Source organism: Aotus nancymaae, unplaced genomic scaffold (assembly GCF_030222135.1).
Source record: "Aotus nancymaae isolate 86718 unplaced genomic scaffold, 86718_ANA_hifiasm-v0.15.2.pri h1tg000007l, whole genome shotgun sequence".
Classification (NCBI taxonomy): domain Eukaryota; kingdom Metazoa; phylum Chordata; class Mammalia; order Primates; family Aotidae; genus Aotus; species Aotus nancymaae.
Genome location: NW_026988418.1, coordinates 64,324,889 through 64,396,977, shown reverse-complemented (window position 1 = coordinate 64,396,977; position 72,089 = coordinate 64,324,889). Strand labels below are relative to the sequence as shown.

At 38.7% G+C, this 72,089-nt stretch overlaps 2 protein-coding genes across 5 annotated transcripts; both read left to right on the top strand.

The window, feature by feature from the left end:
• Window positions 1-16,392: 16,392 nt before the first annotated feature.
• Window positions 16,393-17,343, top strand: LOC105727862 (olfactory receptor 6F1-like). The gene has a single exon (XM_012468006.2). The coding sequence runs from the start codon at window positions 16,393-16,395 to the stop codon at window positions 17,341-17,343; it is 951 nt and encodes a 316-aa protein (XP_012323429.2).
• A 20,999-nt stretch (window positions 17,344-38,342) lies between these two features.
• On the top strand, window positions 38,343-65,648 carry CD53 (CD53 molecule). Of its 4 annotated transcripts, XM_012468120.3 has the most exons (9): window positions 38,343-38,394; window positions 40,951-41,042; window positions 57,941-58,020; window positions 58,897-59,085; window positions 60,445-60,519; window positions 61,074-61,169; window positions 62,700-62,780; window positions 63,844-63,927; window positions 64,844-65,648. In XM_012468120.3, the coding sequence occupies exons 3-9, from the start codon at window positions 57,958-57,960 to the stop codon at window positions 64,913-64,915; spliced, it is 660 nt and encodes a 219-aa protein (XP_012323543.1). In that variant the 5' UTR covers window positions 38,343-38,394; window positions 40,951-41,042; window positions 57,941-57,957; the 3' UTR covers window positions 64,916-65,648. The 4 variants fall into 4 exon arrangements, with proteins under 4 accessions (XP_012323543.1, XP_012323542.1, XP_012323539.1 ...); XM_064372725.1 differs by lacking the exon at window positions 38,343-38,394 and having other exon boundaries at window positions 40,886-41,042; XM_012468119.3 differs by lacking the exons at window positions 38,343-38,394; window positions 63,844-63,927; window positions 64,844-65,648 and adding an exon at window positions 44,874-44,924 and having other exon boundaries at window positions 40,877-41,042; window positions 62,700-63,836.
• The last annotated feature ends 6,441 nt before the right edge of the window (window positions 65,649-72,089 follow it).

Below are 72,089 nucleotides of genomic sequence, written 5' to 3'. Positions count from 1 at the left end.
GTTGCAGGTTACTAGATAAACATACAAAAAATCATTTTTGTTTCTATATGCTAACAATGAATAATCTGAAAATGAAAGTTTAAAGAAATTCTGTTTACAATACCATAAAAAAGTTAAAAATAAATTTAACCAGGACAAGACTTGTATAGAGAAAACTACAAAAAACACTGCCCAAAGGAATTAAAGATGTAAATAAATGAAAATATATCCATGTTCATGGATATATTTATCCATTGTTAAGTAGAAAATATTCCCCAAAGAGATATACAGACATAAAGATTCATAAGAATCCTTCTCAAAAGCTTAATTTCATTTTTTGTACAAATGGAAAATCTGATCTTGATGTTCATGTAGAATTACAACAGATCCTGGTCAAACAATTTTGGAAAAGGAAAATAAGTTGAAGAATTTACATTTCCCAATTTCAAAACATATTTCAATGCCTCAGAAACCAAACATAGTATGGTACTGGCATAAGGATAGACACATAGGACAATAGAAGAAAATTCAGAGTGCAATTATAAACTCTTACAGTCATGGACAATTCATTTTTGACAGAGGTCAAAGACAATTCAATGCGGAAAAAAATTGTCTTTTCAACAAATGATGCTAGGACAACTTGATATTGACATATAAAAGAATGTAGGCTCATATCATATACAGAATACAACTCAGAATCATTCAAAGACCTAAATTTTATAGCTTTATATGCTAACAATGAATAATCTGAAAATGAAAGTTTTCTTCTAAAATTTAGAAGCTAGAAAAAATTTAGAAGCTAAAGCTATAAAATTTTAGAAGAAAATGTGGCAGTAAATCTTCACAATCTTGCTATAGATTCTTAGATTCGACACCAAAAGCCCAAAAAGAGAAAACGATAAGTTGAGCTTCATGAAAATTTAAAACTTTCCTGCATCAAGTCATATCATCAAGAAAGGGAAAAGACAACTCACAGAATTGGAGAAAATATCTGCAACCATATATGTGATAAAATCTGATAATCAGAATATAAAAAGAACTCTTACAAGTCAATAGCAAAAAGACAACCCAATTTAAAACTGGACAAAGGACTTGAATACACATTTCTCCAAAGAAGATATACAAAAGACCAATAAGCACATGAAAAGATATTCAATATCGCCAGTCATTGGGAATTGCAAATCAAAACCACAGTTTTATACTACCTTATACCCACTAGGATAGCTATAATAATAATTTTAAAAAGAAAAATAGCAAATGTTGGCAAGAATGTGGAGAAAATGGAATCCTCATACATTGCTACTGATGATGTGAAATGGTACAGTTGCTGTCAAAAGGAGGTTAGGAGTTTCTCAATATATTAAACATAGAATTATCATATTATCCAGGAATTTCAGATAATTGAAAACAGATGTTTGAACAAAAACTTGTACATGAATATGCATAGCAGCATTATCATGATAGCCAAAAAATTAAAGCAACCCAAATTTCCATCAACTGATGAATGTATACATAAATTGTGGTTATGCAGAGAAGTAAAAGCAAAGGTTGTCAGATTTATTTTTTAAAGTGCTTATCAACCAGAGCTGGTGGATTTTGTGGATTTTAATTGGACTTTGTGAGCATCCTGGATTGTATCGATGAGCATTGAATTACTGTAAGAACATATACAGGCTTTCGCTATGACCTGCAGAGTTCGAGTTGCTACACCAGTTACATTCTAGTATCAAGGAGAATTCCATTCATCATGACAGTCACATTTTACTTATCTCAATGGAATACTTGCTGCAGGCTTATAAATAACCCCTAGAACTGAAGTCTGAGTGGTTTTAATGCTTTTTCTGAAAGGAATAAAATTGGAATGTTTCTTTAAATGTGGATGAATTCTTCAGTATCCTAATAATATACCCAAATGGTTTTTCTGGGAGAGAGCATTCTTTTACAGAAGAACTTTCCCTATAAACGCATCGCAGTATAATGTGAATTGGCATGAAAATCTTTGAATGCTTTTGCACTATTAAGTTCATGGAGAAATATTTTATATTCTTTTTACTATATATGTATTAACAAAAAGTGGGCAAAATTTGCAATATTTAGTTTCTCTAAAGTTTTGCACAGTGGCTGCAGCTGGCTATGGATCAGGGCTCAGTACAACAAAACCCTGACTGGAAGGCACTATAGAAAGGGTGTACATAGTCTCCCAGTCTACACGTCCTGGCTGTTAATCTTCTTGGCCCCTTGAGGTACATCGAATTATGAAGGACCTGTTTCTTTACGTTGAAATAGACTTTGCTTATTTATTGGGATTCTTAACAAAATTCTTAGTTGGCAACATGAGAGGAAATAAAATTTCCTCCTCCTTTCCCTCATTTTATATTGACTGTTTGCCAGAAAGTATTTTCTTCTGTCTCCCTGTTTCTTTTTCTTTTTCTTTTCTTTTGGAATGGAGTCTTGCTCTGTCTCCCAGGTTGGAGTGCAGTGGTATGATCTCGGCTCACTGCACCTCTGCCTCCCGGGTTCAAGTGATTCTCCAGCCTCAGCTTCCCAAGTAGCTGGGACTATAGGCGCCCACCACCAAGTCTGGCTAATTTTTGTAATTTTAGTACAGACTGGGTTTCATCATGTAGGCCCACCTAGTCTCAAACTTTTGACCTCAGGTGATCTGCCTGCCTCACCTTCCCAAAGTGCTGGGATTACAGGTGTGAACCACTGCACTTAACCTGTTTTCTTGTACTCTTACCAGTACAGTATACGGTTTTTCTACCCAAATTCCATACTGGCTTTTGCACCACATCTCTAAAGGCCCAAATCATTGAAGATGGAAAATTGTACATGCTGGCTGATTGTCTAGTTAGTTAACACATGGCTGATTAGCTTAAACTAACTAATATGTATGTGCAGCCTGAAACTAGATCCTTAAAAGGAAAGTCAGGTCAGTCATCTTGAAAAAATGATGTGTAAAAATAAATAGATGATAATTGTTTTGAGAGAGAGTATGCATTTTAAAGGGTGGCTTTAAGCTTCAGTAACATTGTCATTTCATGACCTTTGTTGTCACAGCTGTACCCTAACCTGACAGGAATTGCTACTTTTTTTTTTTTTTTTTTTTTTTTGTGGAGCAGAAAGCAAAACCTGATGTTGTGACTCTTAGCCTAATAATTCTTAGGCGAGGTTAGTAAGAAGAAACACAAACCCAGATGCATGCATTGTGCATTATTTTGTAGACAAGTTACCTTTTTTCTGTCCCCTTAACAAATTTGCAGCAATTACCCTGCCTTTCTTTGGGGTCTAGGGTGAAAGCTAATTTGTGAGTAGATGAGATTGCAGAAGAGTGGATGTCCATGGCTGTGAACATTGCACATGCATTTCCAGGGCTCAGACTCGTGCGGCTACCACTCCCTTGCTGCATGCCATGCTGTTGGGTTGCAGACTTGCACGCATAAATTCCTCAGGAGGAAGAGTTTGCATATACATCACCTCGCGAAATTCTGTATTGAGTGAACAAGGGATTTGAACATTTTTCAGCACAAAAGGATAACTTCTGAGGGGTGGTCTGTAAGCGTACTAGCAAAGGTAATGGTGATCTAGCAAACGAATTTGTTTCTGCAGTTGTAAGTGAGCAGGAGCACTTGTATTACGGTATTTAAATAATCCCGGTTAATCTCTTTTTAAGCAGAGTAACCTTTCCAGATTTTGTCTTTTTATTACTGAGGCTGGCTGTATTTTCGTCTACTTTTTTCTCCTGTTTTATAGCAGCTGATTATTTCTCTGACTATTATGAAAGAGGCATTGTCCTTGAGTTAAAAGTCTGTTTTATAAGCAACTGTTAAAATAACTGAGCATTGTTTTATGAACATACACTAATCTGAGATACTGGAAAGCTTTGCAACTAAAAAGCAAAACGAGAACCCTACATTCATTATCTAGCCATTGTTTGGATGTTTTGAGTTGCTTTTTTTTTTAATTGAGACAGGGTTTCACCATCTTGGCCAGGCTCGTCTTGAACTCCTGACCTTGAGATCCACCTGCCTCAGCCTCCTAAAGCGTTAGGATTACAGGCGTGAGCCACCGCACCTGGCCAAGTTGATTTTTTTATGGCGCCTCTTTTACTTTGGAATATTATGTTTACTTTAATCCAAGTCTAGACCTTTTAAGGGGTTCTTAAAATTCAAGGTCGGAACGTGAATCCCTTTGACTGACACCTCTTACAGGTTTACAGGACCTTTTTGGTTGTGATTATTGTTTTCAACATGATTATATAAATGAAGTTAACTTTTGTCAGAATTTGGAGTTCATAGGAGTTCATGGAGAAATGGCTCTCCTATTTCTTTCATTATCCCCACTGAAATCACCTCAGTTTCTGGCCACAAATATATATGAAAGGAACCCTGTTGTTTTCCAAGGAAAATTATTCCTCTCTGTCCCTACTGTTGATTAACTAAAGTCCCGGACACCTTTCCTCCTCCACTGGCCAAGACCCAGCTTGAACCTCTTTTCAGAACTGAATGGCATGAATATGTGTACTGTTTCTGCTTCTGTTGATGGAGTGGCTATGGGAGAATTAAAGGAAATGCTAATTTGAGCTTCATTCTTAGGGAAACCTAATATATATTGCATTCCTGCCGGTTGGAAATTATCTTCATCTCTGGCTTGACTGCATTGTTTAGAAAAATGTTAATGGCTTACAATTCTGAGAAATTTATAGTGTGGCTCTGGGATTAAGAATTCTGTGGTTTGAAAAAATATATACTTTGTATTGATTCTCACATGTCAATAAATAAATACATAAATAAATTGTGGTATATTAAAATCATGGAATTTCCATACAATAGAATGTTATTCAACCATAAAAATAATGAAGTACTGATACATGTTATAACTACTTATTCAACCTTGAAAACATTGTATTATGTGAAAAAAATGAGACCCAAAGGTCATATATTACATAATTCCATTTATATGAAATGCCCAAAACAGGCAAATCCATAGAAACAAAACATAGAACAGTGGTTGTCAGAGGTTAGAAGTAGAAAGAGAATGAACGGTGACTGCTGAATAGGTATGGGAGTTCTTTTTGGGGTAATGCAAATGAGATGGGATTACATAGTGGTGATGGTTGCACAATATTGTGAATGTATTATAAGTTACTTAACTTACACTTTGAAATGGTTAAAGTGGTGAACTTTTTTAATGTGAATTTTACTTCAATTTAAAAATTCAAAAAATAGTGATAACATCAAATGCTGGCAAAGATCTAGAGAATCTGAATCATTCATACATTACTGGAGAAAGTATAAAATGGTACAACTGTTCCAGAAAAACAGTTTTGCAACTTCTCAAAACAGTAAGCATGCAACCATCATTCAACCCAGCAATTGTGCTCCTGGGCATTTATTCTAGAAAAAGAAAAAACTTATATTTGGACAAAACCTGTACACAAATATCTATAGCAGCTTTATAGTAAGAGCCAAAAACTGGAAAAAACTCAGGTGTCTTTGAACTGGTAAATTGTCGAACAAACTACTACATCCATGCCATAGACTACTTCTCAGCAATAAAATGGAGTCAGCTATTGATACATGCAACATCTCTAGACAAATTATTCTCCAGGTGAATCTCTGGAAAAATATGCTTAGTGAATAAAGCCAGTCCCAAAATATTAGGTACTGTATTATTCCATATACAAAACATTCTTGAAATTATAGAAATGGAGACAAAGTTATAAAAGTGTAGAGCAAGTTGGTGTTTGCTAGGAATTAATGAGGGGTGGTGGTGAGAGGGATATGGGGATGGCTATGTAAAGGCAACATGAGGAATTTTGGAGTGATGTAAATAGTCAATATCCTTTATCTTAACTGTATCAATGCCATAGTTGTGATATTGTGATATAGTTTTGCAAGATGTGTTCATTGGGAGGAAATTGGGGAAAAGGTACATCGGGCTTTCTCTCTATTATTTTTTTCACAACTCCATGTAATTTAAAACTGTCTTCAGATAAACAAACTTTAAAAAATTTTAATAATATATTTCATCCACTATAACAAAAATATTTTCATTTCATCAAATAATATATGAAGTTATTTTTACATTTTATTTTGCTTTTAATTAATGCATAATAATTGCACATATTTATGGGGTACAGTGTGATGTTTCCATATGTGTGTGTGTGTGTGTGTATACATAGTGTAATGATCCTATACATAGATATAGTATATATGTGTATATATAGTGTAATGATCAAATCAGGGTAAACAGCATATTCATCATTCAAACGCTTGTCATTTCTTCATGGTGAGAATATTCAAAATCCTCTCTTCTAGCTATTTTGAAGTATACAATAGGTTTTTGTTGACTGTACTCACCCCACTATACAATAGAACACCAGAACTTTTTCCTCCTCTCTAACTGTACCATGGTACACAGTGACCAATCTCTCCTAATTCTCCCTTTTGCTTACTCTTCCCAGTCTCTGGTAACCACTATCCTACTCTCTATTTCTATGAGACTAACTTATTAGATCTCATATGTGAGTGAGATCATGCAATGTTTGTCCTTCTGTACTTGGCTTATTTCACTTAACATAATGTCCTCTAGGTTTATTCATGTTGTTGCAAATGACAGGATTTCACTCTTTTTTAAGGCTGAATAGTAGTCCATAAATGTGTGTGTGTGTGTGTGTGTGTGTGTGTATCACATTTGCTTTATTTATTCATCCATTGACAGACACTTAGACTGATGTCATATATTGACCATTGTGAATAGTGCTGCAATAAGCATGTGGGTGCAGATATCTCTTCAATATATTGCTTTTATTTCCTTTGGATAAATACCAATAGTAAGATTGTTGGATCATATGCTAGTTCTATTTTCAATTTTTTGAGGAAACTCCATACTGTTTTCTATAACAGCTATAGAAATTTACCTTTCCACCTACAGTGTATAAGAGTTCCCCTTTCCCCATATCCTCGCCAGCATTTGTTATTTTTATCTTTTTGGTAATAGCCATTCTAACTGGACTGAGGTGATATGGTGGTTTTGATTTGCATTTCCCTAATGATTCGTGATGTTGGGCATTTTATTTTCATATAATGTTGGCTATTTGTCTTGGGTAAAATATCTGAAATGTCTATTCAGATTTTTTTCTCATTTAAAAAATTAGGTTACTTGTTCTTTTGCTATGAGTTATTTATATTATTTATATACTCTGGATATTAACAGCCTGTGAGATGCATCGTTTGAGAGTATTTTCTCTCATTTTTCAGGCCATCTCTTCACCCTTTTGATTGTTTCCTTTGCTGTGCAGAGGCTTTTTAGTTTGCTATCATTCCATTTGTCTACTTTTGTTCTTGTTGTCAGTTTTTGAAGTCTTACTAAAAAAATATTCTCGCCCAAACCAATGTCATGCTTTTTTTCTAGTAGCTTCATAGCTTTTGGTCTTACATTTAAGCCTTTATTCAGTTTTGAGTTGATTTTTGTAAGTGGTGAGAGAGAGGGGTCTGGTTTCATCCTTCTGCATATGGATATCCAGTTTTCCCAGCACCGTTTATTGAAGAGACAGTCCTTTTTCCAAGGTGTGTTCTTGGCACCTTTGTCAAAAATGAGTTGGCTGTAAATGTGTGAATTTATTTCTGAGCTCTCTATTCTGTTCCATTTGTCTATATGTCTGTTTCTATACCAGCAGCATGCTCTTTGGTTACTATTGCTTTGTAGCATATCTTAAAGTCAGGTAGGGTAATGCCTCTGGTTTTGTTCTCTTTACTCAAGATAGCTTTAGGGTATTTTGTAATTTCATACACATTTTAGGATTTTTTTTTTCTATTTCTGTGCAAAATATCCTTGGTATTTTGATAGGGATTGAATTGAATCTGTAGATCACTTTGGGTAGTACAGACTTTTTATTTTTGCATAAATATAATAAAAGGAAATCTGATTTCCTTCTATGGTGAAGTCTTTGCTATCTGGTGGTAACTTGGAGATAAAAGACCAAGCTGGCTAAGGCAATCATGTGCACTGTAGCCCCACTGTCCTGCCAGAGCACAGCAGTCAGGAAGGGGGAACCTAAAGGTGGTGGTTGTGCCAGGACCCTCTGGAGCTCTGTTTACTTCCACTCTGCCTTCTGGATCTGGCTACCAAACAGGAGCAAGAAACTGGGGGAGTGTTTTACAATTTCCCTGTGGTGAAGATTTCTACAACTTCTAGGAAAGGAAACCAGTGATAAAGGGTCTGTAAAAAGACTAATCAATTCCTTGGTTATTTGGAATCTTGTGTCCAGCATACAGAAGCTGGAGTCAGAACTGGGTTCTATAGTTCTATTGATGATGAAATAGGGGTGTAAGGTTTGTTCTCGCCGAGTTTAAAAGGGAAGAAACTCAGGCCAGCACAAGAATATCCAACATGAAGGGTTTATTCAGGCTCCCGGGTAAGATTCTGCGGTCCGACAGGAGGGGCCGAAGAAGTCGCGCGGACTCCTCTCAGACGTGGGGTTTTATAGGGAGTGGAGGCGTTTGATTGGTTGTGCTCAAGGTGAGTAGGGCCCGAATGGGACAAAATGGCAGGCAGGGAGTGGGGCCCGGATGGGACAAAATGGTATTGGGTAGGTCCTGGCGGGGCTTTTTTTTCCGGGCTCCTGGTGGGCGGGGGCTGAGCTCCTGGTGAGGGAAGGAGGTGTATCCGAACTCCTGGAGAGGGAAGAGGGTGTGTCCGAGCTCCCTGCTGAGGGAAGCGGGTGTGTGTCTCCGAGCTCCCAGTGAGGCAACCGGCCTTACAAGGGGAACTTAGACAATTTATTTTCTAACTTTCTTGTGTTTTAGTTTTCTTTTTTAAATGGTTGTACTAACCTTTCCTTTTATTATTATCTAGATGTTTGTACATCAGCTTCCCTAATTGGAATATAAATAACAGGACGGCAAGCAGTGTGCCTTCATAATTTTCTGAAATTAGCTCAGTGTACACAATCAATAAAAGAATGAAGATGTAATCCAAATGCAACCCTAAAACCTAATAATTATGTAGGCAAGCAAGTCCCTTCCCTCAGAACTCTCAAGCACTATGTCCGGAGAACAGGTTTAGAAAGATAAATATGGAACAAATGAATTAGAGCCATAGTTTCCAGGAAAGTCTTTTCTGATTGGAAGGGACCCACCAATTCATGTAGGCTCAAGGAGTCACCTTGAGAAATAGTTCTGTATGCTTTTCCTTTTCACAAGAAAATAGCAAGAAATAAAGATTAAGACAGATTTTGAAATGAAGCCTTACAAAGCAAAAAGAGATTGAAGTCTTACGAAGAAAAAGAAATTCGCCTTCCTGTCTCCATCTGTTAACTTTTGGATATGGCAATACTCACAAGTCAATTAACAATTAATTAGTACCTCTCTGTCACAGGATATAAACAGCAAAGTGAGGTTGAACTTGCACCACTTATCAAGGGAGCCTAAGCCCAAGTGCTAGAACAGTCCACGTTCCCCACAGTGTTCTGGCTCTAAGCAAAGATTCAGGTTAACTTTGCTATTGAGGCCCAGACAACAACTAAAATAACCTTTGAGAAACTAATCTGTAGTTGGTGTTTGTATATACTATTTTAAAATATTTGTCTTTACTTAAAACTTGTACAATGAGTAATATGTTTATTTAATATTCACATGTCTATTTTAAATTAATGCTTTCTAGAAAAGTTAAGAAGCAAGGTTATGTGGTCCACATTGCCTCTGTCTGTGATATGCATGTGAGGACAGCTTGGGGCTGGTTAGGCACAGAAGCATAATTTTTCTCTGGAGCACAAAGTCCCTAAGGAAGATAACAAGCTTCTAACAGCTGGCTTTGGGAACCCAATTCTTTTTTTTTTTTTTTAATATATATATATATATATATTTTTATTGTACTTTATGTTCTGGGGTACATGTGCAGATCATGCAGGATTGTTGCATAGGTACATACATAACAATGTGTTTTGTTGCCTCCATCCCCATCACCTATATCTGACATTTCTCCCCATATTATCCCTCCCCAATCTCCCTATCCCCTGCTGTCCCTCCCCTAGTCCTCCCCAACAGACCCCACTGTGTTATGCTCCCCTCCCTGTGTCCAGGTGTTCTCATTGTTCAACACCCACCTATGTGTGAGAACATGCAGTGTTTGATTTTCTGTTCTTGTGTCAGTTTGCTGAGAATGATGGTTTCCAGATTCATCCATGTCCCTACAAAGGATATGAACTCATCATTTTTTACGGCTGCATAGTATTCCATGGTGTATATGTGCCACATTTTCTTTGTCCAGTCTATCATCAATGAGCATTTGGGTTGGAACCCAATTCTTAAGAACAACTGCAAGCTTCATGGTAATACCACTGATTTTTGTTCTTATTATTTTCTGCAAATAATTATTCTCTACTATGTGATAGATACTGTTCTTGGCACTGGGATACAGATTTAGACCAGGCAGAAGAGTTCCTTGCTTTTGTGGGATTATAGTCTAGTAGCAGACACAGTCAATTACCAAGGAAATAAACAAAAATGCATGGAAATAATGATACCCATCATGCAGAAATAAAAGCAGAGTATGTTCTAGTCAGAGCCAACAATCACACATTCTCTGAGATAAAATAGGTCTTGGTGCTCTCACAGAATGAGACAAAGAAGGAAAAAAATAATAGGCAGCCAAAAATAGTTAATTTTTCATGATATCCACATAGTCATATTTACAATCATGTGAGTAGCTGAAGACACATTGGGCTCAAAAATCCTTTTATTTCAGCCTTTTACATTTTCTTTTTAGTTTTTTTTTTTTTTTTTTTGCCTTTTAAAGACTAACAGTATGTAAAGAGTATAATTGTAATCTTTCCTGAAGTGAAAGGGTCAGAGTTATTATTGCTTCTTGTATTGTGCTATACAGATTAAGAGTCAAGTATTTACCTGAATCTGTACCCCTTTAGAATATATTTGAAGTTTCTATTCCTGAATTAATCTGTATTAGTGGCTTGATTTCAAAAAATATATATCTCTTCATTCTAAAAGTAGAATGATCTCTTAGAAATTGAAAAATAGCCTTGCTGCAAAATAACTAAATGGCTCAAATGCTTGAAACAGCCTTCTCTGAATGGCTCAAATGCTTGAAACAGCCTTCTCTGAAACAGTCTTGCTCTAAATAAAATAATCTTTGTGGTTTTGATCAGTGGTCTTTGACTTTTAAAAAGTATCATTTGCCATTTAAAGTTTTTTTAGCATCAGTACTGCTTCTACCATCCACTGAGTTTCAATTCAGACTCTAGAGTCCTTCCTCTAACCTGTCTTGCTGACAATACCATTTGTGCAGTTTGCTAAAATGTAAAGGACAATAGATTTGAAGGAGTCAGACAGTTGCTCCATATTTGTTCATTCCTCTAACTGATAAATCTTGAAACCTTTGCTATGTGACAGGCTCCAAGACAGGAGCTAAGCACGGAGTAGTAATGAGACAGACACATTCTGTCTTCATGGGGCGTGCAGTGTGCTTACAGCTCCCTCACAGTCCTCCACCTGGGCAATTCTGAATGAGAAACTCTCTCAGAGCCTGGATGTCCTCATTTGTCAAGTGGCAATACACAGAGCGGTTGTGAGGATGATAGATAGTTAGGCTGGCATACAGCAGATACTTAGTAAAGAGATATCAATAAGGGCAAGATTGCAGGAAGTCTGGGTACTATATGATAGACAAAAAAAAAAAAAACTTCGGTTCTAAAGAACAAATGAGATAGTTTCAATTTAGTGTTTACTTCATCATTGTTTCATTTGTTTCACTTATTAGAGAGCTGCATTAATTTGTTAGTTTGAGCAAATGTCTCTCCAGTTTGCTAATGCCTGTCGGTAAATATGAACTTTAATTCCATAATGTTTCCATCACAAACTTACATTTCCTAGAACAGAACTAGCCTCAGTCACTATTTTTAATCAATGACAAGAATCCAGGAGAACGCAAGTTCTTTAGAATCCTAATTGATGGTTTTGACAATAAATTATTACTATTGTTCTGGTTCCCTACCAAACGTGTGACACTAAGGAGATGCACAGTAATTTTTCTTCCAGGAGATAGAAACAATTTGAATACTTTCTTCGAAATATTATTTTAATCCATTCCCCTAAAGCACAATATAATCATGCATTTTCAATTAAATCTCTTTATAATTGTCATATAAATAAAAAGATTCATTATCTAAGTAAAAGCTTAATGCAAAGCAAGGAGGAAAAACACATTTTCTTTAAGGTAAAGGTAACATGGTTTCATAGAATTTGTAAGGTAAACAGCAATTCCCCACCAGAGTCATTTGGGAAATGCCCATGAGCACCAGTATCAGGGGAGATGATGGCTTTGCCCACAGAGGGACTCAAATTTATATGGAAAAAGGAGGTTGAGAAATGAGGCCAAAACTCAAGTGTTCTACGTTCATGGGGAGAGACAGCTCTGACTTAGTTTTTGTCAAGTGCACTACGTGGCGCATTTCTGGATAAAAGTATTCCAGGTATCTGGCCCAGTTCTATGAATCCAGGGGACGTGACATGCCATAGTCATTGTGGTCCAGCTCCCTAAATTGGGAGTGGGTTCCTGTAAGGCACTGACAGGTAAAGCTCATCTATTCTGATGGCGTACACTTGAATCTTTCTTGTTTTGAGTCTGTAATGTGCTAGATGAGTCAGTGTGTACAATTGCCTACTTTATTAAATAAACTATTTTGTCTTGGTTGTTCAATTGTTCACTTGAAATGACCAGCACCTGGCATGAGTCAACTGTCCTTGTCATTGGCTAGATGCTGGCTGAATTAGTTCACTGACTGCTTAGTTTGGCTAAGAGGGTAGATCCTATTCAGATAGCCCCGGAGTCCTCCTCTGCTTTGTTGTTGTTAGTGGCAATTACAAAGCCCAAGATAATTCACTGAGTACTTGTGTTTCTTCTTGGCTTTGTGGTAAGCCTCTTATCTTTCCCCTAAACTTGATTTGTGTGCATGTCCTGGGGGAATGAAATGCTTCTCAATTAGAAAAAAGAATCTCAAGTTTGAAAGGAATGTTAAAATCATTAAAATCAAAAAATTCTCTACTGCTTTAGTCTCTTTTAGTTGTCTTCACTTGTTTTTCTTGTGGAACATCTCCAGTGAAAGGGGAGCAGAGTCCTTCCTGAAAGAATCCATTCACCTATAGACAACACTAACTGTGCTGGGCGTATTTGGAAGGAAAGGAAGGAGTAGAGGAGAAAGAGCTGAAGAGGAGAGAATGGGGGGAAAGCACCGCCGCTTACTGAGCACATTCCCTGGGCTCAGCTCTGCACCAGCATCATTTACAGACATATTGTGCAATTTGCTAGGCTGTGACTCTAGGGTCAAGCTGCCCTTTGTGAGCAGAGTTAACATAAGAGCATGTTAACAGAGTTCACACCTCTAGCTTTTTCAATAATATCCTTACTCACTTCTGCTGAGGAGATAAGGGAGGAGATAGTGGCTGCATGCCAGAGTGGGAGGTCAGTATCACTGGCTTCTCTGCTGCCCTTGAAGGCCTCTTTCTGCACAGACCTGGAGATAGTAGAATTGTTTTTCCCTTAAAGGTTATCAAATTTGACTTTGCTAAATGTCTTTGTGGCTGAGTGGTAATTTGAAACCAGCTTGTTTTGTTTTACAGCCCGTGCTCTCACAGGCTTCACTGTCTTTCTAATCAATTCTCTCCTATTTTCACCTGGCTTTCCATTCTCCATCATGGGGCTCTGCCCTGCATCTAGGTGGTGAGGCAGTCCCACAGCAGAAATGTAATTGCCTGGTAGAGGGGAAGTGGTAATGCCCTGCCCACATAAAAGTAGCAGTGTGAAGGCAAGTTCAGGAGATGATACAGAAAGCTGTCAGAGAGTGTGACTCTTCATGGGCTTGTACCCTCACAAAGCAACAAAGCAGGCCTCACTTTCCCTGAAGTTAAGACCAGGATGAAAGGCTGCCTTGTGAAAACTTTTCTCTTTCTACCTCTGTGAGACGATGCACATGAGCCTATGTACTCAGGCCCCGTGACAGCCAATGGTAGTGGTTAGGTACGAGAGTCCTAGAGTGAGTCTAAATTTATCTCTGCCATTTTTTAGATGAGTATCATGGATAAGTTATTTAACATCTCTGTGCCTCCATGTAAAGTGTGCCTCCATCTGTAATAAGAGTACTCACCACATAGGGTTGTTGTGATGATGAAATTTAGTTCTATATTTTCAGCACTTAGAACAGTGGCTGGGATAGAGAATATCACCATCATTAGCAGCAGCAGCAGCCAGGAGTTTGGCTGTGTTCTGTCAGAACCAAAGCCCTCTCTCTGAGATCTCAGATCATCACTTGTGCTTTGCAGAAGACGGAGAGAAGTTTTCCCTTTGCACCTTCCCTATACTCCCCTCAATGTGTTCAGGGTCTGAATCACCAGTTGCTGGGTATCCTCTGGGCATCAGGGCATCCTCTAGGCACCAGGACTGGCAGGTAGCACAGATTCCAGGTTATTTCTATAAGCCACTTAGAAAGCTGGAAGTGATGCTCCACAAGATGGTTCCTAGGACACTGGATCAATTTAAACATGCCATCAGTGCATTGCCAAAGGCTACTGGTATGAGAACAGATAGCAGGAACAGATTAATTATTCATGCAGTTACACACACACACACACACACACACACACACACACGCAGTGCAGGATACTGCAAAGGAGACTGAGATTTGTTTCCAATGCCTCCCTTCAAAGTAAGGGCAATTCCTCGGTGAATTGAAGTAGTGTCTGCAGCCCTGAGTAGCCAGTGATTTCCCAGTCTTTTCAGTTTTATGCTTTTTGTACATATTTAGCACATGTTATGTTCTCCAGTCTTATATCCCGTTTTATAGTTTATGCCAAACTGTTAAACAATTTGCTCAAAGTCAGATGCATAAACAGAGCTCCTGGCTTTGTTTGGGACCCTCTGGCTACTCATAGTAGCCACCTCATTATTATAGCCACACAGTGCTTTCTGTGCCTGTGTGTGGGTTTTCCCGTCTCCACTTGCTTTCCTGCAGCCAACCAGTCCCTCTAAAACTACCTTAAGTAGGTGCAGATCCAGTACAAGGGAGTGGAGAATACTAAAGTGGGTTCAGCTTCAGACCTCGCCTGTGGCCTTAGCAGTTTTTCTTGGGGCATTGGGGGAGACTGTCTAGCCACTGTGAACCTTTTAGTGGGGTGTATGGTGGGCTTTAACCAAGATGGTACTGAAGATGAGACTTGGATTTCCTTAACTCACTTAAAATAACCCAAGCCTATCTTACACTCATTGGTTGGTTGCACACAGTGTGTTAGGCCACTTAGTTCTGAATTTTCCCATTTACTGTAGTCCTAGATAAAGTATTTTCAATGGTCTGATTTTATCTATTTAAAATTGTGAGAAAAGGCATTTCTGGGTTATATCAGCATGGGCACTGACCTCGGAGTCAGAAAATCTTGGCCAGGATGGTGGCTCACACCTGTAATCCCAGAGCTTTTGGAGGCCAAGGCAGGAGAATCAGTTGAGGTCAGGAATTCAAGACCAGCTTGGCCAACAAGATGAAACCCCATCTTTACTAGAAATACAAAAATTAGCCAGGCATGGTGGTGCACACCTGTAATCTCAGCTACTTGGGAGGCTGAGGCAGGAGAATCGCTTGAACCCGGGAGGGAGAGGTTGCAGTGAGCCAAGATTGCACCACTGCACTCCAGCCTGGGTGAAGGAATGAGACTGAGTCTAGAAAAAAAAAAAAGAATCAGAGAATCTCAAACCTCACATTGACACGATTTTCTCTTGATAGTGCCATCGTAACTGAAACAGAAATAAAAAACTTCCTTCCCAACTCAGGAAGAAACTGAAAAGAAAAGGATACATGATTGATAGGACAGGGCCATCTCACTAAAGATAAACAATGCTTGAGGTGGGAGGGGAAGGGTTCTTTATCTTGGATCGGTGACTCTGTAGGTCCTCTGTGAGAGTTCTCAAATCCTCTGGAATGTGCTCCTCATCCTCCTCTCGGTCCTACCTCCCTTCAGATCTTCTACCTTCCTTTTCATAACTCACCAGATTAACACAGTACATGCAGGAAGAGCATGTAATAGGTGCTTCTTCCTCCCTTTCTTTGTCCTCCTTCCCCTTTGCATTCTACTGTTTCTGTTTTCCTCAAAGACTGACATTGCTCCTGATGAAGTGAAGATAAAAGAGAAAAAGGGAGATTGAAGTCATAGGTTCTTATTCCAAATTTTTTCTTTCTTATTTTAGACCTTGAAAAACAAAAAGATGATCTCTCTCCGTTCAAATAAGAAACCTTCCAAAAACCTGAGTGGGTTTTAAAAACCATTCACTGTTGATGTCCTTTGTGTAAGCTAGAACTTTCTCCATTTTCTTGTTTTATCACTGGGTGTTCTGTTCTAGTGAAGCTGAGGCATGGTGATCCTGTCCTGGGAAAACCAAACTCTGAGAGTGGAATTTGTGCTTCAAGGATTCTCCTCCATCAGACAGCTAAACATTTTCCTCTTTATGATAATTTTAGTTTTCTACATCTTAACTGTTTCTGGAAACATCCTCATTGTCCTTCTAGTTTTGGTCAGCCATCACCTCCACACCCCTATGTACTTCCTCCTGGTGAACTTGTCCTTTCTGGAGATCTGGTACACCTCTAACATTATCCCCAAAATGTTGCTGATTATCATAGCTGAACAGAAGACTATCTCTGTGGCTGGCTGCCTGGCACAGTTCTACTTCTTTGGATCTCTGGCTGCCACGGAGTGCCTCTTGCTTGCTGTAATGTCCTATGATCGCTACCTAGCCATCAGCTGGCCTCTTCGCTACCGCGTCCTCATGACTGGCTCCCTGTGCATCAGGCTGGCTGCTGGCTCTTGGTTCTGCTGCTTCCTTCTCACAGCAATCACCATGGTCTTGCTGTGTAGACTAACCGTCTGTGGGCCCTATGAAATTGATCACTTCTTTTGTGACTTCACCCCTCTGGTTCATCTCTCCTGCATGGACACCTCAGTGACTGAGATCGTTGCCTTTGCCACCTCTTCGGCAGTGACTCTGGTCCCATTTCTCCTCATCATAGCCTCCTACTCCTGCATCCTTTCTGCCATCCTAAGAATCCCATCTGGCACAGGCCGGAAAAGGGCCTTCTCTACCTGCTCTTCCCACCTCACTGTGGTCATGGTGTTTTATGGGACACTGATTGCCACATACCTTGTGCCCTCAGCCAACTCATCTCAACTCTTGCGCAAAGGGGCCTCTCTGCTCTACACCGTCCTGACACCCACGCTTAACCCTATCATTTACAGCCTGAGAAACAGAGACATCCACGAAGCTCTGAAGAAGTGCTTGAGGAAGAAGTCAGGTTTCCTTAGATAATACAAAAAGGAAAAAAGTTGTCTTTGTCCAAAGCTTGATAAACTGGGTTGAATAATTTAAATTTTATATGAAGGGCAGCTGCGTAAATGAGGAGCTACCTAAAACAGATGACCAGCTACATCTACTGAGTTATGACCGCCCTGGGTAAACTGCTGTCCCAGGATATGATCTAAGCAGGTCGGACTCTGCTCCATCAACTCCGATAGACTTGGATTCTTACGTAGAAGCCCTCGTTCAAAATGAGCCAGTCAGGGTGTTTACTCATTCATTAAAATATTCATCAAGGGTGTATTATGCTCAAGGAATTGTCCTGGACATAAGTGATAAAATGATGGGCAAAAACAGAGTCAGTCCTTGCTCTCACTGAACTCACAGTCTATGGGGAGAAAAACATTAATCAAGTAACAAATATAAAACTACATATATGATATAAAACTGTACTTGTAATTCAAAATTGAAAATAAGAAGATGACCAGTACACACCTATTAGAATGGCCAAAAACCAAAATGCTGACAATTCCAAATGCTGGTGAGGATGTGGAGCAACAGGGACTTTCATTCATTGCTGGTGGGAATGCAAAATGGTACACTCACTTTGGAGTATACTCTAGCAGTTTCTCACAATACCAAATACACTTTTACAGCAAAATTAAGCAATCACACTCACTGCTATTTATTCAAATTAGTTGAAAACATATGCCCATGCAAACACCTGTACATGAATGTTCAAAGCAGCTTTATTCATAATCACCAACATTTGGAAGCAAATAAGATGTCTTTCAGTAAGTAAATAAATAAATAAACTGTGGTACATCTAGATAATAGAATACCATTAGGTGCTAAAAATAGAAATGAACTATCAAGTTATGAAAAGACATGAAGTAAACTTAAATGCATATTACTAAGTAAAAGAAACCAATCTGAAAAGGCAAAATGATAAGTAAAAAGATCAGTGATTGCCAAGAGTTAGGAGGGAGGGAGGAATAAGCAGAGCATGGAGAAATTTTTACAGCCATGAAACTACTCTATATGATAATATAGGGGTGGATACGTGCCATTATACATTTGTCCAAACCCATTCAATGCACAACACCAAGCATGAACCCTAATGCAAATTACAGACTTTGGTGATGATGTGTCACTGTGGGTTCATTGATTCTAACCAATCAGGTGTGAGACGTCAATAGTGGGGAAGGTTGTGCATGTGTGGGGGTGAAGGATATGTGGAAATCTGCTGCATTTTCTGCTCAATTTTGCTGTGAACCTAAAATTGCTCTAAAAAATCAGTTTAAAAATAATAACTATTATTATAGATGTTAATTGTATATCAAGAACGTAAAACTTCAGTCTCTCTGAAGTAGATTTTGCCTAGGAAAAGCATTTTCTAGTACTTTGTGCTTTCGAAATTAGAAGTGGGAAAATGAGGATTTGGGGAAATAAGCTAGACAAAGGACCTACGACCCTATCTCCAGTGTTCCATCCCCTCCGCTGCCACAGTGGTAAGCTCAGTTGGAAGTTAGGGATTTATCTGTGTTGAGTGCCACCTCCTCCCGCCAGGCTCTTGTCTGTACCTGCTTCCCTTCCTGTTGGCACATACTCTCAGTAGTTAGAACACAGGGTGTGGTGAGCTTGTGCTTGTTCTTGGCTCTATGCAATTCTAAAGAGCAGAATTGACTTCAGAGTAGAAAAGCTGAGGTCAGCATTGCACACAGATGCTGCCTGTCTCCTTCTCTGGTTCCTACAAAGTATGTTCCCCCAGTGCTGGGGACAAGAATCTTTCTTCCACACTTTTCTCCTTTTTTGAGTGAAACAAAGAGATTATATTCACCATTCATGGAGGTTACTCTGGCTGGGAAACAGCACATAAGTATCTGAAGACATTCTCTGGCTTTGCTTATGAAAAGAGAATTAATTGTCCTCTTGTCATAAACTAGAATCAAATATGCTGAAATCATCTCAAGGTACTTTCAGTAAAAGTAAAAGTTGTCAGCTTTCAATTATCTGCTGGTGGTTCATCTGCAGCAAGTTTCAATGTCAGATTAAATTTAAAGAAAGATGAACGGCTGGACAAGAGAGCAAGATTTGCATCATGATGCAAAGCCACACTTCTAGCAGTGTGGCTTTGGTTAAGTGATTCACAATCACGAATCAGGCTTTCCTATCTGTAAAGGAGGAAATGCCATGAGTTTTTTTGTTGTTTCTTTTTTTTAGCAGAGTCTCACCCAAGCTGGAGTACAGTGGTGCAATCTTGGCTCACTGCAACTTCCACCTCCCAGAGTGCAAGTAATTATCCTGGCTTAGCCTCCTCAGTAGCTGGGATTACAGGCATGTACCACAATGCCTGGCTTTTTATTTTTTTATTTTTTTTGTATTTTTAGTAGGACAGGGTTTCACCATGTTGGTCAGGCTGGTCTCCAACTCTTGACCTCAAATGATCCGCCCACCTCAGCCTTTCAAAGTGCTAGGATTACAGGTGTGAGCCACCGCACACAGCCTGCCCTGTCTCTCTCATACTCTGAGAACACGACCAGTTCATGGTCTGGCCCACAGGAAAGGCTCACTAAATGAAGAGCTCTTGTAATCCTTTTAGGTTCCACCTTCTGCACCAAATCCTAGTCAAAACTATGCTCTAGTAAGAATTCATTTTTGATATTATATAGTGATAAATGCTCAGAATTTTTTTTTTTATTGAGACAGAGTTTCGCTCTTATTGCCCAGGCTCGAGTGCAATGGCGCCATCTCGGCTCACTGCAATTCTGCCTCCCAGGTTGAAGTGATTCTCTTGCCTCAGCCTCTCAAGTAGCTGGGATTAAAGGCACGTGCCACTGTGCCCAGCTAATTTTGTATTTTTGGTAGAGACAGAGTTTCTCCATGTTGGTTAGGCTGGTCTCGAACTCTCAACTTCAGGTGATCCACCCACCTCCGACTCCCAAAGGGCTGAGATTACAGGTGTGAGCCACTGTGCCCAACCAATGCTCAGAATTTTTAAGGTGCAGAGAGAATAATAAATGGCTTACCTAGTCGATAGTCTTTCACAGGAAAGTGATCTCCTAGGGGTTAGGTGGACTTTTCCTGGGTAATTATATAACAAAGTCTAGAATCCAGTGCTTCTGTTTACAGGCCTCTTCTGCAGTGACACACCACTTACCAACTCAGTGGCTTCTCTCTCTGTCCAGAGGCACCTAGGAAACTTCCCTTATACAGTAGTGCTCTTCACATCTGAGGTTTTGCTTTCTGTGGTGTCAGTTGCCCTCAGTAAACTATGGTCCAAAAATATTAAGTGGAACATTCTAGAATAAGCAATGTATAAGTTTTAACTGGCCTGTTCTCCTGAGTAGCATGTTAAAAATCTTTCAAGTCTTTCACTGTCCCACTGTGTCCCTTCCCAGAAGTGAATCATCTCTCCGTCTGGAGTATTTCCACTGTAAAGGCTACCTGCCCTTTAGACACTCAGTAGCCCTCTTGAGTGCCAGAGCGATTGTCCCAATATTACAGAGCTTGTGTTCAAGTAACCCTTATTTTGCTGAATAATGGCCCCTAGTGCAAGAGTAGTGAGGTTGGCATATTATCATTATTTTATTTTATAATTAGTTATTGCTATTTATGTTACTGTACCTAATTTATAAATTAAACTTTAGCAAGGGCATGTATGTATAGGTAAAAAACATAGTGTACATAAGGTTTGGTGCTATCTGTGGGTTCAAGCATCCGCCGGGGCCTTGAAATGTATCCCCTGCAGATAAGAGGACACTACTGAATATGCCACAATTGTCTCTAAAATTACTGTTTGGTTATGCTTGGCAGGGACAGAGTGCCCTGTATCCCAGCACATGCCAGCGCCATTGACATCCCCCACCAGCACTGAGCTCCACACTGTACCTTCTACACAGTCACAGCCTTGAATTAGGTAACACAGTCTCAGATTTCCATGGTAAGCAAACCCCTATCAGCTGGGAGATATTCCCACTATTCTTTCTGCAAAAAGTCACAAAATATGGAAGGGGAAACAGGGAAGGGGAAGGGGAAATGCTGGATATAGAACTGGGTTATTTTCACTGTGACATGATAATGAAGCACAAAGACTGGGGAGTCTCCTTCCAGGTCACTGAGGGCTGTAGGACTGGAGGAGCCACACCCCTGGTCTCACAACTGAAAATGAATTTCAGCACTGGCAAGGAACCCAGAGGGCTGACCCTCTGGAGCAGTGGTTTTCTATCCTGAGAGTTGGGCAAAGGTGCCTAAGAAGCCATCAGAGGAGGAAAGTGGCTGAGCAGCCTCTGAGCCCCAACCACCCCCGTGCTCCCTGAGCAGTTCTGCTTTCATCTATCCTATTTACTGCTATTCCGTTTAAAACTTCATTTGAATAAAGACTTTTGCTGCCATATATGCATGCCCACACACTTTCACACATATATCTGTTTGCTAGACCCTTTCTTTTTTTATAGCTTACCTTATTTTTCTACTAGAAAAAATATGCAAAACACAAGGGTCATGTCTGGCTTAATTTATATCCTATGAGTTCAAAGACAGTTGGTGTGCCCTGGTTGAGAGGAGAAGAAGGAGAGAGTATCCGGAGAAGGCTACAGCTCTTAGAGAATGACCAGCTTCTATAGATAATTTTATACATCACCATTACAAGCACTATACCTTTCTAAGCCTTCTGAATCTCTGTAACTGACTTTTCTTCTAGAAGTTGAATCTTAAAACAACACTTGCCAATACCTTCTCCAAATTTATCAAGGATGCCCATCCCCCAGTTAGCCTGGCTATACCCTGACATATTTGTTCTTTGAAGCTCAGGTGTGGGATGGGCTTCAAAAGGAGCGTCTTGTCATTCACAGACAGTTAAATTACTTCTGAGGACAAGAAAAGAGAATAATGCTGCATGATGATTTATAAGTTCCTGATTCTTGGCTCATAGCTGGCAGTCCTTTGGTGATAGATGGGAGAGGATAGAGGGGTACAGTCCAGGTTGGATTGGGGATGTGCCTGGGAGATATCATAGCCATTGCAGCCATCAGAGGACATAGCGGTGTTTCCTGAGAGATTTCTCACTCTGCTCTCTCTGAGTTGGGGCAGGAGGACAAGAAAACTCTGGGCTACGGTGTCATCCAGTCTTGGTGGTTTCTCACTATCCATATCCATCTGAGCTCCAAGAAGATGAAACCTAAACAAGAGTCACAGCCTCATGCTGAAATCAAGAGTCTGCTGCACAAGGAGACCACTGCTTGTACATCCTCCTGGGGCCTACCTGTCTCTCAACCACTGAGTGAGTTAAGGTTGTGATAGTTCCTGTGTAGCTGATAGACCTGGGCCAGTCTCTTAACGGCTTTTGAACTCAGACTCCAAATCTGAAAAATCAGGAATATTGGCTAGGTGTTTTCTAAGGAACATACTGAGCATAATAACTAATATTTATAGTATACTCTAAACTTTATAAAACTTTTCCACACAGTTTCTCATTTGCTTCTCATTTAGTTGTAAAGTAGAAACCATCCCCATGGCACAGATGAAAAACCTAAGACTCAAAGATGCTAAACGACTTTCACAAAGTGTGCCTGTGAATGCCTTTAGGTTTCCAACATTCCATTATTTATTTCCATTACATCATACTCTTAGCTCTAAGATTTCATAATTCAGTATTTTTCTTCTGGAGATGTATCTCTCTCTCTCTCTCTCTCTATATATATATATATATATATATCTCCATCCGAAGTACAGCAACTTCAAAGACAGAAGGAACATCAGCCCACACAGATGAGAAAGAACCAGCACAAGAACTCTGGCAACTCAAAATGCCAGAATGCCTTCTCACCTCCAAACAACCACACTAGTTCCCCAGCAATGGCTCTTAACCAGACCAAAATGGATGAAATGACAGAAAGAAACAGAATTTATATATACACAGTTATATATATATATTTATATATAATTGCAGCTATGTATAAAAACATATTTAATTACACTTACAATAATCAACCATAATTCTGCCTTATCTTTGGGGCTTACTCCAATGTGATACAGATTGGAAAGCTTGCATCCATGGTAGCCGCATGCTGGTACCATTGTCCCAGATGCCATACTGTCGAACAGTTTGGTTTTCACGTAATCTGTGATATATTACGCATACTTGAATTAGACCCTAGTAATTATATGGGCTCTTGACAATATATACCCAATTTCTGAAACCTAGATTTTATTTCATATTTAATATGACTAGTTTTTTTTAACTTTTATTTTAGTTTTGGGGGTACATATGGAGTTTTGTTACATAGATAAACACATGTCACAGGGGTTTGTTGTGCAGGTGATATTATTTCATTACCCAAGTATTTAACCCAATACCCAATAGTTTTTTTCTTGCTTCTCTTCCTCCTCCCAAACTCCAGTCTCAAGTAGACCCAGGGTCTGTTATTTCCTTCTTTGTGTTCATAAGCTCTTATCATTTAGCTCCCACTCACAAGTGAGAACATGCAGTATTGTTTTGTCTGTGCCCGCATTAGTTCATCTAGGATAAAAGTCTCAAGCTCTATCCATGTTCCCACAAAAGACATAATCTCATTTTTTATGGCTGCATAATATTTCATGGTATATGTGTAACACATTTTCTTTATCCAATCTATCATTGATGGGCATTTATGCTGATTCCATGTCATTGCTCTTATGAATAATGCTGCAATGACCCTGTGTGTGCGTGCATCTTTGTGGTAGAATGATTTATATTCCTCTGAGTATATATCCAGTAATGGGATTGCTGGGTCAAATGGTAATTCTGGTTTCAGCTCTTTGAGGAATTGCCATACTGCTTTCCACAATGGTTAAACTAATTTACTCTCCCATCAGCAGTGTATAAGCATTCCCTTTTCTCTGCAGCCTCACCAACATCTATTGTTTTTTGGCTCCTTAATAGTAGCCATTCTGACTGGCATAAGATAGTATCTCATTGTGGTTTTGATTTGCATTTCTCTAATGATCAATGATATTGAGATTTTTTTCATGTACCTGTTGACCACACGTATGTCTTCTTTTGAGAACTGTTTGTTCATGTCCTTTGCCCACTTTTTAATGGGGTTGCTTTTCTCTTGTAAATTTGTTTAAGTTCCTTATAGATTCTGGATATTAGACTTTGGTCAGATGCATAGTTTGCAGATATCTTTTCCCATTCTGTAGGTTGTCTGTTTACTCTGTTGACTGTTTCTTTTGATGTGCAGAAGCTCTTAAGTTTAGCTCTTAATTAGGTCCCAGTTGTCAATTTTTGCCTTTGTCACAATTGCTTTTGGTGTCTTTGTCATGAAATCTTACCCATTCCTATGTCCAGGATGGTATTTCCTAGGTTATCTCCCAGAGTTTTTTAAAGGTTTAGGTTTTAGATTTAAATATTTCATCCAACTTGAGTTGATTTTTGTATATGGTGTAAGGAAGGGGTCCAGTTTCAGTCTTCTGCATATTGATAGCCTGTTATCTCAGTACCATTTATTGCATATGAAGTCTTTCCCCATTACTTGTTTACGTCAGCTTTGTTGAAGATCAGATGGTCATAGATGTGTAGCCTTATTTCTGGGCTCTCTATTCAGTTCCATCGGTCTATGTGTCTGTTTTTGTACCAGTATCATAGCCTTGTAGTATAGTTTGAAGGTGAGCAACGTGATGTCTCCAGCTTTGTTCTTTTTGCTTAGGATTGTCTTGTCTATTCAGGTTCTTTTCTGGTTCTATATGAATTTTAAAATACATTTTTTTAGTTCTGTAAAGAATGACATTGGTGATTTGATAAAAATAGCACAGAATCTGTAATTTGCTTTGGGCAGTATAGCCATTTTAATGATATGGATTCTTCCTATTTATGAGCATGGAATATTTCTCCATTTGTTTGTGTCTTCTCTGATTCCTCTGAGCAGTGTTTTGTAATTCTTGTTGTAGAGCTCTTTAACCTCCTTGGTTAGCTATAGTCTAGATTACTAGGGATTTTTTTCATTTTGTGGTAATTGTGAATGGAATTTCCTTTCTGGTTTGGCTGTTGTTGGTGTATACGAATGCTAGTGATTTTTGTATTGTACAACTTTGCTGAAGTTTTGTTTTTCAGTTGGAGGAGCATTTGGGTTGAGACCATGGGGTTTTCTAGCTATAGAATCATGTAATCTGCAGAAATGGTTTGACTTTCTTTCTTCCTCTTTGGTTGCCCTTTATTTATTTCTCTTGCTGGATTGCTTTGGCTAGGACTATGTTGAATAAGAGTGGTGAGAGAGGGCATCTTTGTCTTGTACTGGTTTTCAAGGAGAATGCTTACAGATTTTTCCCATTCAATATAATGATTTTGGAGTTTTGAAAACCCATTTGTTGTCCCACAGCCAGTGAATGGCTTTTCGAAACTCCAGAAATATCCAGATTATATGAAGGCAAATATTAAAATTTTTATTTTATTTTATTTTATTTACTTTAGGTTCTGGGTTACATGTGCAGGTCATGCAACGTTGTTGCATAGGTGCATACATAACCAGGTGGTTTGCTGCCTCTGTTTCCCCCTTTGTCTATATCTGGCATTTCTCCCCATGTTATGCCTCCCCACCCTCCCCACCCCCTGCTGTCCCTTCCCTATCCCCTCCAACCTGCCCCCAGTGTGTGATGCTCCTCTCCTTGAGTCCACGTATTCTCATTGTTCAACACCCGCCTATGAGTGAGAACATGTGGTGTTTGGTTTTCTGTTCTTGTGTCAGTTTGCTGAGAATGATGTTTTCCAGATCCATCCAAGTCCCTACAAAGGACATGAACTCATCATTTTTTATGGCTGCATAGTATTCCATGGTGTATATGTGCCACATTTTCTTTGTCCAGTCTATCATTGATGGGCATTTGGGTTGGTTCCAGATCTTTGCTATTGTACACAGGGCTGCAATGAACATATGTGTGCATGTGTCTTTATAGTAGAAAGATGTATAGCTCTTTGGGTATATACACAGTAGTGGGATTGCTGGGTCAAATGGAATTTCTATTTCTAGATCCTTGAGAAATTGCCACACTGTCTTCCACAATAGTTAAACTAATTTACACTCCCACCAACTGTGTAAGAGTGTTCCTATTTCTCCACATCCTCTCCAGCATCATTGTCTCCAGATTTTTTAATGATCCCCATTCTAACTGGCCTGAGATGATACCTCAACGTGGTTTTGATTTGCATTTCTCTAATGACCAGTGATGATGAGCATTTTTTCATATGTTTGTTGGCCTCATATATGTCTTCTTTTGAAAAGTGTCTGTTCATATCCTTCACCCACTTTTGAATGGGGTTTTTTGTTTTTTTCTTGTATATCTGTTTTAGTTCTTTGTTGATTCTGGATATTAGACTTTGTCAGATGGGAAGATTGCAAAAATTTTTTCCCATTCTGTTGGTTGCTGGTTTGCTCTAATGATGGTTTGTTTTGCTCTACAGAAGCTCTAAATTGTAATTAGATCCCATTTATCTATCTTGGCTTTTGTTGCCATTGCTTTTGGTATTTTTTCATGAAGTCCTTGCCTATGCCTATGTCCTGGATGGTTTTGCCTACGTTTTCTTCTAGGGTTTTTATGATGTTAGGTTCTATGTTTAAATCTTTAATCCATCTGGAGTTAATTTTAGTGTAAGGTGACAGGAAGTGGTCCAGTTTCCGCTTTCTGCACATTGCTAGCCAGTTTTCCCAACACCATATATTAAACATGGAGTCTTTTCCCCATTGCTTATTTTTCTCACGTTTGTCAAAGATGAAATGGTTGTAGATGTGTGATGTTGCTTCTGAGGTCTCTGTTCTGTTGCATTGGTCTATGTCTCTGTTTTGGTACCAGTACCATGCTGTTTTGATTTCTGTAGCCTTGTAGTATAGTTTGAAGTCCAGCAGTGTGATGCCTCCAGCTTTGTTCTTTTTGCTTATGATTGTCTTGGCTATGTGGGCTCTCTTGTGATTCCATCTGAGGTTTAAAGTGGTTTTTTTCCAGTTTTGTGAAGAAGGTCATTGGTAGCTTGATGGGGATAGCGTTGAATCTATAAATTACTCTGGGCAGTATGGCATTTTCATGATATTGATTCTTCCTAACCATGAGCATGGCATGTTTTTCCATCTGTTTGTGTCCTCTCTTATCTCTTTGAGTAGTGGTTTGTAGTTCTCCTTGAAGAGGTCCTTTACATGCTGTGTTAGTTGCATTCCTAGGTATTTTATTCTCTTTGTAGCAATTGTGAATGGGAGTTTGCTCTTGATTTGACTCTCTGTCTGTTATTGGTATATAGGAATGCTTGTGATTTCTGCACATTGATTTTGTATCCTGAGACTTTGCTGAAGTTGCTTATCAGTTTGAGAAGATTTTGGGCTGAGACGATAGGGTCTTCTAAGTATACAATCATGTCATCTGCAAATCAACAGTTTGACTTTCTCCTTTCCTAATTGAATACCCTTTATTTCTTTTTCTTGCCTGATTGCTCTGGCTAGAATTTCCAATACTATATTGAATAGAAGTGGTGAGAAAGGGCATCCTTTTCTAGTGCCTGATTTCAGAGGGAATTCTTCCAGCTTTTGCCCATTCAGTATGATATTGGCTGTGGGTTTGTCATAAATAGCTTTTATCATTTTATGATACTTTCCATCAATACCTAGTTTATTGAGAGTTTTTAGCATGAAGGGCTGTTGAATTTTGTTGAAGGCCTTCTCTGCATCTATTGAGATAATCATGTGGTTTTTGTCTTTGGTTCCGTTTATGTGACAGATTACGTTTACGGAGTTGCATATGTTGAACCAGACTTGCATCCCTAGGATGAAGCCTACTTGATTATGATGAATAAGCTTTTTAATGTGCTGTTGCATTTGGTTTGCCAGTATTTTATTGAATATTTTTGCATCAATGTTCATCATGGATATTAGCCTGAAGTTTTCTTTTTTTGTTGAGTCTCTGCCTGGTTTTGATATCAGGATGATGTTGGTCTCATAAAATGAGTTAGGGAGGATTCCCTCTTTTTGTATTGTTTGATATAGTTTCAGAAGGAATGGAACCAGCTCCTCTTTGTATGTCTGGTAGAATTCAGCTGTGAACCCATCTGGACCTGGACTTTTTTTGGTTGGTAGGCTATTGATTGCTGCCTCAATTTCAGGCCTTGTTATTGGTCTATTCAGGATTTCAACTTCTTCCTGGTTTAGTCTTGGTAGAATGCAAGTGTCCAGAAATTTATCCATTTCTTCCTGGTTTACTGGTCTGTGTGCATAGAGCTGTTTGTAGTAATCTCTGATGGTAGTTTGTATTTCTGTGGAATCAGTGGTGATATCCCCTTTATCATTTTTTATCACATCTATTTGATTATTCTCTGTTTTCTTTTTTATTAATCTGGCTAGTGGTCTATTTTGTTGATCTTTTCAAAAAATAAGCTCCTGGATTTATTGATTTTTTGAAGGGTTTTTTTCATCTCTATCTCCTTCAGTTCAGCTCTGATCTTAGTTATTTCATGTCTCCTGACAGGTTTTGAGTTTTTTTGATCTTGCTCCTCTAGCTCTTTCAATTTTGAGGATAGGGTGTCAATTTTAGATCTTTCCTTGTTTCTCATGTGGGCATTTATTGCTATAAATTTCCCTCTCGACACTGCTTTAAATGTATCCCAGAGTTTGTGGTAAGTTGTGTCTTCATTCTGATTGGTTTCGAAGAACATCTTTATTTCTGCCTTCATTTCATTGTTTATCCAGTCGACAGTCAGAAGCAAGTTGTTTGGTTTCCAAGTGGTTGTGCAGATTTGAGTGTGTTTCTTGATCCTGAATTCTAATCTGATTGAGCTGTTGTCTGATGATAGACTGTTATGATTTCCATTCTTTTACATTTGCTAAGGAATGATTTGCTTCGAATTATATGGTCAATTTTAGAGTAAGTGCGATGTGGTGCTGAGAAGAATGTATATTCTGTGGATTTGGGGTGGAGTGTTCTGTATATGTCTATTAGGTCTGCTTGGTCCAGCTCTGCATTCAAGTCTTGGATGTCCTTGTTAATTTTCTAGCTCATTGATCTGTCTAATATTGACAGTGGAGCGTTGATGTCTCCCACTATTATTGTGTGGGAGTCTATATCTCCTTTTATGTCGTTAAGAACTTGCTTTATGTATCTGGGTGCTCCTGTGTTGGGTGCATATATATTTAGGAGAGTTAGCTCTTCTTGTTGGATTGATCCTTGTACCATTATGTAATGCCCTTCTGTCTCTTTTGGTCTTTGTTGGTTTGAAGTGTGATTTATCAGAGACTAGGATTGCAACCCCTGCTTTTTGTTGTTCTCCATTTGCTTGGTAAATCTTCTTCCATCCCTTTATTTTGAATCTGTGTGTGTCTTTGTGTGTGAGATGGGTTTTCTGAATACAGCACACCAATGGGTCTTGACTTTTTATCCAGTTTGCCAATCTGTGTCTTTTGATTGGGGTGTTTAGTCTGTTTACATTCAATGTTAATATTGTTATGTGTGAATTTGATCCTGCCATTTTGTTACTGGCTGGTTTTCTTGCCCGTTAGTTGACTCATTTTCTTCATTGCATTTTTGGTCTTTGCCATTTAGTGTGCTTTTGCAGTGGCTGGTACTTGTTCCTTTCCATACTTAGTGTTTCTTTCAGTAGCTCTTATAAGACAGGCCTAGTGGTGACAAAATCTCTCAGCAATTGCTTATCCATAAAGGATTTTATTTCTCCTTCACTTATGAAGCTTAGTTTGGCTGGATATGAAATTCTAGGTTGAAAGTTCTTTTCTTTAAGGATGTTGAATATTAGCCCCCACTCTCTTCTGGCTTGTAGGGTTTCTGCTGAGAGATCCACTGTGAGTCTGACTGGCTTCCCTCTGTGGGTGGCCTGACCTTTCTCTCTGGCTGCCCTTAGCATTTTTTCCTTCATTTCAACCTTGGTGAATCTGACAATTATGTGCCTTGGGGTTGCTCTTCTTGAGGAATATCTTTGTGGAGTTCTCTGTATTTCTTGAATTTGAATGTTGGACTGCCTTGCTAGGCTGGGGAAGTTCTCCTGGATAATGTCCTGGAGTGTGTTTTCCAGCTTGGATTCATTCTCCCTGTCATATTCAGGTACACCAATCAAGCGTAGATTAGGTTTTTTTTCACATAATCCCATATTTCTTGGAGGTTTTATTCATTTCTTTTCACTCTTTTTTCTCGTCGTGCCTTTTCTTTTTATTTCATTGAGTTGATCTTCAATCTCTGATATCCTTTCTTCTGCTTGATCGATTCGGCTATTAAAACTTGTGTTTGCTTCATGTAGTTATCATGCTGTTTCTTTCAACCCCATCAAGTCGTTTATGTTCTTCTCTAAGTTGGTCATTCTAGTCAGCATTTCGTCTAACCTTTTTTCAAGGTTTCTCATTTCTTTGCAATGAGTTAAAATGTGTTCCTTTAGCTCAGAAAAGTTTGTTATTATCCACCTTCTGAAGCCTGTTTCTATCAATTTGTTGCACTCTTTCTCAGTCATGTTGTGTTCCTGTGTTGTTGAGGAGTTGTGATGCCTTGAAGGAGGAGAGGTGTTCTGGTATTTGATGGTTTCATCTTCTTTGTGCTGGTTTTTTCCCATCTTCATTGATTTATCTGTCTGTGATCTCAGAGAGCTGTCTGTTGAGGTCGCTTGTCTGCTTGTCGAGGCACTACTCCAAATATTAAAATATTTAAACACTTATGCTTATTTCTAAGATAAAATAATAATAGGAATAAAATTATATGACAAATTTTCTTATTAAAGATGATGTTCTGGCAGTGAGCTTAGTTGCTATCTCCACTGCTCCATCTTCTGTGTTCCAGGAGTCCCTAGGTGACTCTACTGCAGTCTCTGTCTGCCATCCTGTGAACTGCAGGTACTGGGTGATCCATAGAAAAGACTCCAGAACATTTGGAGACTAGGAAGTATACTTGTTGATTCCACCATGCTGTCATGCCTGCTGGCATACATGAGTGAACATAGATCTTGATGAAACACTTTGGCCAGAACCACCCATTGGAATGTTGTGGCCAGTAGACTAGGAACACTTTGGCCCCAATACTGGAGCAGGTTTCTAACCTTGAGAGACCGGAGAATAAGGTCCGAGGCTGAGTACCAGCCCCCCAGAGTTAGAGCATGCAGATCAGAAGTGCTGAGCTGAGACTTCACCCTATAAAACTTTCCAGATATGAATCCAGTTGACTGAACCCACCTCATGTCACAATTAAACCCCCAAGGGCATCAAAGAAGATAAAAGCCAAAAAAAAAAAATCCAAAGTACAGCATCTTCAAAGACTGAGGGATGATCAGTTCACATAGATGAGAAAAAAGGCAGTGTAAGAACTCTGGCAATTCAAAAAGCCAGAATGTCTTCTTACCTCCAAATGACCATACTGGTTCCTTGGAAATGGCTTTTAACTAGGCTGAAATGGCTGAAATGACAGGAAAAGGATTCAGAATATGGATAGGAACAAAGATCATTGACAGTCAGGAGAAAGTCAAAACCCAATCCAAGGAATCTAAGGAATACAAGGCAGTGATACAGAAGATGAAAGATGAAATGGCTATTTTAAGAAAGAACCAAATTGATCTGATAAAGCTGAAAAATTCACTTCAAGAATCTCATAATACAATGCAAGTATTAACAGCAGAATCAACCAAGCTGAGGTAAGAATCTCAGAGCTTGAAGACTAGTTCTCTGAAATAACTCAGTCAGACAAAAATAAAGAAAAAACAATAAGGAAGAATGAACAAAACCTCTGAGAAATATGGAATTATGTGAAAAGATCAATCTATGACTCATTGGCATCCTTGAAAGAGAGGCAGAGAAGACAAGCAACTTGAAAAACATATTTGAGAATACCATCCATTAAAGTTTCCCCAGCCTTGCTAGAGATACCAACATTTAAATTCAGAAAATGCAGAGAACCCTTGTGAGACACTATATAAGATGATCATCCCCAAGTCACATAGTAATCAGATTCTGCAAGGATGAAAAAGTGTTGAAGGTAGTTAAAGAGAAAGGATGAGACAGTGATAAAGAGAACTCCACCAGCCCAACAGCAGACCTTTCAGCAGAAACCCTATAAGCCATAAGACATTGGAGGCTATATTTACCATCTGTAAAGAAAAGAAATTTCAACCAATAATTTTATATCCAACTAAACTAAGCTTCATGAGCAAAGAAGAAATAAGATCACTTTCAGAGAAGCAAATGCTAAGGGAATTCATTACCACCAGTTCTGCCTTACAAGAGGCCCTTAAAGGAATGCTAAAAATGGAAATAAAAGACTGTTACAAGCCCAACACAAAAACACACTTAAGCACAGAGACCACTGACACTATAAAACAACCACACAAATGAGTCTGCATAACCAGCTAACAACATGACAATAGAATCAAATCTTCACATACCAATATTAACCTTCATTGTAAACAGGCAAAATGTCTCAATTAAAAGGCACAGGGTAGCAAGTTAGACAAAGAAGCAAGACCCAACTGTATGTCATCTTCATGAGAACCATTTGACATGCTATGACATCCAGAGGCTCAAAGTAAAGAAGTGGAGAAAAATCTATCAAGCAGACAGAAAACAGAGAAAAGTAGGAGTTACTATTCTAATTTTTGACAAAACAAACTTTAAACCAACAAACATCCAAAACAACAAAGAAGAGCAGTACATAATGGTAAAGGGTTCAATTCAACAAGAAGACATAGCTATCCTAAATATATATGCACTCAACACAGGAGCACCCAGGTCCATATAGCAAGTTCTTACAGACCTGCAAAGAGACTTAGATAACCACACAATATTAGTGAGAGACTTCAATACCCCACTGCCAGATCATTGAGATAGGAAACTAACAAAGATATTTGGTACCTGAACCTGACACTTGACCAAATGGGCCTAAACAACATCTAGAGAACTCTCCACACAAACCAACAGAATATACATTCTTCTCATCTGTACATGGCACATACTCTAAAATTAACCAGATAATTGGCCATAAAACAACACTCAGCAAACTAAAAAATACCAAAATCATGCCAAACACACTCTCAGACCACAGTGCAATGAAAATAGAAATCAGTATGAAGAAAATCACTCAAAAACACACAACTACATGGAAATTAAACAACCTGCTCCTGAATGACTTTTGGGTAAACAATGAGATTAAAGCATAAATCAAGTAATACTTTGAAACTAATGAGAACAAAGATACAATATACTAAAATCTCTGGGAAACAGCTAAAGCAGTATTAAGAGGAAAGCTTATAGCACTAAATGCTCACATGCTCACATCAAAAAGGTAGAAATATCACAAATTAACAACTAACATCATACCTGAAGGAATTAGAAAAACAAGAGTGAAGTAACCCAAAAGCTAGCAGAAGACAAGGAATAACCAAAATAAGAGTTGAACTGAAGGAAATTAAGATGAAAAAACCATATAAAAGATCAACAAATTAAAGGGCTGGTATGGGGGAGTAGGGGAGAGACAGCGGTGGGTGGGGAGGGAGGGGAGGAGAGGGAGGCATGACATGGGGAGAAATGCCAGATAAAGTAAAATAAATAAAATTTTTTAAAAGAGAATAAATAAGATTGATAGACTGCTAGCTAGACTGGTAAATAAAAAAAGAGAGAAGAGCCAAATAAACATAATCAGAAATGACAAAAGGGACATTACAAATAACCCCACAGAAACACACCAACTCTCAGAGACTGCTATGAACACCTCTATGCACACAAAATAGAAAACCTAGAGGAAATGGATAAATTCTTGGAAACATACAACCTCCTGAGTGTGAACCAGGAGGCAATTGAATCCCTGAACAGACCAATAGTAGGTTCCAAAATTAAATCAGTAATAAAAATCCCACCAACCAGAAAAAGCACAAGACCAGATGGATTTATGGCCAAATTCTACCAGATGTATAAAGAAGAGCTGGTACCATTTCTATTGAAACCATTCCAAAAAATTAAGAGGGAGGGTCTCCACTCTAACTGCTTGTATGAGACCAGCATGATCCTAATACCAAAACCTGGGAGAAACAAAAACCCAAAAAGAAAACTTCAGGCCAATATCCCTGATTAACATAGACACAAAACTCTTTTACAAAATACTGGCAAATTGAATGCAGCAGAACATCAAAGAGCTAATCCATCATGATTAGCAGGCTTTAACCCTGGGATGCAAGGTTTGTTCAACATACAGAAATCAGTAAATGCAATTCATCACATAAACAGAACTGAAAACAAAAAACACATGATTATCTCAATAGATACAGAAAATGTTTTTGATAAAATTCAACATCCCTTCATGTTACAAACCCTCAACAAGCTAGGGAACATACCTCAACATTGTAAGAACCATCTATGACAAACCCACAGCCAACATCATACTCAATGGGCAAAAGCTGGAAGCATTCCCCTTAAGAACTACAACAAGACAAGGATGCCCACTCTCACCACTCCTATTCGAATAGTACTGTAAGTCCTAGCCAGAGCAATTAGGCAGGAGAAAGAAATAAAAGGCAACCAAATAAAAAGAGAAGAAGTCAAACTATCCTTGTTTGCCAACAATATGATTCTATAACTAGAAAACCCCATACTCTCTGCCCAAAAGCTCCTAGATCTGATAAACAACTTTAGCAAAGTTTCAGCATACATAAAATCAATATACAAAAATTAGTATAATTTATAGACATCAAGAACTTCTAAGCTGAGAACCAAATCAAGAATGCAACCCTATTCACAAACATCACAAAGTGAATAAAATACCTAGGAATACAGTTAACTAGGGAAGTGAAAGATCTCTACAAAAAGAATAACAAAACACTGCTCAAAGAAATTAGAAATGACAGAGACAAATGGAAAACATTCCATGTTCATAAATTGAAAGAATAAATATTGTTAAAATGACGATATTGCCCAAAGCAATCACAGATTCTATGCTATTTCTATCAAACTACCAACATCATTCTTCACAGAACTAGAAAAAAGCTATTTTAAAATTCATTTGTAGCCAAAAAAGAGCCCAAATAGCCAAGACAATTCTAAGCAAAAAGAACAAATCTGGAAGCATCATGTTACCCAACCTCAAACTATACTACAAGGCTATAGTAACAAAAACAGCATGTTACTGGTACAGAAACAGACACATAGACCAATGGAACAGAATAGAGATAATGCTGCACACCTATAACCATCTGATCTTCAACAAAGCTGACAAAAACAAGCAATTTGGAAAGGACTTCATATTCAATAAATGGTACTGGAGTAACTGGCTATCCGCAAGCAGAAGACTGAAACTGGACCCCTTCCTTTACCATTATACCATATCAACTTTACCCTTATACCATATACCAAAATCAATTCAAGATAGATTAAAGATTTAAATCTAAAATGTAAAACTTAAAAAGTCCTGAGAAATAACCTAGGAAATACTATTCTGGACAAAGGCCCTGGTAAATATTTCATGATGAAGAGACCAAAGGCAATTGTGACAAAAACAAAAATTGATAAGTGGGACCTAATTAAACCAAAGAGCTTCTGAACAGAAAGGGAAACTATCAACAGAGTAAACAGACAACATATGTCATGTGAGGAAATATCTGCAAACTGTGCATCTGACAAAGGTCTGATATACAAATCTATAAGAGAGTTAAACTAATTAACAAGCAAAAACCAAACAACTCCGTTAAAAAGTAAGCAAAATGAATAGACATTTATCAAAAGACACACATGTAGCCAACAAGCATATAAAAAAATACTCAGTATTACTAATTATTAGAGAAATGCAAATCAAAACCACAATGAGATACTATCTCTCACCAGTCAATATGCCTATTATTAAAAAGTCAAAAAATAACAGGTATTGGTGAGGCTGCAGAGTAAAGAGAATTGTTATACACTGTTGGTGGGAACGAAAATTAGTTTAGCCAGTGTGGAAAACAGTTTGTGGATTTCTCAAAGAACATAAAACAGAATTGCCTTTTGGCCCAGCAATCCCATTACTGGGTACATATCCAAAGAAATATAAATTGTTCTACCATAAAGACACATGCATGTGTTTGTTCATCATAGCACTATTTACGATAACAAAGACATGGAATCAATCTAAATGCTCATCAATGATAGATTGGATAAAGAAAATGTGATACATATACAACATGGAATACTATGCAGTCATAAAAAAGAATTAGATTATGTTCTTTACAGCAACATGGATGCAGGTAGAAGGCCTTATCCTATGCCATTTAATGCAGGAACAGAAAACCAAATATCACATATTCTCACTTATAAGTGGGAGCTCAACATTGAGTACAAATGGACACAAAGAAGAGAACAACAGACACTAGGGCCTACTTGAGGGTGGAGGGGGAAGGAGGGAGAGGATCAAAAACCACTATTGGCCACTACACTTATTACCTGGGTATGAAATCATCTGTATATCAAAACCCTGTCACATGCAATTTACCTATATAATAAATCTGCACATGTACACTTGAACCTAAAATGAAAGTTAAGAGTGATGTTCTATTGCATTTTCTTCAAAACTTTACCCTTAAAACTCGTAGGCAAAATCCAACGTACTACTACTTAACTTTAGTCTCTCATTTGACATTTCCAATCTTATAATTCTCACAAAATTTATGCCTCCTTTAATACATTTGGAAGTTCCATCTGTATTCTCATATTTCAACAGTGATTATCTTCCAAGGATAAAACAGACCTACTCACTTAAAAGGCCTTTTTAGAAAAGGCCTAAATGGAGACTCAATTCACAATGTCTGTATGAGGTTTTGTCTATTTAGAATGTATTTTGGCAAGTACTACTGCATGATAGTGGAGCACTGATAATCTGTATTCCCACTATTTGTCTGACCAAGTTCAAGTTTCCTAAACTCTCAGGTTCTATTATCATCTATCATGGTGATCAATATACCCTGCATCGAGAAGATCATGCCATGAGTCTGAGCTTCTGCTAAATGCCTTTTTTTAAAAATATATATATATATATATTTTATTGCATTTTAGGTTTTGGGGTACATGTGCTAAATACCTTTTCTAATGTACTTTTTTCAAAGTTTTTGAGCATTCTTTTAGATTATTCAATAATATGGGGTTCCCTGACATTGTTTTATTCTCTATTTGTTTTTGTTCTTGACCCTCAAAATGAATTATAAATATCTGATGGTCAGAAACAGAATTAATTCTCAATAAAATCTAATAGGTATGGGTATAAGTGGGCACGTTCTCTATCAAACCCCTAATCCCAAGAAACAGCCACCTCTAGTTGTCCGGCACTTGGATCAGCTCTTCCAAGTGAAATGAGAGAAAGAAGCACATTAAAGGAAAAATATTCTCTATTAAAATGGTCATCTATTTTGCTGTGAGCAATTTGTCTTGACATAGTCTTCCCGATATTCCTAAGATTTAAGATTCCTCCTTATCACTTCTCCCTATATAGATGTTCAATCAACCTATCTCTTTCCTCCCCTTACTCTCTCTGCCTATCCCAAATCTCTGATTCCCCCAACTTTCAGGCCTCACATTACCTGAAACTATTCAAATATTTATAGAATACTTCTTATGTGCCAGACCCAAGAGCAGGTGCTAAAAATACAGTCATGAGTAAGATCACCCAACATACACAGAGTAACACAGAACCTACAGAGCTTTGAGTCTAGTGGGGAAAACAGTTAAAAACAAGGAATGACAGAGGGTGGAGAGATGCCTGTGGGCAATGTGAGCACAGAGCAGGAGTAACTGGTCCTGCATTGGAAGAGTTTCTAGTGCTATGATGGATGAGTAATTAGGTGAACAGGTGAGAGGATATTCTAAAGTCAGTGCCTGAGAGAGAACTAGATTGATTTGTTTGAGCAAAACTCAAAGGAATCCACATCCAGTGTTATCCAGTGTGAGGAGATCTTGTGAGTGGGGACGGGGAAGAAATAGCCAGCTGAGAGTTTTAAGCTGGGGAGTCATGTGATTAAATTTGCATTTTAGAAGGTTCTCCTCCCTTCTTCCTGGGGACAGAGTGAAGCAACACATTCAAGCTGGTCTTGAAGGAGACTGGGATCCTGTGACACAGGTAAGAGATAAGGACTAATGTAATGTCTATGGGGTTGGAGAGAGGTGGCTTGGTTTGAGAAATATTTAGGCAGAAGCATAATGGACAGGACTTGGTGGTTGATAATAGGTGATGGTGTGGGAGAGATAATAGGTGATGGTGTGGGAGAGAGAGTAGCTTAAGAGGACACTTGGTTTCTCACTCGGGTGGCTGGAAGGCCAGTCAAGCCTTTCCTATCTGGTGGACATGGTGGGAGGAGCAGGCTTGAGTGTGGGGATGCCAGTTCATCAAACTGAATTTGGATATTGCATTTGAGGTGCCTGGGAGAGTGTGGAGCTCAAATGAGAGATCATGTCATCCATATAGACTTGTGAATCTTTGGAACAGACAGATAGTATTAAGGGCCATCAGAATGGGTGAGATAACTAGGAAAATATGAGTTCAGCCATAAGCCTCTCCTCAGCCCCAGTACTTCAAGGACCTGTCAGCATGGCAGCAGCCTGAGTGAGGGGCAGTGGTGATTCCAGCCGAGGAGTGGAGAGTTTTTAATAGCATTCCCTAAAGTGTAGTTACACTGAAAAATTGTTCCCTAAGAGAAACTAGACAGACAGACAGACACACACACACACACACACACACACACCCCCCACACACACACACTGTTCCACGGTCAGATAAGTTTGGGGAAATCTGTATATTATATTCCCTGCTTGGAGAATATTAAGGCCTGACAAGTTCTGTAGTAAAGACATTTTTATCTTTTATTTAACTCAGTTTCCCCCACAAGACAGCCCTGGTTGGAGATTACTCTGGATCTGAATGTCTCAGGGTGAAGCTAGCTTTCCCAGAGGCATGCTTCCAAGCCAGCACCGGGAAGAGTGTCATCTATCTGTTTATTGATTTATTTATCATTTTTTGAGATGGAGTCTCTCTCTGTCTCCCAGGCTGGAGTGCAGTGGTGTGGTCTCGGCTCACTGCAACCTCTACCTCCCAGGTTCAAATGATTCTCCTGCCTCAGCCTCCCACGTAACTGGGATTACAGGCACCTGCCACCGCCCCCAGCTAATTTTTTGTATTTTTAGTAGAGACGAGGTATTACTGTGTTAGCCAGGATGATCTCCTGACCTCATGATCCACCTGCCTCGGCCTCCCAAAGCACTGGGAGTGAGCCACCATAACCGGCCTATCTGTTTATTTATAAGATGAAAACATTGGGCTCAGTGATTGCTTCCAAGTTTTACAGCTAGCTAGTGATACATTTGGGTTGTCACCTACTCCGTTGACCTAATCTAAGAAAATTCCAGTGATGCAGCATAGTGAAACTGGAAACACATTTTTTCAAAATATATTGGTCACAGTGTTTCTCAAACGGCATTCTCTGGGACCTTGAATTTGAATCCTAGCTCTCACATGTCTTATTTGTATGAGCTTGGGCAAATTTTCTAACCTCTTTGAGCCCCCATTTTCTTGTCTATAAATGGGTATGTAACAGTAACTAGTAGTAGTATATTAGATGTTACCATTAATACACTGAGGCTGAGAGGTTGAGATTTGCTCAAGATCTCACAGCTAAAAGAGATAAAGCTGGAAGTGAAACCCAGATCTTTGGCTCCAAATTTGGCATTTCCTCTACTAACCAAATCGTTTCTACCAGTGCCCCCGGGATTATGCCTTCCTGGGGACTATCCCTGATAACACCCTCACATTAAAACCATCTTTTCTGAGCATGGTGGCTCACACCTGTAATCTCAGCACTTTGGGAAGCTGAGGCAGGTGGATCACGAGGTCAGGAGTTCAAGACCAGCCTGACCTCGTGAAACCCTGTCTCTACTAAAAATACAAAAAATAGCTGGGTGTGGTGGCAGGTGCTTGTAATCCCAGCTACTCAGAAGGTTGAGGCAGAGAATTGCTTGAACCCAGGAGGCGGAGGTTGCAGTGAGCTGAGATGGCGCCACTGCACTCCAGTCTGAGTGACAGAGAGATATTCCATCTCAAAAAAAAAAAAAATCATCTTGCTCTTGCTCTTGAGACAGAGAAGTCTGCAAATGGTGTCCAATTAAACGGAAGTCTAGACACTGGCTGAAGCCAGACAGAGGAAGGGTGAGGAGGGGACAGAGAATCTTCAGAAAGACATTCCAAAGTCTCGGTTCTAGAAAATGTTTAGAAATATTGGTTCTTGTGTTCCTCTCCAGTCTGTCTACCTGAATGGGAAACTCTGGTGGTGGGGCCAGGCATACTTATTCTTGAACAAATACACAGTTAATTCTGAGATGCCACATAGATTGAGAAGCACCGTCCTTTTCTAAGCAAAAATCATCGCCAAAGTTACACCAGAACCCATCAGTGCTCACAGATCTGTGCCTGAACCAACTTGGTTTTGAAGTTTTCCTTTGTTTTGCGGAAACTAGTTTAGGGTGAGCTGTGAGAAGAAACTTCTAAAAAGCCACTGGGAAAGCACTAAATCTCCAAGGCTAAGGAGGGCGGACTCAGCTTCACTTCCTCCTTCTCATCTGGGCTTCCTGTCGTCACAGCATGATCATATTTTTTCACCCTTCACTTCTCCTTTTACACAAATAGTACCGGACATCCGTGTTACAGCCTTATCTTGTCCACCTCAAGGATAATCACCAAATTCTGCCTAAAGGACTGAGGAACGGTGCCTGGAAAAGGTAAGGTTGATGACATTTTAACCTGGCTTACTGTCTAATGTGGGGTAAGACATTTTCTTAGGGGTCTCGAATATACCTCTCTAGTAACCACACAATCTCCGGCAACTTCTCTTTCACAAATATTTAGTGCACAAAGTAAAAAGATTGGCGAGATCCTAGTAACATCCCCAAAGGCAATCAGGCAAGAAATACTTTTACTTAATCAGGTTTCTGAATCTCTGAGTCCACGTATTCACGTGCCTTAATTGCTACAGAATTTGAATTTCTCTGTGTAGTAATTCCTGATGCTTGGCGCTTTCTATGTGAGATGACACTGGGGAGATTTCCTAGGTGCTCTGGTCTTCAGAAAATTGGTCTTGTGATTTTAAAGTGAGGAAAGAACCCATAGCCAGAGCTGTCTTTAGAAAGACAGCTAGAAGACGCAGTTCTTTTTCATTTGAGAAATTTTCAAAAGTAAAGTTAGTGACTCCCACTGTGATTCTTCAAAGCCATAAATAGAAAGGTGGCTAAAAATCACAACACCAGGATGTGCTCAGTAACTGTATATTAAAAGTTGAAAGCTAGCACCTCTAAAGGACGCTTAGATTGTTGGCTTCTAAGAAACAGGAAGAGCATTGTGATCTTCAGTGTTTCCCCAAATTATCATTGGTGTACAAAACATGACCATTGATAAATATAACATGAAATCCAAGTATAAAACATTGGTACTGCAATAATTTCCAATCACGTGCTGTAACTCATGACTGAGGTTGCATGGACTCAGCAAAGTGATAGCTAAGCTTTTGTCCTGACTCTCTGTGACCACCATAGGAACTCTATATGAGAGCCTTCTTCTTCCAAGAACCAGTGAGAATTTCATTTGATTATGCCCTGGAGCAGAGAGGAGGAAGTTCTCATCTAAGAATGAGGGTTGAGAACAGGGCAGAGACTCTAGATTTCCAAGACGGGTGGGGACAGGGCAAAGGGCTCTAGATTCCAAAGCACCTCAGAGCTTATTAAGCCTTGAATTAAAAAATAAAACCAGTCTTTTTAATAAATTCACTTAATAATCAAGTGTTAGGTGTCTCCTGAGGCCAGGCACTGTGCTTTGGGAATTGTGGGCGAGGGAGATGAAATGGTAGAATATTTGTCTAGTAAAGAGTCCTACTCTTAAGTACTCCCATAGGAGATAAGAGCTATCATACTATGTGTGTGCTTTGGAAGAAAGCTGAGAAAGAGCAGAATCCTAGCTGCTAGATAAACAAAGAAGTTTTGCTTTTCAATCTTGAGGAGAATCTGTACTATTTTGAAATTGCGGTTGAATGGGAGTAAAGACTGAACTGAAACATGATTTCCTGTAATGTTTCCTGTGTGGGCCAGTTAAGAACATTTAACTTATAAATGAAAAGATTGGGTACCTTTATATTCATGGGGGATGATTCCAAGTCCATCCCTTCACAACTATGGTTACCACCACCTTAGCGACCTCACCTTTGTTCACTGAAAAGAGACACAAACTGGAAAGGACAAAGTCTGTTGGTCCTTGGTTTCTTGTCCCCTCTGACTGACCCCTGACTGAACAGAGGCCCTCAGACTCTGGTTCTCCATTCCCACTGCTACCCCGTGGCCACATGTGGCACAGAGTGCTGGAGATACAGGATAACAGAGATGATTATCATCTGAAAGGAGTTGTAGAGTCTCCTCTAGAGTCATGGATGACAGTCACAACAATAGATAAACACAACACAATGTGCTCTTTTCTATAATAGATGAAGAATGTGCATAAACTGTAGGAGGAGTTAGGAGTGTGGCAAAGACTCCCTGGAGAGGAGACGACTGGTGGGTTCACTTTTATAGAAGTATGGGTTTGCTATGGAGACATTCTAGACTAAGGGTGCTGTATATTCAAATTCACAGAAGTGTGTACCTCCAGGCATGCTAGAAATGAGAGAAAGCAAGTGAGACTGTAGTATAACACACCACGTTTACAGGGCCACAGGAAACGGAAAGCCCTTTCTCCTACTTGGAACCAGAAAGTGGAGGGCAAGATCACTGACCAGACAGGTCCTAGGCCCAGCTCTGGGCAGGGCTATGTCCACTATGTTCATGTTCTCATGACAGAATTGATGGGATGTGGGGTTGAAATGAGGGGGAAGAGGCAGGTTTTTTCCTCCTCAACCTAGATACTCACTTAGATCAGAAGGAAGGGTGGAGCTTCTTTTGAGGTTACAGCTATTCTTTTCAGCTTAACTTCGGTTCCAGGAAGTACTGCATTGATTCAGTTACAGTGGTTTGTTTTGCGTTCCTAGATTAGTCATCCCAGGGCAAATCTTGTACTGAGCAAGCATCCACTGTGTGTAGATCATCCTGGGCCCTAGAGACTGGGCACCTGTCCTCAGGAAGCTCTCAGGACCTAGCGCTGCCACTGAAGCAAAGTAACCCAGAGAAACCAGACAGCTGTGCAGAGCAGGACTCCTGAGTGGCTGTTAGGGCAGAGGAGGGGAGGATTGAGCTGGAGGTTGTGGGGTCAGTTTGGGAAGGCTATCTGAGGTAGGTTTTGGGAAAGAGAAAGATATGCATTTGCAAAGCCAGTGGATGACCAGAGTAAAGGCCAGGGATCTCTATGCTGAGAGTTAGCGGTGAGTACTCTCTATTCATTATCTGTTTCATAAGCACACAGCAGAATTTCTACACAAGCAGAAGTACCAATATATCATAGCTATGACCAATAATTATTGTAAAAGAAAATAAGCCACAAGCATACATTATTGTAATCATCTAAAATGAGAGTGTTATATTTCAAGTATTAGAATATTGGTACTCAAAGCGAAGTTGATTCAAATAAAGTATCTAACTCATAATGAGAGCCCAATAAATGTGAGCTGTTGCAACTGTCCAGTATGCTTACTTTTCAGGAAAAATGACTTGTCCAAAATCATAAAGTTAGCTAATAGTTATTTAGAATGTCTTCTAATTCTGTGGCATGCTTTTTCTTATACATTATACTATAGTCCCTCTTCTTAGAGAATTTTTTATTAAGTAGGTATCATTAGACTGTATTCTTCACTTACTTAAATTCCTAGTTCATTTTAACATAAGCAAACATAAAAATACAACTTAATTGTAAATGTAATTGATCTTAAGCCAATATGCAAACTAAATACTTAACATATATTTAATTTTCCAAACCTTTTTGTTTGGACTTTCCTATTTCAGGAGAACTAGATTGAGGAATAGGGGTAAGAAGTAATTTTAATGCCTCATATCTTTTAAAAGTTATTAAAGTTTACTTGTTAACATAAATTTGAACTTATGACTTACTCTATATCAGGAGCAAATAAAGGTATTCAAGAATTATTTCATGATTTAGTCTTCTTAAAATAACCATTGTAGAATCTCAGTATTTATAACATAGAAGACTTAAATTGTAATGATTTTGAGATCAGAATCCCTTAGATTATTTATTCATTTTTCAACTTTTTAAAAAAATTGACAAAAATTCAGACTTATAGAAAAGTTGAAAAAATAGTATGAAAAATTTCTAAACCCTTTTTACCCAGATTTCCAAAATATTAATATTTTACTTCATTTGTTTATCCTTCTCTGGCTTTCTCATTTGAGAGTGATTAATAACATGATTGAGGCCATTTCCCCTAAATACTTTAGTGCACATTTCTATAAACAAATGCATTCTCTTATATAATCAAAACCAGGAAATGAACATTTATGCAATATTATTAACAATCTGTGGATTTTATTCAGATTCCATCAATTACCCCATTAATATTTTTTATAGCAAAAGGAAATTTCTAGTCATGAATTGCCTTCGACTGTCACTTTTGTCTCCTTTAGTTTGGAACAGTTCCTGAGTTTTTCTTGCCATTGATATTCTTGAAGAGTAAGGTCAGTTCTTTTTTAGAATGTTTCTCCATTTACATTTATCTGATGTTTCCTCATGATTAGATTCAAGTTATTTAAATTTTTGATAAGAATATCAACCAAGTGGCTTTTCTTATCCCACAGAGTCTTGCTTAAGCTGAGCATAGCCAGCCTTCAGACACCATGGACAGGCCTCTAGAAGAGGGACCCTGTATGTAAGGTTCTGCATATTTCTACATAGAATGACAGAGAACCTCTGGTCTCTTGACCCTGTAACAGTGCTGTTGTAGGTGACTGTTCCTGATCTAGGGAGTAAGCTTATTAGAAGAGTCCCTGTCCCACCTTACCTGTTAGTAGTGTCATGCTAAGCTCCCAAATGGGAGCAAGTGAGCCTCCAAGATCATTTGGATTTGTCTTTCTTCACTTTTCTCTCCTTTCTTCTTCCTTATTTCTTTATTCCTCTATAAATCACCAAATCCTCTCCCCTAACAGCAGCCTAGAAGAAACAAATTTTTTGCCAGACTACATTTTTAGGGAGGCACAAGATAACAAACATTGCCTGATAAGTCGATGGTGAGATGAGAGGACACTAATACATGAAAGTTGATGCTTTGGCTTTGCTTTATTTTACTCCTACTTCTTCCTCTGCAACTGCTTATTACTCCTCAAGAGGACGCACAGCCATAACTCTGATGGCACCTCAGCCACTGCTCATAGGAGTTCAAACTGCAGAGGCACAAGCTGAAGAAAGGTGGAAGGTCTTCTGGATGCTCAACACATTGCACCAAATGAGTTGGGAAGTAGGAGGCACAAAACCGGAGTCTGGGATGGCGGAAAGAGCATGGGCTTTGGAGGCTGAAAGACTTTGGGCTTCACCGTGTCTTTGATGATTCTTAGCTAGGTGACCTTGTGCCAGTCCTTGGCTTCTCTGTTTGCAGAATGGGGCCAATGACACCTAAGTTGTAGGGCTGATTTGAGGATTATAAATAAGACATTTATGAGAAAAGCAGCATTTTGTGGGGTTCAGTGAACTATTATGTATCTAAATTTGTTTGAGCAAGAAGGCCTAAATTTGGGAGGCCTCATTGGGAACAGATTTTCCCTCCTATTTAGAACAGCATCAACTTTTTTTGCTAAGGAACAAAGACTGCCACAGGCTCTGTGTAGGAAGGGATAGGGAGCTGTAATTACCTTGCGAATGCTCTTGTATGTAAACTGATACATCTGTGTATAGAACATGTATATGGAGAAGTGTCTGGAAAGACATTTGCCAAAATGTTTATGATGGTTACCTCTGCGAGGTGGAGGTGGGATTTCAGAAGACTTTATGCTTTCTTCTTTGCGCTTTTCTGTATTTTTTAAATGTAGATTTTTTTTTTTAATAGAAAGCATGCTTACATTTGCTTTCTTTTGCTAGATTTTTCAACTTTTCCTAATAGGTTTCAATGGAGTAAGAAATGTGTTCTAATAATATATATTCTCAATCTTAGCTAACAAAGGTGTTTCTCTACCAAACACTGCCATTCACTGAAAGAAAATAGTTTATGCATCTTAAAGAAAGTGGGCTTTCATTTGCCTTTTATTGCTGGGTTTTTAACGTCTTAATAGATTTCAATGGGGAAAGAAACATGTTCTAATAACATATTCTCAATCTTAGCTTACAAAGTTATTTTTCTATCACACACTTTTCTACACTAAAAGGAAATTTTACAGAAACTATACTTACATTTATTTATCTTTTATTACTGAAATTTTCAATTTGTCCTAATAGGTACAAATGGAGAAAGAAACATGTACTTTTCTTTATTGTTTGATTTTTTTTTTTAACATATGACACACGAAACCTCTTTTTAAAAGGTATGAAACAAGCAAGGAATTATTCTGGCCCCATGTGTATTTTTTTCCTAAAAATCTATTAGAAGCTCAGGGTTACCCTTAGGAATGGACTGGTAGGTAAGCTCTGAATTTGATCTTTCAGTGAGTATTCACTGAATAAGGTAGATATGCAGGGAATGAGCCATCCTGGAAATACTATCTCATTTAGCCCTCAGAACAACCTCTGAGGTAAATATTAACACCCCTATTTTAAAGATGAGAAGATAGTGAAAGACAGGTTAAGCAAGTTGCCCAAGGTCACACTTCTGATGATAAGTGGTAGTACCAGAATTCAAAACTAGACCTGTCTGATTCCAAAGCTACTGTTTATCAAACTGTGTTCCATGGAATACTATGTTCTTTGAGCTGTTAATAAGTAATCTTACACATAAAAATATGTTTGTAGTTATATATTTTCCACTTAGAGACTCATAGTGCACATTAGCATGTAACAAGTTTCTCAGAAGTCATTTTAAAAAAGTTGTATTTTTATTACTTAATCTCATTTACTTCCAAAACTGTTTAACCATAGAGTCCTCTCATTCCCATTTTTTCCTTTATGCTGTTTTTTCCTTATTTTGGCTTTTGTTTGAGGAGCACTTGTTAATATCTCATAAGCATAATAGTCTGTGTAGCACCAAAGCCGTCTTATTGTGGCTCCAGACTGGTCTGTAACATTGATCAGATAAGGCTGAAGATCAAGAACTGATAGAGGTTCTTTTTTTTTTTAACTTAAAAATTTTTTTTTAATAGAGAAGGGGTCTCGCTATGTTGTTCAGTTCAGGCTGGTCTTAAACCCCTAGGCTCAAGGTATCCTCCCACTCAAGCTCCCAAAGTGCTGGAATTTTTACAGGTGTGAGCCACCAAGCCTGTCCTGAGAGAAGTTCTTGAAGCCTCTTATCAACCTTAACCACTTCTAAGCTTGACTAAATTCAAGAGTAGATTAGATGGTGCTGTTAGTACAGGTAAAAAAAAAAAAAAAAAAAAAAAAAGACAGGGATAGAATTAGAAATCGACAGGTCTACCATTGGAGGAAATAAACTGTAAAGTTGATCCCTAACCTCCATGTTGAATTGTGGAAGGTAGCCAAGGTTAAGCGCAATTTGGTCATGGAGGTTTCCTGGAAACTGATGTTGGTGGCTTTTTGCATAGAACCATGAGTCATGGGGGTGCGAGTCATGGACTTTGACTGTGGGAGGGGTGTCAGTTTCTCCAGATGGTGGCTGGAAAGGGTGGGAGGCTTAATCGCTGCCCAGTAACAGAGAATAAGGGGAAGGGAAAATGGAGTAGTATTCTCTCTGGGTTTATAAATAAACAGGGGCCCTTATGGCATGTGGCAAAAGTAGTGACAATCTTCACCAGGTGGGAAGATTTTCTTACTCAATTTGGTATGAGTCTGGGGAGGTAGAAAGTGGGAGAGGAAGGAAGAAGAGGTTCTTCTTCCTGTCTGCGAAGGAAAGAATCAGTGGGAATGTCCCTAAGTTTGTGGGCACCTAGCCAGCTGGTGCTCTGTGGACAATCAGGTTACACTGCCTGAACTTACTGTCATAGGATAGTGCTCCCTCTCTACTCCCTCCTGCCCTCCCTTACCTTCATCCTCAGACAATCATTGATCTGCTTTCTGTTGCTATAGTTTTAATTTTCTAAAATGTTATATAACTGGAATTATACAAAATGTACTCTTTTTTATATACCTTCTTTCACTCACCATGATTATTTTTACATTCACCTATGCTGTAGAGTGTAATAATAGTTCATTCCTTTTAATTGCTAAGTAGTTTTCATTGTACAATTATAGCACTATTTATTTATATATTCACCATTTTAGCCATCCTAGGAGACGTGGAGTAGTATCTTACCATGGTTTTAATTTGCATTTCCCTACTGACTAATGAAGTACAGAATTTTTTTCATGTGCTTATTTGCCACCCATTTAGTATCTTCTTTGGTGAAGTGTCTGTTCTGATATTTTGCCCATTTTAAAAATTGGATTGTTTATTTTCTTACCATTGAGTTTCAATAGTCGTTTTTGTACTCTGGATACATGCCTTTTAATCCCTGTGTGATTTGGAAATATTTTTTCCTTCTATGCCTTGTCTTTTCATTCTCTTAACAGTGCCCTTTGAAGAGCAGAAGTTTTTAATTTTGAAGAAGTCCAATTTATCAACTTATTGTAGTTTTGGTGTCTTATCTAAGAACTCTTTGCATAACCAAGGTTGCAAATATTTTCTCCTATTTTTCCTTCTGGAGTATTATAGTTTTGGATTTTATCTTTAGATCTACAACTCATTACTAGTTATGTTTTCATATGGAGAGGGGTATAAATGCAAGTTCATTTTTTGCATATTAATAGACAATTGCTCCAGCACCATTTGTTGAAAAAAGTATTCTTCATTCTCTAATGTATTACTTTTGTATTTTTTTGAAAATCAATTGTTCATATACATATGGCCTCCCTATTCTGTTCTCCTGATGTGTTTATTTAACATCAGTGCTGTGCTGTCTTTACTGTTGTATCTTTATAGAAAGTAGGTTGTGTTCGTACCCCAATTTTGTTCTTTATCACACTCATTTTTACTATTTTAAATCCTTTGCATTTCCAAATGAATTTTGAATTAATTGCTTGAAGTCTACAAATAATTCTGCTCTAATATTGATTGGAATTACAATCTATAGATAAACTTGGAAGAATTGACATCTTAAAAATATTGTTTCCTGCTAGATGGATGTGGTATATCTCTCTATTATTTGCATCTTTTCATTTTCTTTCAGCAATGTTCATTTTTAAGTTTTCAGTATACAATTCTTTCACAACTTTTGTCAGATTTATGTCTGAGTATTTAATATGTGATGCCGTTGTAAATTATACTTAAAAAAATACTTGATTTCTAAAGATTACTAGTGTATAGAATGCTATTTCTTTTTGTAGATTGAATCTTGTTTCTAGAAACCTTGCTACACTCACTTGTTAGTTCTGGTAGGTTTTTTTTGTAGATTTATTCAGATTTTCTACAAAGACATTCATGATATCTGTGAACAAAGGCAATTTTACTTTTTTTCTTTCCAATTGGGATGCCATTCTTTTCATATTTGATTTGCACTGCCTAGAAACTCCAGTACAATGCCAAATAGACTAGTTAAGAGTAAAGAAACTTATTTTCCTCCTTATATAAGGGTAAGGCATTTGGTCTTATACCATTAAGTATGATGTTCTTAATTCTATGTTCTTCACAAATGCCTTTTATAAGTTTGCATAAGTGTCCTTCTATTCCTAGTTTGCTAAGAGTTTTTATCAGAAATAGATGTTGAATTTTGTCAAATGAATTTCCTGCATCTATTGAGATGATAATTTGTTTTCTCTTTCAGTTTGTTAATATGATTAAATACTTTTTCAATGTTAAAATAACCTTGCATTCCTGAGATTAACCCCATTTGTTCATAATTTTTTACCATTTTTCTACATTGTTAGATTTTTTTTTACTAAAATCTTGTTTATAATTTTCATATCTATGTTTCTAAGGAATATTGGTCTGTGGTTTTATTTCTTGTAATAACTTTCAGCTTTTAGTATCTGAAAATTCTGGCCTCACAGGATAAGCTGGAGAGTATACCTTCCTTTTCTATTTTCTGGAAGATATGTTATAGAATCAGTATTATTTCTGCCTTACATGTTTAGTAGAAATCATCAATAAGACATCTGGACTAGCAGTTTTCTTTATGGGAAGATTTTTAAACTCCAAATTCAGTGTCTTATTAGAGATAGGATTATTCATGTAATCTATTTCTAGAGTGAGATTTGGTAATTTACGCCTTTCAGTGAATTTATTCATTTAATCTAAGTTATACTGGCATCAAGTCACTTATTATATTTACTTGTCCTTTTCGTATCTATAGAATTTGTAGTGTTGTTCTCTCATTCTTCATACTGATAATTTTTGTCCTCTATTTTCAAATTGATTATCTGTATGTAAGTTTGCCAATGTTACCAGTTTTCGAAAAGAGCCAACTTTTGGTTTTGTTTTCTTTATTGTTTTTCTGTTTAATTGCTTTCAGTTTTTATCTTCATTATTGTCCTCCTTCTGCTTATTTTGGGTTTAATTTGTTAGACTTTTTCTAGTTTCTCAAAATGCAATCTGAACTTATTAATTTGAGACCATTCTCCTCTCAGCTATAGACATTTAGCACTATAAATTTGCCCAAGAATATTGCTTTAGTGATATCCAGATATTTTCAACATGTTTTTAAAGTTTTTCTTAATTCCAAATTCTAATTTTCTCTTTGATTTCTTCTTTGATCTATGAGCTATTTGGAAGTATGTTATTTAGTTTCCCAATTTGAGGAGATTTTCTGTTATTGATTTCTAGTTCAATTCCTGTTAAAGTCATTGAAACTTGGATTTTGGTCCAGAATGGTCTATCTTGGCAATGTTTCATGTAACCTTGAAAAAAAATGTATATTCTGCTGTAGTAGGGTGGAGTGTTCCATCACACTCAGTTAGTTTAAGTTAATTGATGCTGATGTTCAAATATTTACTGCTTTTCTGTCTACTGATTCCATCAATTATTGAGAGAAGCATATTGAAACATTCAAGTATAACCATATACTTGTCTATTTCTTCTTTTGGTTCTGTTGATTTCCACCTCATAAATTTTGACTAGGTACAAAAACACTTAGGATTTTTATGTTCTTTGGCTCAGTCAGTCCCTTTATGATTATAATCTTCTTTATCCTTGATAATTTTTTTCTGTAGTATTGTTTGTTTTAGTCTAATATAGACACTCCAGCCTTTTTTTCCCTTTTTATTAGTGTTTGTATGGTATATCTTTTTCCATCCTTTTACTTTAAAATGTATTAGCTTTTTTAGATTTGAAATGCATTTTTTGTAGGCAATATAACTGGGTCTTTGTTTTTTTAATCCATCTATTTATTCCTGCCTCATATGTTAAGTATTCAGATATTGATATGGTTGGGATTTTAGCATATTTGTTTTTTATTTGTCTCATTTTTCTTTGTTCTTTATTTTTTCCCATTTGTTGTTCCCCTTTTTCTCTTTTTCTGGCTTCCTTTGATTAATCTAGTAGTTTTATGATTTTTATCTTCAAGTGAGATTACCACTTCAGATATAAGAAGCTCATAATAGTATACTTCCATTTCTTCCTTCCCAGCCTCTACGCTATTATTATCATAAATTTTACTTTTACATTTATTATTAATGCAATTCAATATTCTTATTATCTTTGTTTTAGCAGTTCAGCATCTTTTAAAAAGATTTAAGACCAGGTGCAGTGGCTCATGCCTGTAATCCCAGCATTTTCAGGAAGCTGAGACAGGCAGATCACCTGGGGTCAGGAGTTCGAGACCATCCTGGTCAACATGGTAAAACCACATCTCTACTAAAAATACAAAAAATTAGCTGGGCATGGTGGTGCATGCCTGTAATCCCAGCTACTCAAGAGACTGAGGCATGAGAATTGCTTGAAACTGGGAGGCAGAGATTTCAGTGAACTGAGATCACACCAGTGCGCTCCAACCTGGGCGACAGAGCAAGACTCTGTCTCAAAAAAAATAAAAATAAAAATAAATTAAAGAGATTTAAATGACAAGAGAATAGTATTGTATATTTATTCCTGTAGTCACCATTTCTGGTGCTCTTTGTTCCTTTGTGTAAATCTGTAATTCCACCTGGTCTCAATTTCTTCTACTTAGAGGATTGCCATTAACATGTCTTGAAGTATGGATCTACTGGTGAGGAATTCTTTCACCTTTTGTATAACTTAAAGTCCTTTTTTTTTAAAGTTAGTAAAATATATTTTTGTTGGGTATAGAGTTTTAGGATGACAATTTTTTTTTCTTTAGTATTTTAAATGTGTTGCTCCACTGTCTTCTGGCTTGCCTGTTTTCTAATAAAAAGTCTGCTCTTATCCTTACAATTGCTCCTCATTACCTAACATGTCTTTTTTTCTCCTGGCTGTTTTAAGATTTTCTTTTCATCGCTGTTTTTTTAGTACTTTGATTATAAAGTACCTCAGTAGAGCTTTCTTCACGTTCCTTTTGCTTGGAGTTCATTAAGCTATTGAGCTTCTTGGTTCTATAGGTATATTATTTTCATCAAATTTAGGATTTTATAGTCATTATTTCTTCAACTATTTTTCTACCCCTTTTCTCTCCTCAATTTTAGAGACTCCAATGACATGTATATTAAGCCACCTGAAATTATTTCTCAACTCATGATGCTCTGTTCACTTAAAAACTATTTTATTTTCTGGCCAGGCATGGTGGCTCACACCTGTAATCCCAGCACTTTGGCAGGCCAAGGTGGGTGGATCACTTGAGGTCAGGTGTACAAGACCAGCCTGGCCAACGTGGTGAAACCCTGTCTCTACTAAAAGTACAAAAACTAGCTGGGTGTGGTGGCACACACCTGTGGTCCCATCTACTCAGGAGGCTGAGGCAGGAGAATTGCTTGAACCCAGGAGATGGAGGCTGCAGTGGGTCAAGATCGCGCCACTGCACTCCAGCCTGGGCAATACAGTGAGACTCCATCTCAAAAAAAAAAAAAAAAGAAAAATTATTTTCTGTCTGTATTTCTTTTGGGATACTTTTTCTTTCTGTCTTCAAACTTGCTAGTTTTTTTCTTCAGCAATATCTACTCTGCCATTAATCCAATCCAATGTATTTTTCACATCACGCATTGTAGTTTCATCTTTAGAAGTTTGATTTGAGGTTTTTTAAAAACTATTTTCCATGTCTCTATTTATTTTTTTGAAAATATAATATCTAACTTAATGGTTTTACTAACTAATCTAACATCTAGGTTGGTTTTCACCTGTTGCCATGTTATAGGTTGTACTTTATTGCTTCTTGCATGCCTGATACTTTGAGTGAATCTATGTGTAAATTTTACTTTTTTGGGTGCTAGATATTTGGTATTCCTATAAATCTTATTGAGCTTTGTTTTAGGATGCCCTTAAGTTACTTGGAAAGTGTTTAATATTTTGGGGTCTTACTCTTAAGATTTGTTGGGTAGAACAGTGTTCAGTCTAGAGCTATCTGTTCCCTATTACTGAGGCAAGATCCTTCTGTGTACTCTATCTTGTGAATCATGGAGTTTTCCAGTTTGACTGGTGGGAATATGCACCGGTGCTGTGTGAATGCCAGGCACTGCTCAGATGGCACTTATCCTTGGGTAGTTTTTTTATACGCATGTGTAATCAGGACTCAGCTAAATTCTTAATGGACACTTTGGTAGACTGAATAATAGGACCCCAAATATGTCCATGCACCTCACAGGGCAACGATGACTTTGAAGCTGTGATTAAATTAAACATCTTGAGTTGGGGTGATTATCCTGGATTAGCCAGGTGTTTCTTATCTAATCATATGGGCCCTCGTAAGAATGAAGCAGGAGGTAAGAGTGGAAAGCAGCAGATGTGATGACAAGAGCAAGAGGTTGCATGATGCAAGAAAGGAGACATGGAATGCAGGTGACTTTAGAAGCTGACAAAGACAAGGAAACAGATTTTCTCCCTGAGCCTTCAGAAGAAATGCAACCTAGCCAACAACTTGAATGTATACTTTTGACCTTCAGAACTGTAAAAGAATAAATTTGCGTTGCCTCAAGCCACAAAGTTTGTGGCAATGTTTTAGCAGCAATAGGAAACTGATGCAAGCATCTGCTGCAGAGCTCTGGGGTTTGCTCTCTGTGCAGCTTTCTTTTGTACCTTGCTGTGTCCTGTAAACCCGAGCTGCCTTGGTTTCCTCAGAATCTCAGCTCTGCCTCCTTAACCCAGGGAGTCTGCTAGGTTCCCCATCTCTGCTCCATGGTCTGGAAACTGTCAGTGAATAAAAGCTGAGGCAATCACAGGATGCACACCATTTATTTCCCATCTCTCATGGGTCCACTTCCTTCATTGTCTTACATTCAGTGTTTTGCAGACCATTATTTTATAATCTACATTTTTTAGCTGTTTCAGGTGAGGGGGTAAATCTGGTCCCTGTTAATTGATTGGCCAGAGGCACATTTCCCAAATATGTGATTATATATATTTTTGTTTTTTGCTTTGAGACAGAGTCTCACTCTGTCACTCAAGCTGGAGTGCAGTGGCATGATCTCAGCTCACTGCAATCTCTGCCTCTCCGGTTCAAGAGATTCTCATGCCACCGCCTCCCGAGTATCTGGGATTACAGGTGTGCACCACCATGCCCAACTAATTTTCATATTTTTAGTAGAGACGGAGTTTCACTATGTTGGCCAGGCTGGTCTCGAACTCCTGACCTCAGGTGATCCACCTGCCTCAACCTCCCAAAGTACTGGGATTACAGGTGTGAGCCACCACACCCAGCCATGACTTTATATTTTTACATTAAGAAAAGGAAAATGAAAAAGGTGAAATGAATTTTAATAACATTTTAGTTATCTCAATATGTAGAAAATATTATAACTTAAAAATATAATCAATATTGAAAAATTACTAATATAATCCTTTTTGTACTAAGTGTATATTTTACGCTTATAGCATTATAGTAATTCAGACTAGCCTGATTCTAAGTGCTCAAAGATGCAGCACAGCTCTAGGGTACAATGAATCATGAGAGTTCGTATTTAGCTGCTCAAGGGGACTACATTCATTTGAACATTTTAGCTTTAATGTCATCTTCCTCATGAAATTTTCCTTGATCAATCCAGGTGAAAATCTTTGAGTTTTCATGGCATTTATTACTGTTCTTTGGGACTTGACATATTTTATCTTTTATTACTTGATATGGCTTATGCAAAGGGTAACAAGAGGGATTCTCAAGAATTTGGAAATGAGGACTGGCAGATGTTACATTCTAAAAGTTAAATTAATTCTAGATAAAAAATAAAAAATTCTAGATAAAATCAATAAGATTATTTATTCGTATGTCTTACTCTATGAGCTATTTTGTCAGTATGATGCTGATAAAGGGCTGGGAAGCACTCAAATTCATCATTCACTCCTGATAAGCAGAGTAGTTCTCTAAGACTAAATAGTCATGGGTTCAATTTATTGAGCACTGGTCTTGCTGTATGCCAATCTCTGTGATAAGATCATTTAATCTTCACATTCACCCTGTGAGGGATAAGTACTGCCCCACTTTGCATAGGAAGGAATTGTGGCTATGACTAAGTTGGTGTCCAATTCTCACATAGCTGTTTCGTGCACATGTAAGAGGTGACTTCAAGTTTGACCTCAAAGCCTGGGTAGTAAATCATCACACCTTTTTTTTTTTTTTTTTTTACTTCTGATGCATATTCAATTGCATTTATAATCTAATTAATTTTATTTTAATTCATTGAAGTAATGATGTAGATATAAGCATAACCCCAAAAAGTAAGACAAGAAGAAAAGGAGAAAAAAGCACAAAGTAAAAGAAAAGGGTATGAGATGGATATAAGTACTTGGTGGAAATTCACTTTACTGTGGAAGAGAAGTGGCTCATCAGGCTTATCTACAGCCTCGATGAACTGTTCCCTCAAGACTATGTGATTTCCAGGTACCTTGGAACTAACTGCAAAGAAGATACTATGGATTGCACAAGTGACCCACGGACTAGAAAAGGCAAAATTTTAATGGAAAAAATCACTACCTCAACATTCTGCTTTATATATCAGTCCTATGCACAGTTTTAAAATATGAATCACTTTATAGAATGTCACTACCTCTGACAAAAAATTCTGGGCCAGGCGCAGTGGCCCATGCCTCTAGTCCCAGCACTTTGGGAGGCCAAGGCAAACAGATCACTTGAGGTCAGGAGTTTGAGACCAGTCTGGTCAACATGGTGAAACTTCATTTCTACTAAAAATTCAAAAATTAGATGGGCATGGTGGTGCATGCCTTTAGCCCCAGCTACTTGGGAGGCTGAGGTGTGAAGATCACTTAAGCCTGGGAGGTGAAGGTTGGAGTGAACCGAGATTGTGCCACTGGACTCCAGCCTGGGTGGCAGATTGAGACCCTGTCAAAAAAAAAAAAGAAGGAAAGGAAGAAGAGAGGAAGGAAGGAAGGAAGGAAGGAAGGAAAAAGGGAGGGAAGGAAGGAAGTGAGGGAGGGAAGGAAGGAGGAAAAGAGGGAAGGAAGAAAGGAGGGAGGGAAGGAAGGAAGGGAAGGAGGAAAGGGAAGGAGGGAGGGAAGGAGGGAAGGAAAGGAGGGAGGGAAAGGGGAGGAAGGAGGGAAGGAAAAAAGGGAGGGAAAGAAGGAAAGGAAGGAGGGAAGGAAAGGAGGGAGGAAGGGAAGGAAGGAAGGAAGGAACAAGAAAGGAAGGAAGGAAAAGAAAAAAAGTAAAGTCAAAATTTTGTATCTGGATTTCTAGAATTGAGGACCAGACACTGGACATTGATGTCCTCACTAAGAAAATGATAATCTAGTTGAAAAAAAATTAAGCTTACATTGCTCTTTTTTTGCTTCCTCATTGCATATTTGTTGGCTTGTTTTATCTCTGCTGTAAGCTTTTTTTTTTTTCCTTTTGTGGAGAACAGGATCTCACTATATTGCCCAGTCAGGTCTCAAACTCCTGGGTTCAAGCTATCCTCCCACCTCTGCCTCCCTAAGAGCTGGGATTACAGGCGTAAGCCACAGTGCCTGGCTATCTCTGTTGTAAGATTGTTATCTTCTGAAGCATAGCTACAGCTTAGTCATGGTTGCATCTTCCACAACATCTAAAGCAGAAAACATTATAAATGTTTCTGCAATAAAATAATAAATGAGTCGTGGCTATGTTCCCCCCACTTTCATGTGGAGAAGTTTAATGATCAAATGTAGTGTGTACATGAATCACAGAGTACTTAAGAAACTGGCTGATGAAGCTGTTGGCTTTCTTGATGGCTGACTGACCAGTCCATCCCTGACTTCAAGGGCTTGAGTAAGTGCCCAGGCACTAGTCACTAATGCTGCAGGTAGAGCTAAAGCACTGGCCTGGTCTTTGTCATTGTGACTCATCGCCTTGGAAAAAAAGTGAATGTCTAAGATGAGCCAGTTGACATTTCAGTTCAGAAACTAGGAGAGCAGAGAGTTTGGAGAAACTTTCCAGAGGAGAACCATAGCTCAAACCCAAGGTAATGCTAGAGATCCCTGAACATTTGTGCACACTGATCTCTGGTGCTACCTTACAGAGCCAGGTAACTTACTTTCTTCTTCCTTATTCCTTAGGGCAAGAATATCACAGCATGGGCATGAGTAGCTTGAAACTGCTGAAGTATGTCCTGTTTTTCTTCAACTTGCTCTTTTGGGTAAGTGTGTCTCTTTTGAGCATGGTTAAGTTCACCTTTCCCCAGCTAAGTTCTCCTCTCTCCTCTACTGAAGAGGCTGGTGTTAGGTAATATGCATGCATGTTTGGGTCATGTCCAGCGCAATCATCCTAGAAACAAAAGAATAATAATTTTTCCCCTCTTCCTGCCACAGAATAAACCTGCAAAATTGAAAGGTACTAGTGCAGTTATTAATGGAGGTGCTGCTTCTTTCTGAGGGCTTTAGTTTACTACCACTCACAGCTAACATATATAGCTGAGAAACCTGAGACTGTGTGCTCTGGGTATTGAGTGCCTCTGTTTTTCTTGTCTTTGTTTCTAGATTACTTGAAACAACAAGTGACTGAAAGGAAAGTCACCCTTTCTGGGGAGGTTTCACTGTACAAAATCCAGCAATTGAATTTCAGATATAGGATGGGTTGGTACTCATGTATATATGAGAAGATTTTTATAAGTTTGGCTTCTCTAGTTTTCTGCCTAGCAAGATGAGCTTCCGCAAGCAGGGCATCTTCTCTACATGGTCATGGTTTCCACAGGGAAAGTCATGTGTGAGCAATTGAAAAGATAAGGAGCACAGAGTGAGACCTATATATGGTGAAGATATTGTGTGGCTCACAGAAGTGATCTTTCCTTGGTTTCTGGAAATGGGTAGGAAGAGTTGTGAGTAGGTCTCCACATGAAAAAGCTGGGATTGCCTCTCCAATGTGCACATAGAAAAGTTCAGTAAAGAAATTGTTCATCAGACTCTTGATTGAACCAATTAAAAATAAAGTGATTCTGGTCTCAAGGAAGTGAGAATAGGAGGACACATCCAAGAACCACATTTTGCTTCAGGATGTTGTGGATTCTTCCTTTCAGATCTGTGGCTGCTGCCTTTTGGGCTTTGGGATCTACCTGCTGGTCCACAACAACTTCGGAGTGCTCTTCCATAACCTCCCCTCCCTCACGCTGGGCAATGTGTTCGTCATCGTGGGCTCCATTATCATGGTAGTTGCCTTCCTGGGCTGCATGGGCTCTATCAAGGAAAACAAGTGCCTGCTTATGTCGGTGAGTCCTTACAGCAGATGTGGTGTCCAAGTTGGGGAGATGGTGCCTAACTCCCAGGCAAGATGTTTCCTGGTAGATCACTTATAGGCACAGAGAGATCATAGGAGAATGCGATTAGTACCTCAGATCAGCCAAGTCTGTCCAGACCAACAGTATATTATGTATAACTAGGGTCCCAAGGACAGGTGAGAGAGGACATTGCTATCCTCCCTGGTAGCCATTTTATACTGCTAATAATGACCTTTGCCATTATTATAATTCCCCTTCAGAGCATTTTATTTTTTCTTTATTTCTGGATGAAATCAGATGTCATCTATCTTCCAAAATCCTCCTCATGCTACCTATAATTATGTACTTTCAGGATCTGACTCGAGAGTCACTGATTGATGGAAAAATACTTTCCAGACTCTTTCTTTCCCAAATGGCAGAGGATGCTTTCTTAGCTCATATCTGCACAAGATACTCCGTAGAGAGACCCAGTTTAGGTGAGGGCTCTGGCTGCAGCCACTGAGCTCTAAGCAGAGTGCCTGCAGAGCACTGAGCTCTGCATTTCTCTTGTGTTCCCCAAACAGAGCTTGGTGTAACAGTGCCCCTCTACCAATCGGTGTGGGTTTCTAATCACCTTGGTTCTTTCTTAAGTCATCTGGTTAATCTTTTTTTCCATTATGGGTTAACTCTTAAACTGAAGCTAAGAGAAGGAATAAAAAAAAAAAGTTCCTCTTCTCAGATAGTTCTCAGACTAATGGCAGAGATGGAAGATAATAGACATGGGGTAAATGGTTTAAGCAGTCAAAATTAATGTTGGGGTAAAAAAGGTGAAGGAGAAGGAATAAGTGAAAATGTTTTCTGTTGCGTGTTATTAGCATAAAGAGAGTAAGGATCTAAAGCTGGAAACAAATATGAGTTAGACTCATGGCTAGAGTCCTTCTTTCCCCCTACTGTACAGGGCTCCTTTTAGCCACTACCAGCAGTCCTCCAGGCAGAAGTATCCCTGATCTTGTAGAAAGGACCAGGCTCCAGATGATTTAGTTTACTGACCTTTTGCTTAACTGCTTCAATAGGCAGATGTCAAAATTGCTTAACTTATTCAACAGATGGTGTTGTGTATGTATCATGCGTATAGTGCTCTGATAGGCACAGCAGATAGGAGAGAACAAAGAAGACAGTTGATCTGCCCCCTAGAGTCTAACTGTAGAAAAAGAACACATATTTCCACAAAACAAAAGAAGGCTTACCATGGCCTAAGGAGGCAGAACAGGAACGTCTCGCACGTGTGCAAATGCCCCTGGATGCTCCCAGGGCTGAGTGGGAGTGGGAGAATAGGGATCAGTGTATGAGAATGTCTCTGCTTTGTCCCAGTTCTTCATCTTGCTGCTGATTATCCTCCTTGCTGAGGTGATCTTGGCCATCCTGCTCTTTGTATATGAACAGAAGGTAAGTTATAAAGAGCACAGCTTATTGTCTTAATACTGAAAGTGGGGAGTATGCAGTGGAGAAGTTGGTACAAAATAAGTCTGATAATAGAGATAGAAATTAAGTGGAAGGATAGAGGAAAGAGAGAGCAATAGTCATTGGGGGGAGAAAAAATTTTTATGAAAGAGATTGTACCTGAGTGGTGTCTTGAGGGATGCCTGGAAGGAGCAGTAAAACATGTGTATCTTCCTCTGCTTGCTTTCCTCTGTGTATTTGGCAGGAGAGAATGTCTGCCTCAGTGCCTAAGGATAGCCCTAGCTTTAATTGCCTCTTTTTCTCTCTTGTAAAGTCAGAGCTCTGGAAGGAAGCAAGCCTACTAAATACTTCATCCTTCAATGCCCCCTCACGTTCAGGATGTTTGCCCATAGATAAATACCCTGTCCTCACCCTTAGTTCTGAGGAGACCACTTGGAAGGGAAGAGCAAGTAGAACCACTAACCTATACTGGAAATTCCTTAGTTCTTGAACTCACCTGCTTTTTACCATGTCTCCTCTACTGGAATGTGCCTGCCCAGCTGAATGAGTACGTGGCTCAGGGTCTGACTGACAGCATCGACCGTTACCACTTGGACAATAGCACCAAGGCAGCGTGGGATTCCATCCAGTCATTTGTGAGTAAAGGTGGAATCCTCTTCAGATCAGCCCAGACTTTATTTTCAAGCCTAAGTCCCTGGGGGCTAGTTCCTTTTTCTGGAAGTTTCAGAATCTAAGGTCCACATCCCTGAAGTCCAGAATAATGCCTTGGCTATCACAGACAGGAAAGCCCAGGAATTAGTCTGATTAGTACAAAGTTATCTACATTTCTCTCTTTCATCCTTTTCTAATGTGAATAGGTGCATTATCTAAGTTCTACTAGGATGTGAAGAAGACTCAAACACAGCAAACTGGATTAGTTTATGTATTTTCCAAAATTTTACTGAAAACAGTATTGTATAATACAAGAAATTGCCACTGAATTCTTGAGTTGCCTAAATCAGGCTTGTTACCTAACCTACCAACACCCCATTCCTCATGTGCCATTTCTACCCACAAACATGGATATGGATATATACAGCATATACAAGCTCTGTGTTCTTGACTTGATGTGTTGGGAGATAAAGATGGAGCCTTGCACCAGTATAATCTATCTTGTCTCAAAACAATACCACTATGACCACATGGCAGCTTAGTACAGAGTAGAAGAAACGGCACAGGAATTAGAGCCTTGAGACCAGAATTGGGTGGCCTTGGGGAAGTCACTTAACTTCTTTAGATTTCCAATTCTTTATTTTTTAATTCAGCTTAGAAAACTTTTTATTATATAATTTTTAGAAATACACAAAAGTAAAGAGAAAAATAGAAAAATGAATCTCCCAACTCTTCAATAGTTAACATTTTGCCAGTGTCATCTCATCTAATTCCCTATACTTTTTTCTAGAATATGTTAAATACTAGACAATATATCATTTCACCCACTAAATATAAAAGAACTTCTTTTTAATACACCTAAAATTTAAAATTTTTAATTGACTTATTCAAATCAAGATCTTAACAAAGCATATGTGTTTATATTTGAATGACATGCCTCTCTATTTATTTTTTAACCTATAGTACCCCTCTTTGTTCTTGCTCTTTGTGGAAAGAAATTTGGTTATTTGTTCTACAGACTTCACTCTCTAGATCTGACTAGTTGCTTCCTCAAGTATTTTGGTATCAGGGAGTCTCTGGCTCCCATAAGCCTCATCTTAGAAGTTTGATGGGTTTTTGTTTTGTGATAAGATTGCCATAGCTATCACTTCCTATTGTATCATGTAAGCATGTACATATGTCTGATGTTAGTGATCTTAAGACTTAAGCTCTTGGTGGGTCCAAGGGTAGTCAGCCTAATCCCTCCATTATGCAGTCCCTGGGTGCCTTATTCTGGATCTATAAAATGTGACTAGATTAAGCACAGGGGTCTCTACTCCACAGGGGTCTTATGTGAATGAAATGGTATAACAGATTGGAAAGCACTTTGTTTCAAGGAGCCCATAGTAAACAGGCCAATTCTGGACTTCCGCTATAGAGTCAGATCTGAAGGGCCACACTTTCCTCTAAGGTCCACGGCTTTTTTTTCACTGTTGACTTTCTAACCATCATTGTTTTGGGGGTTTGGCTTTTAGCTTCAGTGTTGTGGTATAAATGGCACACGTGATTGGACCGGTGGCCCACCAGCATCATGCCCTTCAGATCCAAAAGTGGAGGTAATTTTGTTGGCAATGTTTCTGTTATTGATATCTTGGTTTAAATGTTTAAATACCTTGGAAACTGTGGTCATAGAGGACCTAGACCTTCTATCCAGAAACAGGGCACCTTTAATAAAAGAGAGGCCAGGGCAACAACCTCGGGTAATTAGAAAAATCAGAACATAGGAACAGACTCATTTACACTCGAGACTGTGATTGATCTTGCTACACTAGACTATTACATTAGAGGGGAATCGTTTGTGTGAAAGTGAAAGAGGGTTGTGTCTAGATATTTCTTAAGCAAGAAGTAGGTCTCCTTATGGTTAAAAGTGAAATTTATAGGATCGAGATAGAAAAGTTTCTTCCTCTCCCTCTTTCTCTTGGAGATGGCAGAATTCAGCCCCTTAGGGAAATGAAGCATAAGTGAATGAGTAAGGAGTTGAGGGAGAGAGAGTTGGTGGAACTGCTGAAACAACCTGTCTAATTAATTGGGACATCCAGAACAGGCTCTGAGAAGAAACCAAAACTATCTTCCAACTAGACCAAATCTCTGAGGTCTTGTCTCCTCATGTTACCTGCCCCTGAAGGTGTCTGGAAATCTCTAGAATTTTTCAGGTTTGTGGAGAAAGACTAGGACACCCACTGACCAACAGCTGCCCTGGTGCTTGGTAGGGCTATAATGGATTTATTAACTGTTGAAGCAGAAAGTGAAATGCAAACCAATTTTAGGATTGCATGCCCTATATTCCCATTTGTTAATCTCAGGTCAGCACTGAGTGTTCAAAGACAATAGGACATCAGTTGCTGACCTGCCTCTTAGAAGTTAGTTTAACTCAGTGGGTAAGGATCTAGGACTTCTATATTAGGTACCACTGTAACGATAACAGCAGCAGAAAAGTCTCTAGTTTAATATTTCCCACTTTATGCCTGTTTCTTCATTCATGCAAAGAAAATGAAAATGTGATACCTAAGTATCTTTGTATTATGAAAAGTAAAATGCAAACCACTGTATCTTCCAAATAATCCTATTGATATGGCAGAATTATAGAATAGTATCATTTGTAACTGAAATTTTTTCTAGGGTTGCTATGCGAAAGCCAAACTGTGGTTTCACTCCAATTTCCTGTATATTGGAATCATTACCATCTGTGTATGTGTGATTGAGGTAAGACCTTAACCACAGGGTTATTGTGAGGATTACATGAGTTAAGTCAGGTGAGGTTTCAGAATAGTACCAGGTACACAGTATGTACACAATAAATGTTAGCTATTTTTACTAGCATCTGAGTTCCACCAACCAAGTAGCAAATAATGTGATGAAAAATTTGGTTCAAGGTATATAGAAATTGTGCTGTAAGAACATCTCTCTGGTCAATTTATTCCTCAGAGATATGAGTGATTCACATGATTCACAGTCAAACAAAAGGCCACCAAGCAGAATCCCACTTTGATTCCTCCCTCAGCTGGTCTGGAAAAGATGAATTGATAAGAATTTTATTTGAAAAACTGATCTTGCATGCTAAGCGGTTGATGATGAAAATTATAATCAATTCTCTCTGTTTCTGTGCTCAGTTTGACAAGTGATGGGTAAATTGAAGGTAGTTGTTTGTCATTTTTAATAAAAAAAGATTAAAATAATGTGATATTTCTAACATTTTTTCTACCCAAGTGTTGGGTATATCATAGATTAGTTAAAATTCAATCAGGAAGCTGAGATAAAATGATTTTCCTCTGCTTGAAAACGAAGGAGGCACAGAGCATGGAGAGAGATAACTCATCGCACAGTGTTCAGTGAGCAGAATATGATGACCCTAGCAGCAGGGCTTCTGTGACTTCCTCAGAAGACAAAACGTGGTCCAATACTTTACAGTCTATTATCTTGTCATCACTGACCCCATTTCTGTCTCCACTGCTATTCTTTAACTAAAGGAGAGCACTCCTGAGAGAGACTTAAAAGTAGTGGTGGGAAGGGTGGTTTCAGTGTGATGGAAACATTGTTTTTCTCGGAGGCCAATCCTAGGAGTTGTGAAGAAAATGACTTTTCTTATGAAGACTTCATATTTTCCCAACTCTTTTCACAGGTGTTGGGGATGTCTTTTGCACTTACCCTGAACTGCCAGATTGATAAAACCAGCCAGAGCCTAGGGCTATGATCTGCAATTGCCCTGTATTGGAGAGACTTGTTTCATCTCTGGAAACGCAAAACCATTTATAGCATGAAGCCCTAAATGATCTCCTGCTGGATTGTCCTCCTCCCATCCTGTCCCTTTTTAGGTCCCTGTCTTATAAAATCAGAGAAGAGGGCGTTGGCCAGGCACATCCCATCTCAGGCAGCAAGACAATCTTTCATCCACTGATGGCAGCAGCCATGTCTTTCAAATTGGCGAGACTAGTATCTGAGCATTTTTTAGACATGGGAGGCAAAGAGAAACTGGAACTAGTAGCCCAAGGTCAAAGGGTGAATGAAGGACATGAATTTTTGCATCTTCCCATTGTCCAATTAGTCTCCAGCCTCTAAATCATGCCCAGTCTTCTCCCCAAAGTCAAGGAAGAGACAAGTTGAAGAGAGTTCTGGGGCCAGGCTCACTGGACCACCATCATCAAAACTCTCTGTTTCTGTTTGACTGAGAGCTGTGGCTACAGGAATTATCTTGCCCTTTCTCCAAAGGGCAAGATCTCATTTCAATTTCTTTAATAGAGGGCCTTATTGATGTTTTCTAAGTCTTTCCAGAAAAAAAAAAAACTATCCAGTGATTTATATCCTGACTTCAACCAGTCACTTAGCTGATAATTACAGTAAGACTTCTGGTATTATCTCTCTATCACATAAGATTTTATTAATGTACTATTTTACTTTTCAATAAATAAAACAGCTTATTATCTCAATCACAACATTCCTACATATCAAACACTCCTTCTATGACCCAGACTGATTATCCTGATTAATACACCAAACCAGGTGTATTAATCATCTACTGCTGCATAACCAATTACTTCAAAATTTAGTGGCTGAGGACAACAAACATTTATTATCTCATGGTCTTTGTGGGTCAGGAATCCAGGACTGGCTTAGCTGGGTGATTCTCATTCACGGTCTCTCACATAACTGCAATCAACATGTCAGTTTGGGCTGCAGTGATCTTAAGGCTCAACTAGAAGTGGATCTGTTTTCAAGCTCTCTCACTTGGCTGTTGGCAAGCCTCAGATATTTGCCATTTGTGCCTTTCCACATGGCTTCCTTATGACATGAAAGCTGGTTTTCCCCCATATGAAGACATCCAAGAAAGATCATGAGATTCAGCACCCAAAACAGAAGCCACAGTTGTTTCTTTTCTATAACCTCAGATGTACCATCACATCAGTTCTGCCATATAGTGTTTTTTAAAAGTGAGTTGAAATGTTCAGCTCACACTAAAAAAGAAAAAACAAAAAGATTATAGACAAGGGTGTAATCTATAAGGGATAGGGATCATTGGAGGTCATCTAAGAGGTTGCCAACCCTGCCATGTTTCTTTGGTCAAAAAAAGAAGCTAAACTGAATTATCTATAAGATAAATTGAATTGTCTACATATAACCACACTTTGTAAGGCAGAATATATGACCATATCTAATACAGAGCCAAATGTAGAGAAGTCAGAGAAAGGGATAGAGAAAAACTGGTTTATGTTCTTAAAGTTTTGTATATCATTTTCCCTCTTCCTTTCAGAAAATTGGTCATTTCAGTAGTAGTCTATAGAAAAACGTACCACTTTTGCATTTTCCCAAGACAAAGAAGTAGCAAAGGAGACATTCTCTCTCTCCTCTCTCTCTCTCTCTCTCACTTTTCAGATGAAGTCTCACTCTGTTGCCCAGGCAGAAGTGCAGAGGCCTGATCTTGGCTCACTGTAACCTCTGCCTCCCTAGTTCAAGCAATTCTCCTGCCTCAGGCTCCTGAGTAACTGGGATTACAGGCACACAATACCATACCCAGCTAATCTTTGTATTTTCAGTAGAGACGGGGTTTCCCCATGTTGGCCAGGCTCATCTCAAGCTCCTGACCTCAGATGATTCACCTGCCTCGGCCTCCCAAAGTGCTGGGATTATAGGCATGAGCCACCATCCGTGGTGAGACATTCTCTTAAGTATCACAAGTTTCAAAAGTATCTCACATCAAACATGCACAAAATGAAACTTATTCTATCTTCCAAACCCGCTTCTCTTCCTTGTTCCCCATATCAGTGAGTGATAATATCACCCACATGGTTTTCCTAGCCAGGAACCTAAGCTTTGTCCTTAACTCTAGCCTGTCCTTTACTCCCAAAAACAAGTCACAGTCATTCATGAAGCTCTAATGATTCAACACCAAATATCAAATGCATTCATTCTCCCTATTTCATTTCTTGCCTGTATTCCTTCAATAGTCTTCTATTTGCTCTCCTAGTATTCACCATTGGCCCCTATCTACACTATTCTGCATATAGCAGCCAAAGTAATATTTCTAAAACATAAATATAATAATGACATTTTTATGCTTGAAACTCTTCAATGACTCTGTTATCCTTAGGATAAAGTCTAGATTTTTTCTTTATTATAGCTGTCAAGCCCTACATGAGGTGACCCACTCTTAGCTCTCTAGCCTTCTTATTGCCATTCTCATTTTGTTTTACTCAGCAAAAGAATACAGTACATAGTGCATCTTAAAAGAAGCATGCTTAGATTTACCTTTTAAACCGGTATATGTAAACCTCTCATAATTAGGCTTTGTGAACAAAGCCAAAAAATATCCATTAATTAGCATGCTCCCACTTGCTTACAGAGATCAAATCAAATCAATCACTAAAAAAAGAAAGAAATACAGACAGAAAGGAAGAAAGAAAGAATTCTAAAGAATAAATTTCAGGCATTAAAAAGTGATCTCAGATGGAAGGTCTGAAATACAAGAAGGATCAAAGAGAAAAGAGGAGGTAAATATGTGGAAAATATGAATGACCACTGATTTTATAAAAGTTTTAATAATGTATTCCTTAAGAAAAAAAATGATAGAAGGTAGAGCGAGATGGTGGAATAGAATACCCCAATTTCCTCTCCCCACCCAAGGACACCAATTTGACAATTATCTAACACAAAAAAAGGCACCTTAGTAAGAACCAAAAATCAGGTGAGTCCTCATGGTACCTGCTGTTAATGCTGTATCATTGAAAGTTGCACTGAAGAGGTGAATAAAACAGTTCCGAGGTCTCTAATCCCACCCCCAGCAGCAGTAGCATGGTGTGGAGAGTGTCTCTGGGTGCCATGGGAGGGAGAACATAGCAATTGTGAGTCACTGAATTCAGTGCCCTCCCATTAGAGCAGAAAGGAAACTGGGCCAAGCCCTGCGAATGCCTGCCCATAGAGGGAGCATTTAAATCAGCCCTAACCAGAGGAAAATTGCCAGTTTCAGTCGTCGAAACTTGAGTTCCTGCAAACCTCATCACCAAGGGCTAAAGTGTTATATATCTCTAAGTAAACTGGAAAGGCAGTCTAGGCCATAAGGACTGCAAATCTTAGGTGAGTCCTAGTGTTGAACCAGGCCCAGAGACAGTGGACTGGAAGGGGCATGTGACCTACTAAGACACCAGCTGGGGTGGCTAAGCATGTGCTGGCATCACCTCTCCACTAACCCCAGGCTGCACAGCTCACAGCTCCAAAAGAGACACCTTCCTTCTGCTTAAGGACGGGAGAGGGAAGAGAAGAGGACTTGTTTTGCATCTTGGATACCAGGTCAGCCACAGCAGATAGGACACCGGTCAGAGCTGTGAAGCCCCTGTTTCAGGCCTTAGCTCTTGGATGACATTTCTAGACAACCTCTGGGCCAGAAGAGAACTCACTGCCTTGAAGAAAACAACCCAGTCCTGGCCTGGCAGGATTCATCACCTGCTAAGTGAAAAGCCCTCAGGCTCTGAATAACGAGCAATGATACCCAGGACCTGTGTTGTGGGCTTTGGGTGACCCTCTGAGACTTGCTGGCTTCAGGTAGGTCTCGGCACATTACTAGCTGTGGTGACTATTGGCTGAAACTCTTACTTGAGAAAAGCATAAGGAAAAGTAAAGGGGACTTTGTCCTGCATCTTAGGTACCAGCATAGCCACAGGAGTGTAGAGCACCAAGTAGGCTCCTGAGGTCCTTGATTTCTGAACTCCACTCTTGAACAGCATCTCTGGACCTGCTCTGGGCCAGAAGGGAGCCCATTGTACTGTGAAGGGTGAGTCCCAGGCCAGGCAGCATTCACCATAAGCTGCCTTATGAGTACTTAGACCTTAAAGGAACATCAGCAGTAGTCTGGCTGTACTCACTGTGGCTTGTGGTGGTGATGGCTACAGGGTGAGGCTCCTCTGCCTTTGGAAAGGGGAGGGAAAAGTGGGGAGGACTGAGTGTTGTGGTTTGAGTGCTAGCTTAGCCACAGTATAATAGAATACCAGCTAGACTTCTAAGGTTTTTCAACATAGTCCCTGACTCCCAGACAGCACCTCTGGAACCACCCAGGGTCTAGAGGAACTTGGCACTCTGAAAAGAAGGATGCAGGCCTGGTTGGCTTTGCCATCTGCTGATTGTAGAGCCCCAGGGCATTAAGTGAACATAAGCAGTAGTCAGGGAGTGGTTACAGCAGACCTTGGGCAAGACCCAGTGCTGTGCTGCCTTCGGGTATGACCTAGCACAGTCATAGTGGTGGTGGCCACAGGTGTGCTTGTGTCACTACCCCCAGGTTTAGGTGGCTCAGAACAGAGAGAGAGAGAATCCCTTAGTTTGGGAGAAAGTGAGGGAAGAGAACAAGATTTTCTGCCTGGTAATCCAGAGAATTCTCCCAGATTTTATCCAAGACCATCAAGGCAGTACCTCTATGAGTCTGTAAGAACCACAGCATCACTGGTCTTGGGGTGCCCCTGAAGCAGATACAGCTTAGATTACAACACTCAAGTAATTTTGAATATCTGAAAAGCCTTCCCAGAAAGGACAGGTACAACAAGCCCAGACAGTGAAGACGACAATAAATCCCTAACTCTTCAATTCTCAGACACTGAAGTACATCTATTAGAATCAACACCATCGAGGAAAACATGACCTCACCAAAAAAATTAAATAAGCACCAGGGACCAATCCTGGGGAAACAGATATGCAACCTTTCAGACAGAGAATTCAAAATAGCTGTTTTCAGGAAAGACAAATTCAGGGTAACAGAGAAGGAATTTTGAATTCTATCAGATAAATTTAATGAATACATTAAAATGATTAAAAAGAATCAAAGAGAAATTCTGGAGCTGAAAAATGGATTGGCATATTAAAGAGTACATCAGAGTCTTTTAGTAGCAGACTTCATCAGGAAGAAGAAAGAATTGGTGAGCTTGAAGACAGAGTATTTGAAAATATAGTCAGGAGATTTAAAAAAGAATAGAAAACAATGAAGCATGACTACAGGGTCTAGAAAATAACCTCATTTAAGAGTTATCAGCCTTAAAGAGGAGGTAGAGAAAGAGATAGGAGTAGAAAGTTTATTCAAAGGGATATCAGAAAATTCCCCAAATCTAGAGAAAGCTATCAATATTCAAGTATAAGAAGGTTATAGAGCACCAAGCTGAATTAATCCAAAGAAGACTACCTCAAGGCATTTAATAATCAAACTCCCAAAGATCAAGGACAAAGAAAGGATTCTAAAAGCAGCAAGAGAAAAGAAACAAATAACATACAATGGAGCTCCAAAACATCTGGCAGCAGACTTTTCAGTGGAAACTTTACAAGCCAAGAGAGAGTGGCATGACATATTTAAAGTGCTGAAGAAGAAAAACTTACCCTAGAATAATATAACCAGTGAAAACATCCTTCAAAAATGAAGGCAAAATAAAGACTTTCCCAGACAAACAAAAGCTGAGGGATTTCATCTACACCAGATCTGTCCTACAAGAAATGCTCAAGGGAGTACTTCAATCAGGAAGACATGGACATTAATGAGCAATAAGGAATCACATGAAACTACAAAGCTCACTGGTAATAATAGTAAGTACACAGAAAAACAGAGAATACCATAACACTGTAACTGTGATATGTAAACTATTCTTATCCTAAGTAAGAAGACTAAACAATGAGCCAATCAAAAATAATAACTATAATAACTTTTAAGACATAGACAGTATAACAAGATATAAATAAAAACAACAAAAAGTTAAAGAGCAGAAGGACGAAGTTAAGGCACAGAGTTTTTACCAGTTTTCTTTTTGCTTTTTAAAAATGCAGACAGTGTTAAGTTGTTATCAGGTTAAAATAATGGGATATAAGATAGTATTTGCAAGTCTTATGCAAAAACATACAATGGATACACAAAGACTAAAAAGCAGGAAACTAAATCATATCACCAGAGAAAAATCATCTTCACTAAAGGAAAGCAGGAAGGAAAGAAAGAAAGAAGGAACAGGAGACCACAAAACAACCAGATAAAATATAAACATTTACAGATAAACTGTAAAAATTAGTAAGAGATTTTGGCAATGTTATTGGATATAAAATCAATATACTAAAGCGAACTGTATTTCTACTTACCAGAAACATAAAATAAAAGAGAGATAACAAACCAGACATGGTGGCTCATGCCTGTAATGCCAGCACTTTGAGAGGTTGAGGCAGAGGATTGCTTGAGGACAGGCATTTAGTCAACATGGCGAGCTTAGTCAACATAGCGAGACCTCATATCTTCCAAAAAAGAAAAATTAAAGAATTAGTCAAATGTGGTGGCTCATGCCTGTAGTCCCAGCTATTCAGGACAGTGAGGAAGGAGGATCACTTGAGCCCAGGAGTTCAAGGCTGCAGTGAGCCATGATTGTACCACTGTACTCCAGCCTGAGTGACAGGGTGAGATCCTTTAGCGTGTGTGTGTGTATGTGTGTGTGTGTGTGTGTGTGAGAGAGAGAGAGAGAACATTTATGATTACTTAAAAAAAAGATAAACCTGAAAAAGATGTTCCAGATGTTTACACAGAAAATGTTCTAATTTGATTGGAATTCTAAAGAAGAGAGATCTAACCTGAAGATGTATACCCAAAGGAAACTATCATACTCACTAACTGAAAGATTTAATATTTTATATGTGTCCATTCTTTCCAAATTGGGTTATAAGTTCAATGCAATCCCAACAAAAATTCCAACAGATTTTTTTTAATGGAAATTGAACAAGCTGATTCTAAAATTTACATGTAAATACAACATGTCAAAACAACTGAGATGCTCTAAAAGAAAAAAACACCAAGTTGAAGAACTTACTTTAATAATATTGATATGTATTGTAAAGTTATTATAACAGTATGGAAATTATAATAGTTTATG

What these genes read in the sequence shown, in the direction of transcription:
- LOC105727862 (XM_012468006.2), top strand. Translation starts at nt 16,393, where the DNA reads ATGGTGATCCTGTCCTGGGAAAACCAAACTCTGAGAGTGGAATTTGTG.
- CD53 (XM_012468119.3), top strand. Translation starts at nt 57,958, where the DNA reads ATGGGCATGAGTAGCTTGAAACTGCTGAAGTATGTCCTGTTTTTCTTC. An exon ending in TCTTTGTATATGAACAGAAG is followed by an intron (nt 60,520 to 61,073) that starts GTAAGTTATAAA and finishes GTGCCTGCCCAG; the next exon opens with CTGAATGAGTACGTGGCTCA. An exon ending in GGGATTCCATCCAGTCATTT is followed by an intron (nt 61,170 to 62,699) that starts GTGAGTAAAGGT and finishes TTTGGCTTTTAG; the next exon opens with CTTCAGTGTTGTGGTATAAA.